General features: G+C 31.4%; 4 protein-coding genes across 10 annotated transcripts; 2 read left to right on the top strand and 2 right to left on the bottom strand.

The window, feature by feature from the left end:
• Positions 1-1,070: 1,070 nt before the first annotated feature.
• Positions 1,071-17,119, top strand: LOC139484918 (C-C chemokine receptor type 1-like). Of its 2 annotated transcripts, XM_071268969.1 has the most exons (4): positions 1,071-1,175; positions 2,549-3,859; positions 6,045-6,143; positions 16,458-17,119. In XM_071268969.1, exons 2-4 carry the CDS (start codon positions 2,814-2,816, stop codon positions 16,966-16,968), a joined length of 1,656 nt encoding a protein of 551 aa, XP_071125070.1. In that variant the 5' UTR covers positions 1,071-1,175; positions 2,549-2,813; the 3' UTR covers positions 16,969-17,119. The 2 variants fall into 2 exon arrangements, with proteins under 2 accessions (XP_071125070.1, XP_071125069.1); XM_071268968.1 differs by lacking the exon at positions 1,071-1,175 and having other exon boundaries at positions 2,118-3,859.
• Positions 17,120-24,087: 6,968 nt separating this feature from the next.
• LOC139484917 (S-acyl fatty acid synthase thioesterase, medium chain-like) lies at positions 24,088-54,381 on the bottom strand. 5 transcript variants are annotated; one of them, XM_071268967.1, is made up of 8 exons: positions 54,293-54,381; positions 31,813-31,953; positions 31,300-31,438; positions 30,801-30,900; positions 29,519-29,594; positions 26,977-27,070; positions 26,370-26,455; positions 24,088-25,743 (listed from the first exon to the last, which is right to left on the bottom strand). In XM_071268967.1, the coding sequence occupies exons 2-8, from the start codon at positions 31,943-31,945 to the stop codon at positions 25,622-25,624; spliced, it is 750 nt and encodes a 249-aa protein (XP_071125068.1). In that variant the 5' UTR covers positions 31,946-31,953; positions 54,293-54,381; the 3' UTR covers positions 24,088-25,621. The 5 variants fall into 5 exon arrangements, with proteins under 5 accessions (XP_071125068.1, XP_071125067.1, XP_071125064.1 ...); XM_071268966.1 differs by lacking the exon at positions 54,293-54,381 and adding an exon at positions 52,573-52,685; XM_071268963.1 differs by lacking the exon at positions 54,293-54,381 and adding an exon at positions 35,095-35,176.
• Positions 35,182-50,026, top strand: LOC139484916 (uncharacterized). Its single transcript, XM_071268962.1, has 10 exons — positions 35,182-35,313; positions 36,358-36,502; positions 37,101-37,221; positions 37,722-37,979; positions 38,302-38,571; positions 38,972-39,127; positions 39,389-39,481; positions 40,587-40,746; positions 47,109-47,231; positions 47,851-50,026. The coding sequence occupies exons 1-10, from the start codon at positions 35,283-35,285 to the stop codon at positions 48,372-48,374; spliced, it is 1,881 nt and encodes a 626-aa protein (XP_071125063.1). The 5' UTR covers positions 35,182-35,282; the 3' UTR covers positions 48,375-50,026.
• Positions 54,382-57,193: 2,812 nt separating the features above from the next.
• On the bottom strand, positions 57,194-69,983 carry LOC139484915 (uncharacterized). Of its 2 annotated transcripts, none has more exons than XM_071268960.1 (3): positions 69,728-69,983; positions 61,200-61,845; positions 57,194-60,596 (listed from the first exon to the last, which is right to left on the bottom strand). In XM_071268960.1, exons 2-3 carry the CDS (start codon positions 61,816-61,818, stop codon positions 58,348-58,350), a joined length of 2,868 nt encoding a protein of 955 aa, XP_071125061.1. In that variant the 5' UTR covers positions 61,819-61,845; positions 69,728-69,983; the 3' UTR covers positions 57,194-58,347. The 2 variants fall into 2 exon arrangements, with proteins under 2 accessions (XP_071125061.1, XP_071125062.1); XM_071268961.1 differs by having other exon boundaries at positions 69,655-69,968.
• Between the last annotated feature and the right edge of the window lie 2,106 nt (positions 69,984-72,089).

The raw sequence follows: 72,089 nt of genomic DNA, 5'->3' as shown, positions 1-72,089 counted from the left end.
ACAATAATGTTTAGATAGAAAGGTCGACAAGTCGATTGAATTTTTATTTTTGTATGAATGTTTATGTAAAAAAAAAAGAAGATGTGGTATGATTGGCAATGAGATAAATCTCAACAAGAGACCAGTAAAAAATATAGGAGATTGATATATTTGAAAATGTAGACAACTCTCTGACAAGCAAAAGAAATTGTAAACCTATAAGGGCATACACTATAACTGTTTCATTTCCAATGTTTCTTATATTTAGATAATATTCATCTACTTGGTACAATTTTCACATGGAAAATATTACTCCTGGTTTCCAAAACAAATACTTCCATTTGTAAAACTAACAAAATGAACGTAAAAGGGGTTTATTGAAATTGTCAGAGCATACCGTATCTAAATATGCACTTCTAAACAAGGAAGACCCCCTTGATCTATGTGTATTGTGATAATCAAGAAATAATGGTTATTGTATTGGCACATGCATTCATTTGAAATACAATTAGTTTGATTTTCAAAAAGATTGCATTCATGATAGTATCGACACAATGTGTTGAAATGTAATTGAATATTACGAAATCCCGTGTTATATAGTCAGCTGGTAAATCGACGTAAAACTATTCATATTTAAGAACTATTCAATTCGCCGTCTGGTTGATCAAAAGAAGAAAAAGATTGTTGTAATACTTCAGATAGGAAATACAATTGTCAGTAACAAATGTGTAAACATTTAATGTTGACCCAAGACCCAATACAAAGCTTCAAAGTATTTGTTAAGTACAGAAAGATTACGTTTAGGTGTCATACCACCAATTACTCCCTCAAATTTAGAACGTATGTGAAAGTAGGCCTACTCGGACAAAAAATAGTGCATTTGATGTCATTGTTCACCTAAACTAACCTACAAATTTGCAGAAATGAAAGTTTTGTTGAAAGAGAAATATATTAAGAAACTTTTTGAGCCAAAATTTACCTGTCTATGAGTTTGCATTAAAAATTGAGGATTAATGCGCTCCATAGTATACTAATTTAAGATTTCCAGAAAACCAGGGGTTATTTTTAATGGTACCTCCTTTCGGAAGCTCTCTGATTTCTTATATGAATTTGAATGTATGTTGAAAATTAGCATGCAGAAAGGTGACACCTGTACGATTCAGGATATACCTAATTTCTATGAAGTTAAACTTAAGGTAAAATATTTAGAAAGCTCTGAAAAATGCAAAATTTGGTTGAACAGATAGGGGCTTTTAATTGGTGGTATGACACCCTTACTCGATATCTGCATAGATATAGCATTATAGTACATTCATAGAATTGAAAATGGAAATGGGGAATGTAGAATACATATACAAATTTATGTAGATTAGAAGAAAAAAACAAAAAAAAACGCATATCACATCACCATTTGATACCTCCATCGTTTTATACAGCTGTGTGATCAATTGAAACATCGAAAAAAGATGGTCATATTCATTTATAGACTACTAACAACTAAATAAATATCACCCTATTGTACGCTGGTACTACTTTATCTAAAAAAGTGGACATTTACATGCACATTGAACACATTAAATTAATTAAAAACTATGACGTAATTATATGAACCCGGAACAGGGCATATAGATAAATCATCTATAATCCAATCAATCGGTACTAAGCTCGGCCTTGTATGTTATGGTTACATTCGTTTACTTGTGTTTGCTACAGAATATATTAAACCGATTAACAAACAAACAACCACAGCAATACAGATTTTCTTATAACATCTATAATACATATAGCACTGATTGATGAACACCTTTTTACTGTTTCCCATTCATCTACAACAAACCTTTTTATAATAAAGTTTTAACTAAGAAATATGACTTGGTGCCGATTACGTGATCAATTCGTTTTCAAATAAATGGGTAAAAGGTTTAGTGCAATCATTAATTATCTTCCCATCCTGGTACTTTTGTTGTGTGTTAATTTTTTTTAACAAGTAAATATGTTTGGTTTCTTTAAAGGCGTTGTTTAATATATCCTTCCGTATAAGTCTTACGTCTTTTGAGACTATTATATAGCAACCGAATTAATTCTATTTACTCTAGTTTCAACAATAGTTATAAAAACATATTTATAACATACATGCACAGCAAACTTTTGTAATATCGATAGGTTTAAATATAATGATACTATTTGAGTATTTGTGCATTGTATAAACAGACAACCCCGATTATATGATACCGTGTTGGGTAATAATATCTTACAATTGAATAAAAAGAAATATTTAAAGAGTACACATGAATGAACATACTGTGTCACTAATTGTTTAAAAAATTACAAGTTAAAAATGGTGGAAAAAAATAATGGACACCTATTAGTTATCAGTTGAGCATTTTATTCACTATTTACAAATTGTCCGAAGATTAACAACTTTTAACACTTGTTGACATATCCATTGTTAGAATGTGTGAAACGGAGTTTATTTTTGAAGATTAATAGCAAGTTAACACAGACGTATTCTATTCTTAGTTTTCTGTCATAAGATTAAAGTCATGCGAGAAATTGTCTTTCGTTGCAGATGAGTAAAAAAACATGGAACGTGTATATGTTTGAAGATAAAAAGTGATATCTACGAGGATGATGAGGAAAATATTCTATTATATAAAATAAGTCGTACAACATGGTTTGAAAACCATGACATAGAAAATATTCAGGAATTTGTTTTCATCAAATAGTGATTTTCAGACATAAAATTGTGTTTGCACTGTAATAAGATAAGAAGCAACACAACGTTTTACATAAGACGATATACGTGTAAAAAAACTTTCACGATTGGAATCTGTATGGAAGATGATGATAATGCAATCCAGTTGTCATTAAACTACTCCAATAGTTACGACATAACAACAATCCAATTCAATTTGTCAACCAACTCAGATGATCATTCCAGCACCGATGTCCAAACTATAAAAGAGGCAGCAAAATGGTTATGGATAATTGTTTCTCCGATTTTACTTGTGTTCGGTTTGATTGGAAATATAGGAATATTGTTAGTCCTCTGGAGAATAAAAGTTTGCAAGAATTTGACCTATATATTTCTATTCATTTTAGCCACGGTAAACACAGTTGTTCTCATCGTTGGTCTAACAAGGTATTGGATATTGGCAACTTTCGACCTTGACATTCGGGATATAAGCACGCCCGGATGTGTGTCACAATTGTTTCTGATTTATTTTTCTATGCATATGTCCTCGTGGACTCTTGTGTGCATAACAACAATACGATTTCTCCAAATTAAATTCTCTCTCCGTTGCCGAGCAAAATCTTTTTCAAGAACGTTAGCTGCAGTGTACATTGTAACTCTTGTGATTTGTGTAGCACTAGATTTACACTTTTTCTTTACAAATGGTCTTATTCTAGAAGATAACGAATATGTATGCAGCAATACGTCTGACCAATATTATGAATTTGAGGAAAAAGTATATGTTTTGATTGACTTAGCCATGCTGTCGGTCATACCATTCCTCATAATGTTCATTATGAACTTATTTATTGGGAAAAGAGTTCTAAAATCCATTGCTTTTCGTAGGATATCCATTTCCAACAAACAAAGCAGACGTCGCGTGAACCGTCAAAGCAAAAGAATAACGCAAACGTTATTTTTCAGTAGCCTATATTTTATAATAACAACATTACCAGTCTCTGTTTTATTCGTTGTAGACTCATATTTACCTGCTAATAAATCAGTACAAATGCAGGCAAATCTAGAACTCGTGAAAGCAGTTTTATATTTATTCCAGTTTTCATTTTATGCTATAGGCTTTTACATATATATTGAGATTAGGGCAAGCATCAGAGGGATTTTGCCATGCTGCAATGACAAACACAGGTATGTTTCTTCAAAATGTGTTATTTAAAAATTGCACGAAATAGATGTACTTATTTTGAAAACTTAATGTTAACACCTTTTCGTCAACCCTACAAAATGAATAAATGGAACTCGGTATAAACATGTGGTTGTAGCTATATAGATCAATAAGATGGCGTTTCGCGTCCCAAATACAAAAAAAGGATCATAGGTTAATAAGTCGTTAAACACAGACAATTGACGATCTACAATGAACCCCAACATTCTTTGAGTATAAAGAACTTTGACATTGTATAAAGAATGAAGCTGTATAATATTTAGACTCGTGACTAACACACGACAATGAAAGAAGAAGAAGAAGAAAATTACAGATGTTTTATAACATGAACCAAAAGCATGCACCAGAATATCTATGTAATCTTGTACCTCCTTGTGTACAAAGTACAACCAACTACCCGTTGCGAAATGGTCAAGATATTATTGTTCCATTTTGTAGACTTTCCCTTACTACTGAATCGTTTATTCCCTCTACTATACGTGAATGGAATAAACTTGATCCAAAAATTCGCAATGTCGACTCTATTTCTAAATTTAAGAAAGAATTAAAAAACGATAGTCTAGTATGTAAAATTGAAACGTTTTATTTGTACGGCCCAAGGAAATTAAATATTATCTTAACGCAATTGCGATGTTCCGCTTCATCCTTAAACAATGACCTATTTAGAGCTAACATTATAAATGATCCCTCTTGTCATTGTGGGTCCGATATTGAGGATGTCTACCATTACTTTTTCGTTTGCCCAAAATACACATTATGTAGGAAAAACTTATTCGATAACCTTAACTGGCTATCTGAAAACTTTGTTTTAGATACAAAACTATTAATTTGCGGACACTTGGAACTTTCGAACGAACAAAATATTCAAATTTTCAAACATGTTCAGAATTACATAAAAAGGTCAAACAGATTTCTTATGCCTTGATAGAGCGTTATTATTGCTGACACAGGACGTCATCGTTGCCATCAATCCACAAGTCATCGTCACAGAAGTATACGATTTTTCAAACTTTCTTTTTCCTTTTTTACTTTGTCTCCTCTTTGTTCACCTATGAAAGCTAGTATTATATTGTATAAACTGTTTGTTTTATATGCATGTCCATTATATTATATTATACTATTATTGTAACTTTATATTGTATTATGGAGAAGACTTCATAAGTATGATTTACTTGTGTCTAATCCATTTTGCTTTAATTCAGCAAATAAAATATGTTTAAACTAAACACGACAATGAACCTGTGTTAAACTAGCTTTAACACAGAAAAGGAGAACATATATCGAAGCAACAGAAACTTACCATCATATTGAAAAAGGAAAGTTAACGATAGGAATAAAAGATAACTATTCTAATTAAATTTTAACACAAAGCTTTAAATATAAAGGTATAATAAAAAATAGCGATACATTTAGGTATAGTGAGAGTAGGCTCCAATCAATCCCATAAGTATATTCAGAAAAATCCGAAACATTTTTCAGTAACCTGTTGTTACTTCATGAAGGATGAAGGATACCATTCACGGAACAAATCTAATGTCAGATAATAACACGATACCAAAGACTATAAAACAAAAACACCTTACGATCTAGTAGATATGAATGAAAAGATATGTAGTGTATTTTTCAATACGAAACCAACCCATGACAATCATAATCGAAAAGACACATAGAACAAAAAGAAGAGAAAATCATATAGCCTTAGACAGGTGGCGTAACAATGTGTTTTCTATATAAATCTAAATATGTGTTTACACAATCATACACACCAACACAGGAAGATTTATCGTGTAAACAAATGTTAATATTTTTCTTTTAAATTCTCAATAACATAAGTTATAAAAGTTGGTTCGAAGTAAAGGCAACGGAACCAGAAATGTTCACGATCTAGAAAAATAAGTACCCGATAGCAGGGTTTTTTCAATATTTCTCTCAATAGCGTTTTCAATTATGATAAATCCCTTTTTAACTAGATCACAGTCCATGAATGCATGCACTAAATAATTGATTGCGACATGTTGGATGTCAGGCTGGTATGGTGCATTACCTTTTATTATATATTGAACAAATGCACATTCACAAATGCACTCAGTGTCTAATGTAATTTGTCTAGAAGTGTTTTAATTTTGATTCAATAAATGCATATTTCAGATCAAATAGTCAGACCTCTATTTCACGAAGAACAACTTCTTTTTCAACAACGAGTCAATATTTCTGTAATGATGAATCAACAGATGTCAGAATTAATAGGTAAGCTTGACATTAATTCAAATTTAAATACTAGTCTACCTAATGGACATATTTCTGAGCTTTCCGCTACGTACCAAACACTTCCAGACATCTAAATCAACAATCCGAATTTTCTACAACGACCCAGTCCATAATTTAGTTAGAGCATTCGCTTTATAGAACTTTTGAATTCATTTCACACAACAAGTCAATGGACCTCATAATCCTCGGAGAAAATAGCATGCAAACAATTGGAATATCATTTCAAGTTTGACTCTTGTATTTGCCGACCTACTCAGGAATAAGTGAAACAGAATCATTAGACGAAACGTGAAATGCAAAATATGAGTGTGGTCAGTCAGATTTGAAAAATAAGTTCCGTTGATTATACCTTATTGTTGATGACATACAAAAAAGAAAGATTAAAGACGTGTAGCATTAAACACTTTTTCTATCTACTTTTGTCAAATTCCGTGGGTTTCTTTTCTGAATTTATTTGTATATATATATTGTTTGCAAGTATTTTGTTCTGTTTCTAGACAGGAAATATAAGATGATTGATTGAATTCACACAAAATATAACTTGTTGTGTGGTTTCAATATATGTCATGGTCATTGCTAAACCAGTCATACAGTATTGTTTGATTTCCTGAATCCCTGGCTCCAAATCGTTGAATTTAAACAACTTGAAAAGAATCAGGAATACCAATTATGGGCTAAATTCCCCCTCCTTTGAACATTGTTGAAAACTAGGAGGTGACCTTTGGATACTAATTTTGTGCTAACTGTTGATAATTTTATGTCTAATTAGGCAGTGTGGAAACTTCTATGTACATAAGTTTGGCCACATATCAATAGTTGAAATGGTTTCTGTATCATTTAAGCAGTGATGCAACTTCTGAATATTCATTTTTGGTTTTTTGTCGATGATGCATTTCTTTGTCATAATCGTTTTTATCTGGTATTTCTTTTAACGTAATTCTTTTTAGACATCTGTTTGAAACTACACACGAGTATTTTCCCTGGATATATAGTTTGTTCTAGATTAGAACGTGGATTAACAAAGTATGAAAAATACTAAGTATCAGAAACAGTTTACTGTATTCCTAACATTATAATGGTTTTAATAACTATTCAATTTTCATTTTTTTTTAAATTGAATTTTGAGTTTTATTTGAATTACAATCAAATCATGTATATAAGCAATTCGAAACAGAAAACAAAACTTTCAAAAATACAGCCAAACAAAAGGTTACACAATATCGGACAATTAGACCTCATACAACATAGCTAGTACTAAAACATTTATTTCTCAATTTCAAATGAATTTCTTCAAAGTAAATCGTAAAGTCTTGATAATGTAAGATTGATTTTTTTTATAAACAAATGCATCGGCTATTCTTAAATTGGAAAGCCTAATTTCCTCAAATCATTTTTTGACTATTCATTTACTTAATATCATGTATAGATTTTGTAATTCAATCAACTATTTATTAAAGGTCATTTTCCAATATCTTTACGCAATACATTGTATAACATTATATATTCAGACCCAGAGTCTTACTTTTTGTTGTCTGATAAATATTTTAAAAAACCACCCATTTTCTGAAGTAGAAATAAGATTAGCTCTCTAGATACAGATAACCTTAATGGTTTTACTTTTGTTCCTTGCTCGCTAGAATTTTTATAGAAACAGCAGGTTGTTCAAAAAAATATCGGTAAAGAACCCATATTGATGTTCATATTTAAGGATTTTTACCATAATGTTAGATAAAAATTGTATTCTTATTGAAATAGGTGAAATATTGAAATCTATTATTGCAAGGAGCCGTCGTTATTCAAAGATTTCAAACAAGAAGTAGTACTTGCATTTTCGACTTCGCTTCTCTTTTTCAACAACATGTAAATGACAAGTTTATGAACATGAAGTTACTATACTTATTCACAGTTACATATGTTTTAAGGAAGTTCGCTAATCTGTTTTGAAATAATTTACTGTTTAAATGACTATTATAAATTGATAGTATATAGATAAAGGAACTAAACAATTGATAAATGATTGGTAAGTGTGCTTTTTCTCGATATATAAGTCATTAAAAATGGGGCGGAAATACTTCTCTCTAGAGTTTTCATACATTTAACATTTGCACCTTTTCCTAATAAATATATATATATATATATATTAAAAATTAAATACACAAAAAGAGTTTTAAAAGCAGCATTGTCTAGCGCTTTCATCCATTTTGGGACTTTACAAGACTATGAACATCGTTATGGGGAACACATTAGTATTATGACGTAACCTCATTGTTCGTAACATATGAGTATATGACGCAACTTTATTTTTCATGTAACTGATAAGCATTAACCTTGGTGTCAAACACTTTTATGAACTTTCTTTCTAGTTCTTCACGGTATTCTTCTGTTGGTTCCGTACATTTTCCGTAATTTTCTCCTGCACAAATGTCTAAATGTTCGCTCAACGAGATTTGTCTGTACTCGGGTTGCCGTATTTGCTGTTTATAAACTATTGAATGTTGTTTGTGCTGTTTTTAGACCCTTCTACAACGAAATTTGTTTTACATGCACACGTATAAAAATTGCGGTTTTTATCCAACGCAATCATAGGTTTGAACGTAGTTTTCAATTTAGACTCGTTTATATTTTTTCGTTTGGGCTTGTATCATATTTTTCCTCCGGTTTATATGATCCGTTCATCCTATATTGACTCTTAAAATTCAAGAGTCTATCTAAAAATGAGGGTACTTTTTCTAAAAATGAGGGTATTTTTTATATTGCCTTCCAAATACCATTTCGATCCCTAACATCACTGAAGAGACATTTATTGTCGAAATCCGGATCTGGTGTACTAAAAAAATATTGACACCGTATGTTTGTGGCATAACATCGTGGCCACAAGTTAATTTTTTTTTCAATTTTATTTGACAATCGCCAATGGCAGTCAGCAGGGTTAAAAAAAACATCAGTTGTTCGACCTGTTAGTCAAATGCGTTTCGTTTAAATATACTTTTTCACTTTTTTGGTCTTTTGGAAAATGTTGTTTGTGCTGTTTTTAGACCCTTCTACAACGAAATTTGTTTTACATGCACACGTATAAACATTATCCAACGCAATCATAGGTTTGAACGTAGTTTTCAATTTAGACTCGTTTATATTTTTTCGTTTGGGCTTGTATCATATTTTCCCTCCGGTTTATATGATCCGTTCATCCTATATTGACTCTTAAAATTACTTTTTCTAAAAATGAGGGTATTTTTTATATTGCCTTCCAAATACCGTTTCGATCCCTAACATCACTGAAGAGACATTTATTGTCAAAATCCGGATCTGTTCAGTAGTAAATTTATATTAAGATTCATTTTGTTACATCTTGTGATCAATTTTATTTGGCAATCGCCAATGGCAGTCAGCAGGGTTAAAGAACATCAGTTGTTCGACCTGTTAGTCAACCTGTTATGTAATAAAATTATTAAAGAAAAAGAAAAAGTTAGCAGAAATTGTTTTTAATGGCACTACATTTAAAACCAGAGGATTCCGAATATCTTGCACAAATTCCAAAAACAAGGGGAGCGAAGATCCTTTATGTTGACACGATGTCAAAACATTTGTGTTTGTTTTTTAGATTTACGGTTATAAAACATAATACCAATTTAGTTAACGTATTTTGAATAAACGGTTTACATAGACGTTACAAACGAACATTTAGATAGTATGCAGTACATTTATTCACGACCATATCAAAGTTAAACATGCATAAAGCGTGTGTCACCTTACATTTATTTTTACAAATGATTAAAAGTGGCTATTTTTGTAAACATGTATAAATGTTGAAATATTTACTTTTAATAAATAACAAATTACCTTGTTATCGCTTTTTAAAGCAGGATAAATACAGCGTTTGCATGTCACACCATTCGTACCGTGTTCCACATTTGTAACCGGAGCTGTTCTCAAACAGCTGAAAAGCATGAATTTTACTCTCATGATGTACGTTTGCACATCCTGGTCTGCATGATTCGGTGGGATTACTATTGAATGGAATTGACTATGTTATAACAGTTGACTATAGTTGCATGTCCCTTTGGTATCTTTCGCCTCTATTACTACAATACTTAATTGTATCTTATTCTCTATCTTAAAACATAACCACAAAAAAATGAAACTTAATTCGAATATTTACCTTATAATATCATTGTACTTTTGTCCGAATTATTTTGTGATTTCATTTAGCAAATCATGGCCGGTTTTCATTTTAAAACTTTGCGTTTAGTACATCTAAATTCTCCATTTGATTTAATTACAAATACAACAGGTTTTTTCAATACTTTTATTTAAATGAAAAGGACACAGGAAATTATTCCAAGGGCGTATACGAATAATAAATACATCATAGATACCAGGACTAAATTTTGTATATACGCCAGACGCGCGTTTCGTCTTCAAAAGACTCATCAGTGACGCTCGAATCCAAAAAAGTTAAAAAGGCCAAATAAAGTACGAAGTTGAAGAGCATTTGGGACCAAAATTCCTAAAAGTTTTGCCAAATCCAGCTAAGGTATTCTATGCCTGAGGTAGAAAAGCCTTAGTATTTCAAAATTCTAAATTTTGTAAACAGTTAATTTATAAATATAACCATATCAATGATAATTCATGTCCGCATAAACTCATCATAAATATCAGGAATAAAAATGTTGACGCCAGACGCGGATTTCGTCTGAAAATAATACCCAACATTATTATAAGGTATTCGTTTCATTGGGTAAAATAAAACAAAAAATCAGTGTTTTGTTGTCAATTTCCCCTTGGTTTATATCATCACTACCAATGAATATTGTTTAACAAATAGTGCGTAATTTTTTTTGGAATGTAATAAAAGAGAAACAACTCTTTTACATTATGATCATTGCATTACAGTATAATTAACATTTTTATCTATGAGCACGATTTCAATAAATTACATGATTATGTTAGAGATAAAATACAAGTATTTTAAAATCCAAAATTCAAATGATAATTGTTTAATACACTTTTCAATATTCAACCAAGACATTATGATCATTTTTATCGCTACTCTGTATGATTAATTATTTTGTGCAAATATCATTTTTATGTTACATGTATTGTCGGCAATATATCATCCATTCCTATAAAAGCTAAGTTTATCATTTGGAAAGCGTTCTTACCTTGTTAATACAATTCTTATATTAACTGTGGTAGTTGTGAAATTGAAATCGATCAGCAGCTTATGTAAACGTGAGACTAGAGATATCAAAGGAACAGCTAAACTCATAAACTGAAAACACAATGGGAAAAAAGAAAAAGACAAACAGACAAACAAAAGTCCACAGAACAATGCAATTAGAATTGTTTCTCATATTGAAAATCAAACAAAGATAACCACCACAAAACTAGTAATTTTGAACGGATGCCTCTTCCCCGCCTACAGACACCCAAAACGCGTCAAATGCATGTCCCCTGAAAATATTGGAACAATTGGGACCAAATTTGCCTACAGTATCAATGTGATGGAATGGAATATAAATTATAAATTATCTTATCATATCCAGTAACACAAACATGAACTATATGTTCCTTTTTGGGGGTAAAATATTACTAATCGAAACACCAATGGTACCTACATCTAGCTAATATAATATAAAGGCTTAAGTTTGCATTTGCAGTGAACTGCTTTGAAAATGTAACATGAAAGGTCGGCGGACGGACAACAGGACTCCTGTATTATCCTTACGGGTCCTTATTCGTACTTCTTCTAACATTAGCGAGTCGAATATAAGTTGAAAATGAATTCTAAACATTCATGTATATAAGGATTAAATAAAGCATGACATGCATCTGACGCATTTTAAAAGAGGGGGCATTTAATACACAATCAGTCGAGAAAAGCATACATTGTAATTGACTTCATTGAATTTTCTTGATTTGGCGTTTCATGTTTACACTTTTTTATTTACCATTGTATTTCCTATCCGACGTAATTTAAAAATTCTAATCGATCGACAAATTCTGCGAATTCAATAATGTTTAAACAAATATTGTAACGTCGATACGACAACTTACTATTATATTACAAATGATTCCAAAATATTTAATCGCCATTGTGTCAAAAATACCTTGAATGCAATCTTATTGAAAATCCAGTTAAATGAATGCATGTGCCAATACAATTAATATAATTCAAATATATCCCAATACACGTAAATCAAGGAAGTATCGTTCGTTTAAATATCCGTTTTTGATACATAAACGTTTTTTACCTTTTCAATTCTTCAAATAATTGAAAACCAGGAGTAATGTTCGCTATTCGAAAATTGTACCAAACAAACGAATATTATCTGTGGAATCAGATTGAAATCAAAAGGAAATATTGATAGTTAAAGACGAGAAAAACATGTACTCCCATTATAGAGTGTTATAAATTTTGCTTCGACGTTACACATACGTTATCATATTAATTACATTCTAATACATATTGATGCAACAAAGTAACTGAAATATCAACCATTGACGAAATGACGACCCTACAACTATACATTTGTATCCACCGTTGGAATAATGTTGTCTGCAGCTCTCTTTTTTTCAAATGCTCTTATATTATAAAATGTAAACGTTATTTCTTTATTTATAAGTAATCGTAGAGTTTATTATAATTATAGTGATTCTCCCCATTAATTTAAACAATAAATATGCATGCGTATTTAAAACATACACACACAGCAAACTATTGTATATATGTAGATTTAAATATCATTGTACAAATTTGAGTATTTATGTATTGTATAAACAGACAACCAAGATTGTATGATACCGTGTTGGGTAATAATATCTTTCAATTGAATAAAAAGAAATATTTAAAGAGTACACATGAATGGACAAACTATGTTACTAATCGTTAAGAATTACATGTTAAAAATGGTAGAAGAAAATAATGGACAGCCTTTAGTTATCAGTTGAGCGTTTCATTCAAAAGTGACTAAATTGTCCGTAGATTAACAACTTTTGACACTTGTTGACATATTCATTGTTGAAATGTGTGAAAAGGAGTAAATTTTGGACGATTGATAGGAAGTTAACACAGACATTTCCTTATCGCAGTTTTCTGTAAATAACTAGTAAGGCATATGAAGAATCATATTTCTTTGTTGGTGAGTTTTAAAGATACAAAACGGATTGTATACATGTATGGATTTAAACGTTAATATCTTAGAGGATAATTTTTATTCAACAAGGAAAATATTATAGGAAAATGAAAAAATAAACGTACAAAATGGCGGTAAAAAATAAGATATAAAAATTTGGAAATAGTTGTTCATCAAATCATGCTTTCAGACATCAAATGTTGCACAATAATAAGAAAAGGAGCAACAAAACAATAACAATAGCTGTAAAAAAGATAGCTATTTCATGACTGAAATCTAAATGGCATTTGATGCACAGGCAAATCGCTATTCATCCAAGCACTCAAATAGCTACGAAGTAACAACTAATCAATTCAACTTGACAACTAATTCAAGTGATACTTCAAGTGCCGAAGCAGAAGCTATAGAAGAGGTAGCAAAATGGTTGTGGATAATTGTTTCCCCGATTCTACTCGTGTTCGGTTTGATTGGAAATATAGGAATATTGTTAGTACTGTGGAAAATGAAAGTTTGCAAGAATTTGACTTATATATTCCTATTCATTTTAGCCACAATAAATACAGTTGTTCTCATTGTTGGTCTGACAAGATATTGGATATTGGCAACTTTTGACTTTGACATTCGGAATATAAGCACGCCTGGATGTTTGTCACAATTATTCTTGATTTATTTTTCTATGCATATGTCTTCTTGGACTCTTGTATGCATAACAACAATACGATTCCTTAAAACAAAATTTCCTTTCCGCTACCGAGCCAAATATTTTACAAGGGCCTTGAAAATTCTGTACATTCTAACTTTTGCGATATGTTTGGCACTTGATTTACATCTGTTTTTTACAAATGGTCTTGTTATGATAGACAACGGATATGAATGCAACAATACGTCTCTGGAATATTTTACATTTGAGGAAAAAGTTTTTGTTTTGATTGATCTAGCTATGCTATCTGTCATTCCATTCATCATAATGTTTGTTATGAACTTATTCATTGGAAAAAGAGTTATAAAATCCATGGCTTTTCGTAGATTATCTATTTTCAACAACCAAAGCAGACGTCGTTTGAACCGTAAGAGTAAAAGAATAACGCAAATGTTATTTTTTACTAGCCTGTATTTTTTAATAACAACATTACCAGTCTCGGTTTTATTCGTAGTAGACTCATATCTACCTGACTGGAAGTCTGCAAAAATGCAGGCAAAATTAGATCTTGCAAAAGCAGTTCTATATTTATTCCAGTTTTCGTTTTATGCTATTAACTTTTACATATATATTGAGATCAGTAATGACTTCAGAAAGAATTTACCATGCTGCAATGACAAATATATGTAAGTTTCGTACAAAGATTATACTACATACTTGTTAATTCAAAACAATGAAATTATTTGAGACCTTATTTTACTCCTCTTCACTTCTTATTTATGGAAGGTGAATAAATAAATCACATAGTTCACTTAGTGGTTATATGATAATTAGACAACTCACGCCCTACATATAAATATACATAAAAAATACATAAAGGTCAAGACAAGTACTTTAACAATCGGCGGACTTTATCAAGCACTTGATAGCATTGAGTATATACAAAGCATGAACACGTTAAACATTGACAATACACAATCTGATATGGCGACCAACATTCATTTTAGTACAAATATCATCGGAAAAAAGATAGCTGCTGATAAATCTCCCTACTTGTATCTGGCTATCAAGCATCCAGTTGGGTTAAAAAAAATAGACGTTTCTGTTATAGTACTTCTCAATCCTTTTTTTTAATAATTTTTTAAGTGCAATAGACAGACGTGAAGGACACTTTCTAGATGCATTCCCTTTTTAAATAGTCGTCGCCTTAAAAGGATACATGTGAAATGAATTATTTAATCATATTTAAAATAAAATTATACTCCCAAAATAAAATTATACTCCCAAAATAAATTTCCACATTTGTTAAAAAATTTCACTCATATATAGTATCTTTATCCCTGTCGTAAAAGTGACAAAATGAACACTTTTTATTGAAATCTGAATATCTAACCTTCACATTAACATGAATAAAGAAGGAAAACATTTTCTTATGAAGTCTTTATGAAACTCATATCATAGTTTTAAATAAAATAATTGTCTTGGTAAGTAGAGACAAGGATCACATTGGGTATAGTCATGGTAAGCTGAAATAAATATATTCCATTGGATTATTATGAAATATCAAAATTATTCAAAACGAACTTGCTTGTTACTAAATGTAGACTAAAACTAGATATAGGATAAACGTCAATAAGACAGAAACTCACCGACAATAATAACAAGTAAAACAAAAAAGTCTTTAACACGTGTCATATTAATATAAGTTAAAATACTATCATACATTCATTTACAAAAATTATTAATCATGTTTTTTCGTCATTAGTCGGGTAGTTGTCCCTTTTACACATTCCCCATATTCATTCTCAATTGTATTCATCATTGTATAAACAAACAACTTTTTAGGGTTATTTTTAATACTCATTCAATGTTTTTCTATTGACTTTATTTTGAACTCAGGATGCAATAGCATAAAACGTTAAAATAAAAAGCATAGTAAAGAAAGTCCGTAATCCTAAAAAATATATATGACCGACAGTTTGTTGACATTTTAATGTCTTTCTGATTGTTTCTGATCGTTTACTATACATCTAATTTTCCGTTGATACTCGAATGCATGACATTCTAAATAAGAATTTAATAAAGAACTGTTTGTAGGGCTAGGGGAGGAAAGGGGCAGTTCTTATAATCAAAGGTGATGAGGCTTGCTGTTAGAATGAGTAACCTTTTCAAGCTTGAAAATATGACAATCGATAGGTAAAACTATCAACAATATGAAATAAGGTCAATAAAGTTGCCTTGACCTGTAATTTCTGTCAAAGCCGAATTTTTCGCCGTAAATAAACATTACATAAGAAATATGTGCCTAAATATTAGATCTTTTTGTCTGTTATAGTTTCTTGTGTCTTCCTGGCTGTGTTTTCGACCATAAATCGCCAACCAACCCGATGTTTAATGGTAGGATAAGCATAAGATGTAATTCCTGAATGCTATAATATTTTATTTGGATAAAACAGTTGTCACTGCATGTTTTGTTTTTTTGAGTGATTTCAATTTTAATTTACATTTATATTTCAGTTCAGAAAGTCGGAATTCTATGTCACGAGGAGTCTCGTCTTTTTCAACAGCTAGTCGATATTTAAGTTCCGATGAATCAAGAATTGACATGAACAGTGTTGCAAATGATGGAACTGAAACGGACATTAATTCCAATTCGAATATTGTTGTGCCTAATTATCAGTTTTCAGAACTTTCTGTTAATGGTGGAACTGAAACGGACATTAATTCCAATTCAAATACGTTTGTTCCTACTTATCAGTTTTCAGAACTTTCTGCTACATGCCAATCACTGCCGAATATCCAAAATCGACAATTATCTTTATCTGCAACGTGCCAATCTATTACTGAATCGCCGAATGGGAGTTCTCTGGAACCACAAAATTCCATTCATTCTATAAATCATTCGGATATAGAGAATACTAGGAGTGGAGATAAAACACGAACAAATCGAATATCATTTGACTTTTCTAGTACTAGTATTTGCCATACTATTCGGGAACTGGAACCACTAGATGAAACTTGGCTTTGAAGATGATTCCGTCATTGTATACTTTAATGTCGTTGAAATGAAAATAAAGGATTATTGTGCATAATTAAGACTGTTTCCGTATACAAACTATTGTTATAAAATTTTTTCTGTTACTAGTCAGGCAATAAAAAAGATTGACTGTTTCCTTTAATATGCAACATCGTTTTTCTATTCCTTTCTATGTCAAGGATCTTGCCTCTACGTTCATTTAGTTACTATTGATGTCCAGTATCGCTTGATCCATTCAGTTGCATTAAAAGAATCAGGAATATCAATAGTTATCAAAGTGACCGGGGTTATATTTGTTTACGGCAGGCGCCCGTTTCGTCTACATAGGACTCATCAGTGACGTTCAGATCAAAATAGTTAGAAAGCCAAACAAGTATAAAGTTGAAGAGCATTGAGGACACAAAATTCCCAAAAGGTGTGCCAAATACGTCTAAGGTAATCTGTGCCTGGGATAAGAATCCTTAGTATATCGAATAATTCATACTTTTGCAACAGTTAATCTATAAAAACAAAATTACCATATAAGTGTTATTCATGTCAATACCGAAGTGCTGACTACTGTGCTGGAGATATCCTCGGGGACGAAACGTCCACAAGCAGTGGCATCGACCAGCGGTGTAAATATTTATCAAATCAGATCTAGCTTTGTTTGCACTTGCATTGTTGGAAGTAGAATATAAGCCTCTGAGTATTAAATAAAGGCAACAGTAGTATACCGCTGTTCAAAACTCATAAATCCATGGACAAAAAACAAAATCGGGATAACAAACTAAAACCGAGGGAAACGCATATTAAACTCGTGCTAACTATCGTTAATGAACGTATGGCTCATTTATGACTTTTGAACTGCGGTATGCTACTGTTGCCCTTACTTATCAATGCGGAAACCTCTCTGTATCTAATTTAGGCCACCGATATATCGTTGATGGGTTTTTGTATGATGAGGCAGTGCAGAAACCTCTTCATATTAATGCTGGGTTACCTACCGCTTATTGGTTTCTGTATCATAAAGCAATGAGTAATCTTTGGATATCAATTTTGGGTCACCTAGTTTTTTTTACTTATATAGTATATCTGATTGCAAAATCGTGAGAGAATTTCCTTGTACATATAGGAAACAACATATGACTAACATAACGAATTCCGGGGTTATTTAAAACGTTCAATCGTTTTACTTTACAAACCAACATATCGAATGAAAAACAAATGTCATATTCCTGAATTGTTACAGGCATTTCCAGATTGATAAGTGAATGAACAATGTGATTGAAAATACTCATAGTTTTCTTCACTATTACTGTTGGTGTCAGTAAATAGTTAACTGTATTCATAACATCAAATGGGTTATGCAGCAAATCAAAAGGATTCTGAAACATTGAAACTTTTAGAAATCGAAATCAGTTATGATACATAGAGCAAAAAAGGCTTCAGTAAAAACAGTTTTTCTCACATTAATACTCATTTATCAGAGTAATAGCCTTAAAGAAATCACTGTGTATACTCTAAGTTTTTCTTTACTATACATTTTACACCCTGTTTCAATTTTTTAAAGAATTTGAAAACAAGACTTAAATTATTGCCAGCTTACCCTATTTGCATATTTTCTGATTTAAAATGCCTAAAACCTGTTTAAAACTGTTTTGATAACATATTGAAAGCATATCAGAATACTTTAAATGTAATGTTTAGCAGTCAATCATTACAACATTCAAGATTATATAAAATATCCAATCCTGCCTCTGTCTCCAGTCCACATCTTACTGTATGCCTATTTGTCAATTAAAGTTCACATTTTCTGCCACAAATGGTCAATTTAGAATTATTGTCATAACAGTATCATCTGTAACCATATATCTGACACATTTTAGCTAGTATATATACTAGAAGAGTTCAAACAAAGCCATATTTGCAATAGTTATATGTATGCAGATACCAGTTTGATATAAGATCACTTAAAATGTTATAGAGATGACTGCTAACATCTGAGTTTTGCATAACTTTCAAGCATAGTTATTGTTTTCTATATCAAGAACTTTCAAATCATAAAATCATGGCATTTACAAGTTAAATTATTTGTTTTATGACCCAGGGGTAGGCAATTTTCTATATTTTTTGCCCATGGGGCCTCAAGTTTCCTAAATTAGTCTGATATTTCTAGCAATTTGGAATATTAAGTACATATTCAGGATAGAACATACTATTGTAAGTTTTGTTGAGATACTTTTGTATTTCTAGCTTGTAATTTTTATGCCGTGGAGACAAAAAAGCAGATTTAGGTGTTACGTCTTACTTTTTGGGTTATCGACAAGACACAAACACCCCATAAATAATATTCAGGAAGGGTCTTTGAGTTTCAATGACTGCGAAGAGTAAATATAAACACTTCTAAATAATTTATCTTACATATATGCAAATTTAATGAATTAATTTTGTATTCAGGACTTTGAGTAAACTATGCATACTGTAAACTGTGAATTTATGGTGAGTCATCATATTTAAGGCCCATGATTCTATCTATTTGTATCTATATATATTTCTTTAAAATCTGTGAGATAAAGCAAATTTTGTTAAATTCTAAATGTTCTCTTTTTTCACCCTATATAGGTTGCATTTCTGTAAATATTGACAATGCAATTTCCCATAGGAACTCCTTTTACGGCTAGAACTGTACCACTTTTACTATGAAGTTTTGAATAAAATCTTATCCTAGAATTGAAACTTCATATATATGCACTTCATTTTTTTTCAAAGGTCAAAATATAGGGCTGTGTGGCATATTTTCAACGTTTATATGCCCTGAACTTCTCACAGTTTAAACTAACACAAATTTTCTTAACTACCCCTACCTCGAATAAAAGGTTACCACAGATTTCAATATAAACAAATTGCACATGTATATTTACTGGTAACATTCCCAATGTATGTTTCTATGAGATGAAACACAGCGATCATAATTGGGAACCAGTATGTAAAACAAAATTAATTTTCTATGAATATTCTAAGTCTCCCCAAAAGAGGCGTGGTTTGAGAAACAGCTGTATTTACAAAGTGCAACCTATATATACTAAACGACATTCTTTTTTACTTTTTTAAAATACATTTATCGACTGTAAATCCTTTAAACTTGAAAAAAAAATGTCTATTCATCCTCACATTCCTTATAGTAAACACATGGAAGTAATTGCATTTATCCAGACTATAATGTGTCATATCGTTTACCAAATGATTTTTACATTTCGTAATTCAATCAGTAATTGTATTAAAGGTCAATTTTCAATATGATTATGCACTTTTTAACATCATTTTCTTTTCTTCAAACACAGACTATTGCTCTTTGCTCTTTGATCCAGCAAATTGTTAGGAGAATATACACACTTAAATATGCCTCCTAGGTAAAGATTATTCGATAACGTTCTTTCTTTGAATTTTGATAGAAAAAAAATTCTTGTTAATGCTCAAATTTCCGGATCTTTAAAACTTAAAGGTGTTTTATTGAGAATATGTACTTGTATTGAAATGGGTGAAACATATGAAAAGAATACTGCATTGTAAGAATTTATAATTGGTATTGAGATTTCAAATCCGAATGATTATTTTCTGTGTCGCTTTCGCATGCCTATTGCAATAGCATGCAAATAAGTCCATGAACATATAGTTACTAAACAATTGTAGTTACTCATGTGCAAAAGTTGACATAAAGTTAAAAAAGTATTTTTTAATGTTTGTTGCGACTGCAAATATATTAACAAGTAAGTGAATGTATTTTTTGTAATACACGATATGCATAACATTACAATATAAAGTTTAATATGTAGCATGAATGGGGACAATGTATGACCATACCAATGAAAAACATTTAGTGCGTGCCGGTTTACGTTTATTTTCTCAAATAAGGAAAATGAAAAATATATGAACTATTGTTCACAAGTTGAAATGATATATGTCATACACACATGCTGACATTATTTTCGACAATTTCGTTAAACAAGAGTGTGCACGCTGAAATGTCTCACCTTCTATACTAATCATTGATATTATGTTGATAGTCCTAAGTATAAGGCTAAGCTTTATTACAACTATCACACAAACAGAACATTAACCAAGATAACTAAACAAAGACCAATGAACCTTGAAATGAGGTCAAGGTCAGATAAACCATGTCAGGCAGACATGTACAGCTAACAATGCTTCTATACAACATATATAGTTGACCTATTACTTATAGTTTAAGTAAAATAAACCAAAACACAAAAACTTAACACTGTGCAATGAACCGTGAAAATGAGGTCACGGTCAAATAAAACCTGCGTGACTGACATAAAGATCATAAAATATTTCCATACACCAAATATAGTTGACCTCTGGCATATAGAATTAGATAAAAAGACCAAAACTCAAAAACTTAACTTTGACCACTGAACCATGAAATGAGGTCAAGGTCACATGAGATCTGCCCGCTAGACAGGTACACCTTACAATCATTCCATACAACAAATATAGTAGACCTATTGCATATAGTATGAAAAAAACAGACCAAAACACAAAAATTTAACTATAACCACTGAACCATGAAAATGAGGTCAAGGTCAGATGACACCTGCCAGTTGGACATGTACACCTTACAGTCCTTCCATATTGCCCTATTGCTTATAGTATCTGAGATATGGACTTGACCACCAAAACTTAACCTTGTTCACTGATCCATGAAATTAGGTCGAGGTCAAGTTAAAACTGTCTGACAGACATGAGGACCTTGCAAGGTACGCACATATCAAATATAGTTATCCTATTACTTATAATAAGAGAGAATTCAACATTACAAAAAATCTGAACTTTTTTTTCAAGTGGTTACTGAACCATGAAAATGAGGTCAAGGACATTGGACATGTGACTGACGGAAACTTCGTATCATGAGGCATCTATATACAAAGTATGAAGAATCCAGGTCTTCCACCTTCAAAAATATAAAGCTTTTAAGAAGTTAGCTTACGCCGCCGCCGCCGCCGGATAACTATCCCTATGTCGAGCTTTCTGCAACAAAAGTTGCAGGCTCGACAAAAATTAGACGATAAGGTATAAGTACTGTGTGTTTGTCCGTTCTGTCGTACCCCTATCCTAATTTTGTATCCGCATCTGCTCCTGAACTGCCAGGCAGAATTTTTAAGTCAATGACTTTTACTCACATGGTGAACTTATGCAAATCCTATTTCATTTCTTCATCTGACCGATTAAACGATAAAAATCTGACAGTACGAATACAGCGTAATATGAAGAATTATCAGGACTGAATGGCTTATAAAACGGCAAGAAAATCATTTAAACATTATTGTGGAACAATTTAGTAACGGCATTTATACGAACTGGTGTATGGTACAGAATGGTCCATTTATACGTACTGGTGTATGGTACAGAATGGTCCATTTATACGAACTGGTGTATGGTACAGAATGGTTCATTTATACGTACTGGTGTATGGTACAGAATGGTCCATTTATACGTACTGGTGTATGGTACAGAATGGTTCATTTATACGTACTGGTGTATGGTACAGAATGGTCTATTTACACGTACTGGTGTATGGTACAGAATGGTCCATTTCCCAAAATATTGAATAAATCTCTGTGCAGTCAATTTAATCAATAAAAATTACATTGCTTTTATCTACACATATTATGTAATCTTCATTTTGTTATCTATAAAGAAATCTTAATTTAAGTTATGTGAATTATTATACATTTCCCAGACACAATGACAAACTATAATAAATCTTTGCAATATAAAGACAAGAAAGGATCTTTTCAACATATATAACATATCGAGTAGTTTTCAATGTCGTTTTATCCTAGATTACTTAAATTTGATATAAGAGAAATAACTCTATCATATTATGATCATTTCAGTACAACTCGGTTAAATCTTATATATCATCCATGCATGTCCTAATTTTTAATTTTGCAAAAAACATTCAGACAGGTGTAAATTGAAAATGTATTCTAAACATTCATGTGGGTCCCATGATTGGTGGTCTGCACTGTTTTCGAATATTTGGTCGGGTTGTTGCCTATTTGACACATTACGTTTCCATTTTCAATTGTATGTATAAATCTAGTCTAGGATGCACCAAAGTATAAGCTGGTTATAATGCATATTAAAAAAGGGGGAAAAGTGCGCAATAAAAAACACCAGACAAACAAATCTAGAAATACCTACAGAATCATTATAAATTGAGTGCGCAGTAGTTGTTCAAACATACATCTTCGTCCTTTGAATTGTTTTTTAATTGATAGTTGTTTCTCTTTCAATCATGATGATACTACATCTCCTTGAATATGTTACAGTACGGAAAAGGACTTACCAACAATAAAGAATGAAAATTTGCCTATTTTGATGTTAATTTTAGTATTCAGTTTCCAATGTGAAACTGTTATATTCCACTGATAAATTAAAATAAGAGGGAACTTTATATGAGTAAAGTAACAGGTCTGTTACAACAGTTTGATCAGTTTCAAACAATTGGTCTCGTACAATTGCAGTATAAACAATAATTGTCTAAGGACAAGGATGTGAAAACCCGTAAGTTATTGTACAGACAATAAGGGTCAATAAGCACAACTCATACAGTAAAGAAAGCAATAAAAGTGTCCTGGATGACAAAACGTGCCAATATTCAAAAATAAGCATATTCAAGATAATAACCAAAAACTGCAAAATTTCCTTAAAATTACCAATTTAGGGACAGCAACCAAACAACGGGTTCTCTGATTCATCTAAAAATTTCAGAGCAGATAGATCTTGACCTTAAAAACAATATTACCCAGTGTCAGATTTGCTCTAAATGCTTTGGTTTCAGAGATATAAGCCAAAATCTACATTTTACCCCTATGTTCTATTCTTAGCCATGGCGGCCGTCTTGGTTGATTAGCCGGGTCAACTAGATACCCCAATGATGATTGTGGCAATGTTTGGTGTAATTTGGCCCAGTAGTTTCAGAGAAGAAGATTTTTGTAAAAGTTAACGGCGACGGACAGCAGACGACACTGTTCGCGGGACGCAAAGCGATGAGAAAAGCTCACTTGGTCCTTTGGGACAGGTGAGCTTATAAAAAAAAGAACTATATATGTATTAATTTAATTTCAACAATATCTAACAACCTCAAAGTATATTTGGAATGGTCAATAAATGCATATAAATGGCAGTCTACAGTTATTATAAAAAATATAATTTATTATAAATCTCTTGTTTTCATTGCATAGATTTTTTTCAAACTAGTTGTATATACATATTAAGCTGGCTGATCAATATGGCACATAAGTATGCAATAGTGATTTGAATATATGCAAAAATACATTGAATCATGCAACAGCCACAATTTGCTCCAAGAAAAATAAAAAATGACACTTGCTTTTTATAAAATAATGTAATATTTATTTTCAATTAATGGTTTTGTTCAAATTAATTAGTGTGAAAGAATAATAATGATGGCTAATAGTGGTTTGTTTTGTTACTGTGCCGGCAGCAACTAACAACTTTATAAAATAAAATACATTATCAAATTAAAAGAAGAAGCCAACATAAATATACAGTAATTTGTATTTTACAGTTGAACAATTTTCTTTCATAGCACTTGCCAGACAAATTTCATTTATTTCAAGGTACTAGTAGGTGAAGCTATAAGTCTGTTAATAACTTTTCCCATCTATTGGTGTTTTCTGCTAAGAAAAAGTATACTGAAGGATGACTTTGTGGTGACTTTCAATGATGTAAGATAATTGATAATGGTTCTGTTTTGATTTGTTTTGTACTGGAAACAATAGATCAATATTCTTAAAGCAAAAGAATAAAAAGCTGACAGGATTTTTCTTGACATTGGCCTTTATATAATTTTTCTAGATATATATTTTGTTATTTTCAGTCCAATTTCACAAAGTAGGTGAAACAAAGGCATTAAACAACTGTGTATATGCTGATAAATAAAAAAAATATATAAGTTCTAAAAATTGAAATAGAAAAGCTTTTTAAATAAATAACTGAGTGCAACTGTATTGCATAGAATTAACAAAATAACAGATAACATTTTGACAGACTGTAAAGTAACAGCATGGAAAATGTAGTTGATATTACTTCACAAATTCTTTAAATTGCATTTAACACTGATTAGCTGTTTACTTCAAATTCACAAGATGGTGGTGATAAAAGTGTATGGCCTTACAATGTAGTAAAACTGACAAAGATAAGGCACTCTGTAATGTACAAAAATAAATTGTCAAAAGATTTCAATTTTTACAGAACAATCAAATTGTTATCATGGTTATTTATCAAAAAAAGGGAACACATTTTTATTGAGTAAGTGCTTCCGTTTCACGAGATTCAAAATAAGGAGTCAGTTTTTTCAAAGGGAAATAACAATTTTAAAAAAAAGGTATAGAGACAGTCCAAACTATTACATACAAAACGTTTACCTGGTTGGTATAATTAAATTTCATCACAATCTACTTATTACGATTATGATATGTGAACAGACAAAAATCTTATTTAATCTGCTATAGATATGTGTAGTAATATTTGAGCATGCTTATGAATAGACTTTGTCTACAAGACTTACTAAGCCAAAGCCATGTTAAACATATAAATACATGAAATATCTCTAGGCAAGATTTTTAGATATAGAATCCAGTAAATAATCAATGTTATTCTTCTCTTTTAGAAAGAAATGTCCACCAGGTAAAAACTGTAAACTAAATGTTCCACTGGTTAACTCTTTCCACGCTGAAAATTAGAAAAAAAGTTAGAGAAATTATATTTTTAATTTTCAGAATTAAAGAAGATAATGTGTATACATTTATGGGACAGCATATGCACAACACGAAAAACCACAATATTGATGACCACTTTAAACACTTTGTAAATAAGAACACTAGATATTGCTGGTTACTGCCACCAGAAGAATTGATTTCTGTAGGAAGAAGAGTTTCAGACAGGATAAGAGTTGATGGATTCTTATATTGCAATTAATTCATGTGACTGGCTGTTTAAATCCTATTTTTTTCACATAATTTTCAACGGAAATGATACAACATACATGTATGACATGTAGGTAGCAAGATTTGGTGCTAAAGAAATGGTAATTTAAAAGAGGCATTATTCAGGTCCTTTATAGCTTGATGATTGGTATGAGCAAGGCTCCATGTTGAAGGCTGTACTTTGACCTATAATGGTTTTCTTTTTAAACATTGTGACTTGGAATGAGAGATGTCTCATTAATACTCATACCACATCTTCTTATTTATAATTACATTATTGGAAATTTAGAAAAGGGATTCATAAGCAAAAACTGTATCTACATTTTCATCTTTTTTAAAGCTACATTTATTTTGTTTACTTCTCTCACTTACCATCGTCATCATGCTTTTTATCGTGATCTCCATCATACATTTGTATGGGACAGGACACTACTGCTTTACCAGGCTCAGGTTGGAAACTGGAAAATAAAACAATTCCAGTATAGTGTTTTTCTTTAGAACTAAATAAAACAACATTAATAACCAACCCACAATATTTGACCAACTGAGATTCAGGGAAAGTAGTTATTTGTTTTCTTATAAATTTACTGTTTCTTGAACAAACCTGTGTACTTGATTCTTCATTAATGTCTGTGTGCAATATCTGCTTGATTACTGAACACATGACTTCAGTTAACATTTTACAACCCATAATGCTGATAAAGACAACACAACACCAAAAATCTTATAAATAATATGGAAAGTATATAAGTATATGTTCAAATTTCTTGCAGAACAAATTGTTTCATAAACTGATGAGCAAGCATGGCAAACAAACAGTATTCCATTAGTTTCGTAAATGCTGACTTGATCAAAAAGCAGTGCAAAGTAATTAGTTTCTTTATAATTTTGTAATTTAAAAACTAGGAAATCTAAATAATACTGTTATAGACTAGTGATACACCAGGGAGTTACAGACAAATAATTATATTAAACTTACTCAAACTGGTCTAACAAGCCATAATCTGCTTTCAGTGCAGGTAAATATAACTCCATTATCTCATCATTGTCTAATATTTCTTTTGGTGTCCCTCCTAAAATCAAATAAATATCATATTATATATGTAATTGTCTGGTTATACTATCAAAACTGGTTTATTCTTCCTTACTGACAAAAAAATGTTTACAGATTGACTTAATGCTGATTCCTGTGTCATGACCATTACAGTGGGTCATTAAGGCTTTTCATTTTACAAATTATTCATACTCATTGAAGAATTCAAATAGACAGAAATATATTCAACAGGTGACCAATTTCTAATAACACATTAATTCATGAATGTGCATGTGAAATTATTGCTTTTTATTTCACTGGGAAATCAACATGTTCAATGTAATTCATTTCAACCAATGTGATAAAAAAGTATATTTGCTTATGTTGTAGAAATAGACCTTTGGTCTTTGACAGATAGTTGTATGCAGTTTACCACATCTCTTTACATTTATACTTATAAAAAGGAAACTGATTAATCAAATTTACAAAAAGTATTCATGATTGGTCAACAAGACAAAAAGGCAAGCTATAGCCAATTCTTTATTCTTTTTAATTTTTATATATTTTTTAACATTTTTCTTTTGATCTATTCTATAGAAAATGTAAAATATTTCCAATTATGAAGTATTCATAATAATGACATTGTATATATCTCACATGTATAATATTGTATGTATGTCATGTATATGTTTTATTTGTTGGAAATTAAAAAAATCAAAAATCAAAAAATATCAAAGAGCAGATTACTCTGAGGGATACGATTGCCATTGTTTTCATTGACACAATACATGTATAGCTGGATAGTATTATTTTCAAAACTAATTCAACTGCACATGTAACATGTGTAAAATGTAATTTACGTAATCTGAATAGTTACAATTCCGGATACAAATGTATGAACAATGTACTTCTTATGTTTTATTTTTGTACTATCAATTCCAAGTTTACTTTCCACAGCAGTCACTGAGACTTAGAGTGAGAGAAGGTATTTCACTTCGTATCGTATCACCTATTTTCCTACGTTAATTCTAGAAGGAACCCCATTCGTAACTCTTTAAGTATTTAATTTCCTTTAGGTCAGTGGGCATGATTCCCTTCCGTACACATTCCTCGGTTTAAATTGCGATCGTTTTAATATAATACGACTTTAATCGACAGAACAAGTTCATTTTTCTCGATGTGTCGTTTATCGTATTTTGATTCAGAATTGATGGAAGTTACTTCCAGAAGGGAGACAACTGGAAACGATAATATGGAAGACTTCATTTTGGCTGAAGGGGTGTTGTAGTTACACCTTTACGATGTGGACTACATTTATCTTAAATGATGCATATGACTTTTAATTATGCAACAACAATAACCCTCAATAGCAAACAGACATAGAAAGGATCCCATGAGTTTCAAATTAATCAATGGAGTGGGGAATCCAGAGCAACCATTTCATCTGATACCCCTTGAAGTCAAGAAAACTTTACGCATGCCCATAATTACCTAAACTAACCCTGGACAAGAACGTATATTAAATGTTAATTAAACGACCTAGATGGTTCTCTATTTCTTTATGGAAGTACAAAATCAAATACCAGTTTCATAACGATGACATATAAGAAAAACTCCACTTCAGTTCTTATATTACAGAAATAGATTTATCAGAATTCAGAGAACTCTCGCATTTTATCAAAACTGTGGAATTCTCTCGGACGTGTTTTTAAATTTATAAAAACACTAAATATAAATACTGCTTAATTCTGATTTTCTGTGTTGTTAAAAACACGCATATAAGTCAAGGAAAATGTCAAATATGAAGATTATGAGAAGAACATTATAGGAAAGTTGTTAAAGTTCAATCCTTTGTTTGTTTTTACCTTTTAAAGCAAGACAATCATAAGAATCTGAGATGTTCCTTAATGTTTAAAATAAAACAATTGACATGAGGGCATGGCCCTGAGTCAATTGTATAAGTCTACAGATTGCTTGAAGCAATCGTATCCCCAAAAAAATCTTTATCTACTATCAAACAAATTTATACAAGCAAAAAGCAACTTTATAAAAAAGATGATATCACTCAAATACTGTAAATTTAGAAATTATTGCAATGTTTTTATTGTTGCAAAAATGTGCTAGGGTTATGAATTTAAACAGGATTTTTTTCAATATATGTCATAAATTAAAATGGCATTTCATCTAAAATTACAAAATCGTAATAATAAATGCAAACAAAAATTTCCGCGAATTTACAGTACTTAAAATAGCAATGATAGTATGACATGGGTAAATGCTTTTCCTGAACTAATCATTACAGTACATTGTTTAAAATTAAAATTTGTTTTTTTCTTTTTCCTAATTTCTTTGAAAGGGTTATCCTTAATAAAATAAGAGCAAGTAGGAAATTATTGACTAGTTGAAGATGGTTGGACAAAGTGTGTGCTATTTACTAAATATTTGCCATACAATTAAACATAAAGTAGCATATAAGAGCTAGTCATACCTAGTTTTTCCAAAAATATTTTAAATTCAGCATCTGTCATTTTGCCAAACTTTGGATCTTGTTTCCTATAGGATGACTGAAAATAGAAACAACCATGTTCAAGCTAGAAAAATACTCCAAATTTAATTTTTTTAATAACAGCCATTTATCATTTTGAGGATTATCTAAATATCAAGGTCAATGATAAAGTTAACTGTTTTCCAGATTTTGTTAAAAATATATTACAATATGCTAACTTACCTATGGTGAAAAAATGGCCAAATTATTTTGTTAAAATATCTAAAATATGATGTACATAAAATGTGACAAAGTAGTTTTTTTTTTCTTCTAAAGGAGGGCAGCTTAACTCTTTTATTTATATAAATAATCACATTTGCATGTTAACATGTACATGTAGGCTCATCTATATATATATATTATCACACATAAATAGACAATAACTGTTTAGTGTCTTTAAATATCAGCTGTATTTGTACGAGGCTAGGAAACAAGGTGTATGCGAGCTTTTAGCGAGCTACTACACCTGTTTCGAGCCGAGTACAAATATAGCTGATATCTAAAGACACTAAATAGTTATTGTCTTTATCCTGCAATTAGTTCTGTATATTGTTTTGTGTTTTGAAAGACACAAAAACTAACATATTTAGCATTTATTTTCGATTTGTAATCCCTTGAGGCCCGCGTAGTAATATCAAAATCACACATTACGCTGAAAACGGGTTCTCAAAAAAGAATATTGAATGGTCAACAATAATACATCGCTCAAGGTGAATAATTATGTCTTTTAACATAACAACTAATTTCAACAGTAAAAACAAATAATAAAACATTGTCAAATTTGAAACAGAAGTGTACGAGTTGTCCTACGCTTCAGACTTGATATTCACTAAACATGCATGCTGAAATTGACATGGTTGATTTTGTAACACAATCATCATGATCATACACATTCAAGTTTTGAAATCGACAATTGTCATCGTCATTGGAATGCAACTCGAATACACATTCTGAGGTCACACAGGTTCAAACAGTACTCAGTCCGGCAGTGGGCGGAGCTTTAAAGCGATATCTGTATAGTATACAGATACATTTTTCTGTACATATAGCGATATCTGTAGGGCTGTATCTGTATAGTAGGACACCCAATTGCAGGATAAAAGCTAAAAATTGATTGAACCAAAAACATCATGGTCTTTTTACAATAGCTCAAGGGCTTTATGTACTTATATGTAATGTGATGCTCTGGATACAAACATTAAATTCAATAGTTCTATGTACTTACATGTGATGGTGATGCACCAGATATAAACATTTTCAATGGTTCTATGTTGTATTTATTCTTCAATTTTCTAGCAACCTCAAAACTCAGTAATGATCCCAAACTAAAATGTTTTATAAAATCAATAAAAACTGTTTTTTTTTATTATGAATACTGTCATGACTGTATATATCAACTAATAATAATTTAAGGACCAGTTTAATTGAATGGCTTAAAGGAGTAAAATAACATAACAATAAACATGAATAGAAACTGTCATCAATATGTAAACCTGGTTGCAATTGAACAAATTTGCATATAATGAAATCAAATCACAGCAAAGCTGTATGAACATAATCTATTCTCAAAAGATGATTGATTGATTGTTGTAAACTTAAAGTTCATATGAAATTGATTTGATAAAGAACAATGCATTTCATCACTTACTGGTTTATTTCTATTCTTAAACTCAATTTTCTTTAATAACATGATAAAAATGAAAGAATTGCTAAATCAAATATACCTGTGTCCAAAAAATGCAAACTTTTTCTTGGAAAATTTATTATATATCTTCTCCACAAGATCATCTACTAAGGGATTAAGTTCTTTCAAACATGGCTCCTTAAATCTACTCTCTCTTCCTGGCAATGTAATGGCATGAACTAAAAACAAAACTAAATTATCAGTTTAACATACAGGTGATAAATAAAGTAAATAAAACTTCTGAGATATTCATAAAGAATTTTAAGGACTTTTTTTGTTTTTTCTAGATCTTCTTTCCTGTTTTTTTTTCAGTCTGCATGCTACAAATTACAGCATATAAAATTATGGTTCATATTTTTCTTTATGTGATGCTACCATTCATTTGATGTGTTTGAGCTTTTGATTCTGTCATTTGACTTGTATACATGTACTAGTGACTTTGACTGCTGGTAAACAAACTTATTTCCTATACATATTTGTCTTGGAGCATAAACAAGAGCATGCTGAAAGATCATGTTGATGAAATACCTATATTTCTTAATATCTAAATTACCTTCAATAAAATCTGGCAAATCTTTTCCCCAGAGTGCATAAAAATTGGAGCCACCTCCAGCCCATGGAAAGCAGATAAGGTTTACATTTGCAAATTCTCTGGCAAATCTACAGTTGAATAATTTGTCTGCCATTTAGAAGCCTTGAAGTAAACAAAAAGGTTAAGTAATATATGTGTTAATTTATTAGCCAATATCATTTCAACTATTTGAGAGTTGCCATAATAAACACATCCATGACATATTGACCAACATCTTTTCTGATGATCTATCCAAAGAATGCATGAGTATTTTTTCTTTGTGATTGACATTATGTTCTTTTAAAGCAGCAATTCTCATGGCATTGTACATTTGACATGTATAAATGTATGTTGAAAATTTAATTTTAATAGCAAATGCCTTTAAAATCTTATTTCAGTCATGAACCTCTAACATGTCTAAGAGCCAATTTGTATTATTGTTTTCTTTTTGAACAAAAAAAAAACATTCATTAGTCCCGTTAACAAATGCAATTTGGCAATGTGATATTACCAGGTTTAAAAATATAAGATGTAAAATTACTGATTTGATTATAATCAAAAGTGTGTTACTACTAAATGTTTAAAACTACAAAAGAGAGACAATAGATACCAAAGATCAACATTCAAACTCAAAAGATGGAAAATAAACTGACACCACCATGGCTGAAAGAAGGGACAGAGGCATAAATCATATCTTATTCACTTTGATTTAACTCCAAAATGTAAATACAATGAAATTGTTTAAGAAAATAAGGAATAAGTTTTGCCAGATATGGACAATCATCAGGATTTCAATTATTTTATGTCTAATTCCAGTGAATTTTTAAGGCCTAAAATAAAATATTGTTTGTTTCCCAAATCCCAACTGACCCTGCAAAAATGGTGCTACTCATAAAATTTTGTTGTCAAATCTAAGTCATTATTATTTTATTCATTTCTGATTTTCAGGCTTGCCGGATCGTTCGATAATGTTCAAGCTTTTTGGAAAATAAAATTATTTCTCTACCTACCTACCCACACCTGGCTTGGCAGGATCGGGATTGGGGAAACAAACAATAAATTAATTTGGGCCTTATAATTAAACTTATGTTCTATTAATACATCTAATTTTTTTTGTTTCTTGCAACATTTGACATATGATATATGTACCCTAGCAATAAGTTTAGCCAGCTATGTTTTCAATCGTTCATAAATAAAACTTTTTAAAAAGTTTAATAAATTGCTTCGCTGAGTGCAGCCTGATACGACTGCAGAGGTTGAACCCTGAACAGCTTTGGCAAATTTAGACACAATATTCAAGCTTGATACTGTCTGAGTTTGGATTGTGATCAAATTTTTTACATATATATATATATATGTATAGGTTTCTGACACAACATAAATGTCAAGATTTTATGTTCTTTTACAGACATAAAATTCCCTTCATCTCCATGAACTTTTATTTCTTTCATAATTCTTGGTTTCCATTCTTTATAACGCATAGACTCTGTGACTATAGTAACTTTTGGACTAGCCGCCCTTTCATAGGAAGGAGGGTCTGTGACAATGTATTGTGCAATACTGTGCAATTAAAGATTTTTCTTGAAATTTTTCATTTGAAAAAAAAAATTTGAACCCCTTAAAAATATTGGAAACCAAATGTGTCATCGGACGATGCAGACGCAGAGGACAACATCATACCATTATACGATAAAAAAAAAACATTTTGCGGTCATATAAAAATTGGATAATGGACACAAAGACTTGCATTTCTCAATGATCGACTCATAACTTAAATTACATAAACACTGACAAATGTAGTGACCAGGCAATTTTATAGAATAAAACTAGTATTTCCCCAGATAGGAATTTGCTACAAATTTATATACATGTATAAATGGGATTATTTGATTTAGGAAACTAACCTTTTAGACTATTGCTTCTTGTCTTCAAGTATATTTAATTAAATTTCTTCTCTACTTCTGGAGCACGTTGACCGGAAGTAGATGGACATACGGCATTTTCTATTCATTAAATCTAGTGGTCAACTTAAGCCAATGCTGTCCTTGGGTTCAAAGTTAATTCGAAGATCTCGGTGTTTATCTCCTCACTTACGTAATAAACTTGTTGTTTTTCACGGTGTTTGATTCCATTGTTTTAAAAAGTATAAATACTGGAGTGTTTGCTACATCTTGGAGTTGCTGCATTGAGCCGGCTTGCATCAAGCCACCCTCAAACCCTCCAGACTGTATCAGTCTAATTGGGCCTAACACGTTTTTGTGTACAAACACTCCAGTGTCCTTGACCTTTAAGGAATGTAATTATTGATAGTTAAATGTGAGGGACCGTCTCCGGATACATAGGTATGCTTTTCCGGCGCTAACTTTAAATAAAGTCCGTTTAACATAGAAATAGGTGGTTATTATTAATTTAAGGATAAGTTGGGTGGAATTATATTCATAAAGTGAATTTGTGGATAAATAAAGTTTAACATACTTAATAGCTCCTTTTTAAGAAAGGCTATTGGTCAGAACAGTTATCTGTTGTATTTATTGTTATTTTACTATTGTTGAATTTATATGCAATTTGTTGAACTTTACTGATGTTATTGGTGTAATAAATATTATAGTGGGAGAATTCTTGTTTAGTTAATTTAGTAAGACATTTAGAAACGAGACCTATATAGGTAGAGTGTATCCTGCTGATCGAACCTAAGCGAAGTACTACCACTACATGTCCCAGGAGGACTATATTATGGCATTGTTGAATTGTCATTGACCCCCTCCTGCTACACAAAGTTAAAAGAATGATATGAACTTTTCACGGAAAGAATAGAGGATAGAAGCAGGGACTGGGTCAAAGAGATAACAACCTGACCTTAAAAAGCAGAAAACAAGACCTCACGAGAGGGACGAGTTGGCAGACCTTATTTAAATGGGATTTTAACCCTTTTGAATTTTCATAAGTGGGGAAAGTTTTCCAATCAATTTTTAATGGGATTTTACCTTTTTCATCAATGGGTCGAGTTGGTTAACAAGAGTGGGGAGATTTTTTAGAAATTGAGGCGAGTTGGTAAAAAAAAAAAGAGGGGCGATTAGGGGCGTGGGGCGATTTGTCATTGATGCATGGAAATAATAAAATGAATATATAAGCTATAACCATTTTGTTTTCAAGCGGAACAGTTCGTATGGTCCTATGTGCTAATCTCTGATTGTTTTGGGCTGTTCGTACGTTACAAAAATACTTCTCCAAGACCCTAAAAACTAACTGACAGTGTATTGTTACCGGTCAACTGCTTTCACTTTCCACGTTTCCCTAGATCCAAAAATAGAACGAATTTTCGAGTTTTCTGATTTCTCGGATCTTTTCTTTACTTTTTTCAAGGTTGGTCATGTGACGCAATAAAATCATTCGGAAGAAAGCCAGGAACTGAAGAAGAAGGAACAATTCTTAGGTTCGAAATGTAAAAAGTTATGTGGAGGTGGCTTAACGGATTGCCAAGAGGTAATTGAGTGTTTTTGCGAAAGTTAATGCATTAATTGATCTTGAAATAGGTATATTATAACATGACAATGGATTGTCCTCTAGTTACAAGGAAGATTAAACAATGAGGTCACAGGATTTGTTTTTGTTTTGATGAAGGTGACCTTTTTGTCAAATTATACATATATTTGATATCTGAATCATTCAGGACTTTTATTTTTTGATACACAGTTACAATATTGAAAGAATTTATTTCTAATGATACCATGTGGTTGATAATGCAACAATATTTGATGTGTAAAGGGAGATAACAACAGTAACAAGTGTGTGGTGAAAATGTAGGACATCAAAACAAAAACAAACTATTTCAAAATAACACTAGTTGGCTAATTGAAAAGGGATAGAGTTCACTGAGGTCTTTATTCTTAACAACACTTAACATTTTCTTGTAGAGAGTTAATTTATAGGCATAAGGAAACTTGCTTTTGCCAAAAATTAAAGTTTGAAAGGTCAGTAATTTGGACCCAGTCCAAATTTGAATTGACCTACATTTAGCAAATAATAGCTCTAGCTTTTGGTTTCATTTAAATCCTGTATGTTGTCATGATTATATAGTGCTTTAATAATGATTCATAATTACCTTAATTTTTCATTTAGGAATTGTGAAATTGTCTAATTTGAATTTTGTAAATTGTATGCAACCGTCTACATGTAGCTGTTCTCTCTTCAAATCTAAGGGGATTATTTTTTTATAGTTCTGTATTTGGTTGTTCATGACTTAGGCAAACAAAAATCTAGGAGGTTTGAAATTTTGATATAAAGACCTTTTAGCGTTAAACATGTAAAAAGATAAAAAAAAAAAAAAAAAAAAATGCTTAGACTACAATGTGTAAAAAACTTAATGTTTTAATGAACAGGCACATAGCTGGATGTGAACTTATTTTCATGACTTTTGAAATAAATTGCTCCTTTTAAAGTTTATTTTAATCTGAACTTAAGAACATATTGATTATCTTTCTACCATTAAGAGATGGAGGATTTAATTTTTTTTGTTTATTTATTTAGCAATACGCCAGCATTTCCACGGGCCGAGAGCATCGGCAACAGGAGTTTGCAGAGAAGATGAAGCTGAATTTGAGCAGCAGTGTAAGGATTTGAGAAAGAAGAAATGTATATTTGTCAAGGATCATTTAAGGATATGTACATTCAGGTATCTTGTACATTATGTATAGGTTTAAAACTGGATATTTTACACTCTATATACAATGTATACATGTAGAAAAACATGTGGTATGATTGCAAATTAGACAACTCTCCAGCAGAGACCAAATCACATAAAAAGTAGCAGCTGTAGGTCACAGTACAATGAACAATCAGTAAATCCCAAAACTCAAAGCAAGCTTTAAAAGCCATGAAAATGGTAAAACAATTCAAACCCAGAAATTTAACAGCATGAATTATAAACTAAATCAAATTGAAAAGAGAAGAGAAACAAATATGACATGTTTATAAGATACATCAACAAATGACAACCACTGATTTTCCCCAAACAATTGTTAAAAAATTCGCCAAGGATCAATTAACATCCTTGATGGAATTTTACAAATATAATTTGTCTCAGGACCATTCTGTAAATTTTGGTTGAAATAAAAAAAATTGCAATGACTTCTCTGTCAATTTAAATTGCTACTTTATTAATATTTCCATTAACATGATTAATGTCAATGAATGTAGATTGAAAGATTCTAGTGATGAAAGATGAATATGAAATATATATTATAATACTTTTGTTTATTCAATCATTCCAGATATAAAGGGGAAGACAAACACAAACATGGACCAGACCAAGATAAATGGTACAAAAATTATAACAAGGATTTCCATTCATTTTTCAATGGGAACCACAATGCATTGGAAGCTCTTGGATGGGTAAGTGTACATTTACTTCGTTTCCAAAGAAAATGTCTTTTTATACGACTTCAATTTTTTTGCGATCGTATATTGGTATCATTTCTTGTTGATTTGTAAAACACTTATAAATTCCAGGTTTAACATTTTGTATGCCAAACATACATGTAATAACATCTCTTATTTATGTAAATTTCTGCAAATCTTCCTCTTGAACATGTTGAATAATGAAGCTTAATGTTTTATACAATACTGAAATGCCAAATATTGTTAAACACTTTATTTCCCCTCTACAATCTTACTTTTATAAGCTGGTAAATGCAGATAAGGTGTTTATGTTGTGGTTTCAGCATTATAAGGGCATATTCTTTTATGGAATCAGCTAATATAAATAGAAAATTATGGATATCATTTCTAGGTTAAAACTGGTGTATTCTTCCCACAAACATTTTAGTCAAAATCAAAAATTCCTTCTGTGTCCTAAATATTGAACTCTTATTATTTTTTTGAATTAACAACAGGGTGCCGCTGTAGTACTTGGAATCCATTTATCAAAATGTCCAATTAAACAACGAGAGAAACATAGACCAAGAAAGCTACCTGATGGACAGAAAGGATGTATGTTATGGCAGGTGGCTCTGGCAATACCAGACAAGGTTCGGTCACATAGAATTACATCACATTCTATAGTTGATTCTGATGTTAGTGTATCAAGCAGACCTTTGATTGGTAACTCTATCATCACTTTTGATAGCCAGAGACAAGAAGAAGTGAAAGATGTATGTATACATTTCGGATACTCTCTTGTTTCATTTAACTTTCAGAATTGATACTGAATTTATATTTTTTAAACAGATAAATATTTTAATACCACATGGAAATATTTAGAAGGAAAAAAATGCATACCTATACATCAATGAATTGATTAATTTATAATGTTGGCTTATTACTATTAAAGAGCTGATTAAAAAATATAACTAAAATAAAGAATTTGATCCCAAAAGAAAATGTTATGGTACATAATTAAATTAAACTCATTTGTGCGAAGAAAAAATCTTTGTGTTTGTTACTTGATTTAAGTTGTTATTAATATGTTTTAAGGTTACAACTGTCAGTAATGTTTCCTCTGAACATGATGAAGATGAGACAACAGATCCTTTGTACAAAGTTATGAATGAATTTGAAGACATGTGTAAAAAGTATGCAGGGATAGGAAAGAACATCCAAGGTCTTCAAGAAGCTACGAAAAGTCAGATGAAAAAGGCTGCCAGTAAATGGATAGATGCCTCACATCTAGGTTATACCAAAGCACAGTTCAATATAGGGCTATGTTATGAAACAGGGAAAGGAGTAAAGCAGAATCTCAGAAAAGTAGGAATCATTGCCTATATTATTGTATTTGAAAATATAAACAGATAAATGCCAGATTGCATGTTTAAATAGTCAAACTACAATGAATTTTTAATCAATAGTAAAAATAGGTTCATATGAAAAAGACATGTTTAATAACAGTGTTCAAATAAACAGAAATTTAAATATTTTTATATGATAAAAGGCTTTAGGAAAGTAGACATCACAGAACAATAGCTAAATGTGAAGCTTGTTTTAGCATATATAGCCCCTATACACTTTAGGATCATGGAATATTTAAGGCTGTCAGAGTAAAATGAGATAGGAATTATTTATATGTGGGGAAGATTTATTTTAGTGCTACACTTATTTATTCGTTTTAGCAATTTCTACTTGGTCTTATTTTGTATTTGTTTTGTAGGCAGAGAAGTATTACAAGTTAGCTGCAGAAGATGGACATCAACAGGCCCTTTACAACCTAGCATTGTTGTACCTGAAGGGTGAAGGTTGTATAGAAAAGAATGTTAACTTAGCTATACAACTTTTAGAGAAGGCTGCTGATTTTGGTCTTGGTCAGGTTAGTAACTGGGTTAAATTTCTTAAATAATAAAGAAGATGATATTAAAGTTAAAAAAAAAAGTAATGGTGTAATGGAAAATTGGAAAGCAAACATATTTCCATGTATGCATGTGTAAAAAATAGAGGGTAGAAACCCAAACGTGACGATAAGTATATAAAAGGATATGGTTTTGCAAATTTGTTCATAAGATTGTAATTTGAATTTGCTTAATACACCTAAAATGTGACTACTCTAGAACTAAAAAAAGTCTTTATACAGGCACAAACATATCTTGGTGTGTATTATACAGAAGAAGAAACCCAGGACTTAGAAAAGGCTGTTTCATTGTTTAAAGCTGCTGCAGATCAGAATGTAAGCTATATGATGATAATGATCAATGATGATATAAATTTGGCTGTCCCATTGTCCCTGAATCATTCCCCTCTTTTTCCAGTCTTTGTCATGTAAATAAAAGTTTATACTTCTGTGCCAATATAAACTATAAACTGGGGGTCAATTTTCGTTGTTTTCATTTTTGAAAATCAAACCACAAATTATTATGTCATTATTTGGACAGATGTGATGTTTCCTCACAGAAAAGTGCTTTTTACTTGTTGATGTCACCTATTATATTTACTAAGGTGAAAAGATGCTTCAAAGGTTTCTAATATGTTGTAACTGCATGCCATATGCTACTCATAGAGCATCTGGTACTTGGTGAATAGCAGGAATATAGTATAGCTCAGGATCTTTTATAACTAAGTAATACTCCTATGATGACACAATGCCTGACGATAAACATGATTTACATTCAGTACTACACTCTCATTTTCATTAGTTTAAGTCTGAGGAGATAATTGCTCATTATTTTGATCTAGTCATGATTAATTAGTCTTGTCATCTATGATACTAAATGGAGAGACCTGTTTTGTGTGCTGCTTCTCATTCTTACAGATTAAAACAATCCATATGTCTCTCTACCCTAAAGGTAGTATATAGACTGTAGTTAGTTATCCTCCCTAATGATTGTCTATAATGAGATATTTGGGGAATAATTCAGATATCAAAATGAGATCCTGATCTCCTTTCAAAAATTGCCCCTGGCAGATAGTATGCCTACTTCTAATATTATTAGTATTATCTCCCTAATTGCACCTTTCAAGTTAACCAGTAAAATAGACAGGTGGGAAAGTAAGGTGTCATTATAATGTAATGTATGACATATTATAATCTTTTCACAAAAAATCTTATTTCTAATGTTGATAGTAGGTATACTGACTTGTTCATGACTTAGGATCAACTTCAGTCATAAGATCAGTTTTGAAACTAATGAGGTCCTAAAACCCAGGATTTTCTTAGGCGTGTGTTGTGCATATGATGTAATATTTTTGTATATTCTCTGCACAAATCTCAAGGCCATGATTTCCTTTGAGTATGTTATGTAAATGTTATTTGATATGTTGTATATTTTCTTTAGGACCCTGAAGCCCAGTATTTCTTAGGTGTATGTTACGAGAATGGATGGGGAGTAGAGGTGAATGAGTGTAAAAGTGCAGAGCTGTATTCACAAGCTGCTTCAAGTGGCCATGATGGTGCTCTATATAGCCTGGGAGTCTTCTATGAACTAGCTGTAGGGGGTAAGTTCTAAACCTCCCAACTTAGTCAAGGAATAAACTATACCATTTAATTGTTGATATTGCTTGTTTGAATAATTTTAGACATAACATGGGAAAGGAGAAGGTATGGTATTGGCCTATTTGGTCCCAAATATAAGTTTCATTATTTCAAGGTAAATTTTTTCACGTTAATGCATTGATGTGTGAGCATTGAAACATACATGTCATTTTACATGGACATTTTCAATGAATATTTATTTTAAAGCTTTGTCAGTAACACCTTAATTAGAGACCAAAAAAAAGGTTTCCTAAAAGATAAGAATCTCTTTGAGGCCTAGGAAACATAGAGGGCTGAGTTTGACAAACTGAATATTCAAGTCATTTAGTTTATTTGTTTACAAACATAATTTTCAATTCTAATATGACGGGCTTCTTTTGCTTTGTAAACAACACCGTGTGAAAATTCTTGATATATCTATACTTAGCGCAGACTCAGAAATATACATAATAATGGATGTTACAAGCGCAGACTCAGAAATATACATAATAATGAATGTTACAGTCTACCTCCCATGTAAATCCACATGTATTTAGACCTATTTGCAAACACATTGCCGATTTTATTGTATTAGAAATTGTAATAAAACAAAAGACAAAAGAACTTTTATTCTTATTCGGATGCATTATAAAAAGAATTATTATACTGCAACTAGTTGTGCACACACGGCATACCCATCCTCGCTTCAGTATTTGAATGAACTTATTTGTCTTATTAGAATCAAAATAGTTCATGGAAGCCATAGATTTGTTGTAAATTTACACATGGCCTGGGCCGTGTTATTCGTTAATTTTATTCCTCGCTAACGCTCAGTATTAAATTTGAATATCACGGCCCAGGCCATGTGTAAATTTCCAACAAATCTATGGCTTCCATGAATTATTTCTTGAATATCTTTTTTGTTGATGCATATGCTGTTTTTGGTCTCAATTTCTCATTTCATAACTGAAATCTTATTCTTTTTTCTGAGTTAAATGGTGGCTTGTATATGTAAGAAACAGAATTAATATATTTATTCTATTGGAAAGAAGGAATGATATTAATATTTCAAATATCATCATTATTTGGCACATGCATATAGTTTAGTTAACACGTTCTCATCTAAAATTAGAAATTCTCATTAACGGTAATTTGTCATAATTCGTGCTCAAATAGGTCGAATTATTGCTCATAAGACAAACTTATGCAAAAAGAGAAAAATAAAGGAAAAAACACATTTTTATTTTATCAAGCACTTGGAAATCGTGAATCTGGCATATTTAACACCTGGTGTATGCTGAACTGAATTGTAATAAATTAACTTGCATTTCTCAGGCCTGTATGCTAGCATACGTACCTGGTGTATGCTAATGTCTACATTTAATTAATACATTGTATTTCTCAGGTATGTATGCTAGCATACGCACCTGGTGTATGCAGAACAGCAAATATTGAATCAGATGTTGTATTTCACAGGTCTGTATGATAGCATACGAACCTGGGTGTTTAAAAAAATCCTTTACGTCAGTATAGTTGTGGTTTTACTTTATTGCCGATTTCAAGTTTTTTTTTAAACTAAAAGCCTACCACTGACCTTTTTATTTTCTCCCGTTGGTAAACAGAAAAGCGCCGGTTAATTTGCAAGGCAAACCGGTAAAGCGTTCACTGTTGTAAATCTATAAATGAAAACCAATTCTCAAGTTCCATGACTATGATTGCTTTATTGACATAGCAGTTATCTGTTTTGTTTGCAAATTAAAATTACGGAAAAATGAGGCGATCCTAATTTGTACAAGGTTCCAAGTTCAAAGTTGTTGACAAAAATTTATATGACGTCAGAGACCTTCTGACGTAAGGCGGAGGGATATAGACGGATAGCCTTGACTTACACAAGTTACTTACCAGCACACTTAATTAGAATAATAGAAATTGATTACAAAACAACCTGTTTTGTTTATACTTGGTATTGGTAATTATTAAAAAGTCAAAGAAAAAAGGACTATTTATCTGCGGAGTCACGCACTCCATCTAGATGACGTCATTTATAAATGTAAACAATTTGAATGATCAATGAAGGAGTTCCCCTCACGGAGAAGAAAATGGACAAAAATACGCTCTATTACCTTGATTTGAATAAACCAGAAGCAAAACAGAATGTCGGATATATTTATGGTAAGTAAACCTAGCTGTTTTTGTACATTTTTCACGACTTCATTTAACACCCTCTTTTTTGGAGGTCGACTTGAACTTGTACACATGTAGCAAGAGGTAGAATCTATATAAGGGGGTGCTATGCCAGTGCTTTGTGGGAAAACTTTAGTTGATTTATTGAGGGAAACAGTACTGAAGCGTCCATCTCTAAAGAAGTCATGCAGTGCCCTCCCTATCTCATCCCCCTTTAAATATGAAACTTCTGGATATTCATGTCTTATTCTTACAACTTTTAGGGAAACAACTTTCCCAGGTAAAAAAGGGGGAAGCTGAGCGCTCACATGTTAAAATCGGCCACACCATATAGTCTTTATATGCCTTTCCCAAGTCAGGAGCCTGACTGTTGAAGTTGTCATTGGTTCATATTTTTCCGGTTTTTCTTTTTCGTAAATTGTTTTGCTATACATTATTATTTCTTATTTTTCATGTTTGGTCCCATAGGCGGATACAAAAGGTACCTGTCCCCCTTTTGTGGGAAAAATTTGGTTGATTATATAGGAATTACTGAACCTTGGCTGGAACCCCCTCCCCCTTTATGAAAAATATCTTAATCCGCCACTAGACTGTTTAAATAAATACTGTAACAGGGTAATTTATGAAGATCTTTTTTTAAGATACTTCAGATACTTTTATTTCACTAATACATAGGCGTAGCAGGCCCATAAATAATGGTACGTTTTTTGACAAATTAGACATATGGGACACGGAAGTGTTCCGCCAGCGTCTTACTGCAGAGGGTATGGGAGCCGCTCAAGGCCCCCAGAAGCTCTGGGGTTCATAGCGTTAAAATCCTGCATTCTAGTCGTTTCCTGCCACTAAAAATCGTTTCTGAAAAGCATTTGTATCTGGGATCTAATCCTTCTTGCCCGTTTACATAAGGAAATAGCTATTAAATATTTCACCATATATATATATATATATATATATATATATATATAGACTCACTACCGTCTATATACTAGTAACGAAGTCTGTTTAATGTTCACATGTTTAATCATATAAAAGTACATGTATATATGATATATTTAAAAGTTTCACAGCCCAGGTTCACAGTTATAAATTTCAATACAAAACGTTGCTTAGTTCCAACTCTATAAAACAACATGTTACTTCATTATAATCTGTATTGCAACTTAATTGTTACTTCAAGCTACTACACCAATATAAGTGATCAATGCAAAGTTTCTTACAAAATCGTGCTATGAACCGCTGTCCTTAAATTACATTAAACCTTGCTTTGATAAACGTCCAAATGTTATTACAATTCTACTGTGCAACTAATGTACCGTACATGCAAACTGTCACATTTAATAATCAAGATGAAAGATCATTCAACAAATTAAGTATAATTGACCATCAAATCTTTGATGTAGTTGACCACGCCACATCAATGTTAAATTTGTGAAGTGTAAAATATTTACTCGCATATATGTATATGTATATAATATGTAGTTTCCATTTCTCGTTTCAGCATTTTATTTTTCAAACATTGGCTATACCTTTCATGTAACTATTTATGTGTTGCTTATGAATTTAATTGTAACACTTCTTAGTGACTGGTTAGGTTAAACCAATGCCTTCCTAGAAAACTATGACACCAATGAACAACACCAGTCTTTTTGCTGTTCCTGCTAATAATGTATGCATGGCTTCACTAGAAAAGGCATCAATTCTTTGGCTTTCCTGGTTGAAGGATTTGTTTTTACAACTCCAGTGTATACACAATTGTTACCATAGTATATAGTTGGTTGACCGTTACGGAATAACCGTTTCACAGATGATATGGGATATGTTTCTCACGTCATAACTACAATCCTCTTCCCTTTTCATGAATTTGACTTACTGTACAAAGTTAGTTAAATCGGGTTTGTAAAAACATGAGCAACCCGACGGTGCCACTGTTGGACATTTGGAGCAGTATCTGCTTACCCTTCTGGAGCACCTGAGATCATTCCCAGTTTTTGGTTAGGGTTCGTGTTAATTGCTTAGACTGTGTTTGTTTTCTATGCTGTTTCTTGTGTACTTTAATTTGTATATTTCATGTCATGGTGTTATCAGTTTATTTTCGATTTATGAGTTTGCCTGTTCCTCTGGTATCTTTCGCCCCTCTTGAAGTCTATAACTTAGAGAATGATGAAAAATGATAGTTTTGCAATTCAAAATATGAATACAATATAAGGCTGGTTAGAATGCAAACCATTCAGCTTGCTCAATATCTAATAAGTGCCACCAAATATGCAGACATTTAAGAATGGGGCAAACCATACACAATAACACAAGCTTACTAAACACCAGCTTGGTTTGACAATACTAGAATGTATGTAAAACTGTAATTCAATAAAACATAGATTGGTATACAAGCAATTAAAGCTTGTATGTATCCATGCAAGAAAAATAAGCTTTCACCGTACACCAGTGTTGCATGCAAGAATTCCGTGAACTGAAAATGTCAAACAAATATGCAAACTTGTATGTTCCAAAGGGTATAGGATTATACGTTGGTATACCGACAATCAAACCCATGAATTCCATTGTTTTACAAGGGTTTATTGAAAAGCGGGTTAGTATACGGGAATTAACCCCTGAGTGTTGCAGTAAAGAATTAAGAGCTTTCTTTCAAATTCAAATGAAGTTGAAGGCTATACATAAGTAATTCCTTACATCCATGTTATTCAACCTTTTCATTTCACAATCATACACATCTCCTTATTTTCTAAGGGAGGTATGCAAACATAATTAAATAAGAAATGTTACTACTCAGTAAATACTTAGCATTCATGCATACAGACTTGCCAATACAAACATGAATCCAGAATAAAATTTTAGAATCCATGCAGGCATACCAGTATCTAGCAGAAAAAAAGCCAAAATAAATTTAAAAAAAAATCGGTTTACATATCCCAGGTTCGTATACAGGCATACAGACCTAAACTATGCCAAAATAAATATATTAAAGGTTCTAAATATACCAGATTTGTATGCAGGAATACAGACCTGACAAATACTTATATACGCAGAAAGTGAGAGTTTAACATACACCAGGTCGGTATGCTAGCATACAGACCTGACAAATACGTGTACGTACATAGAGTGAGTTTTTTTACATACACCAGGTCAGTATGCTAGCATACAGACCTGACAAATACTAGTATATATGCATAGAGTGAGAGTTTAACATACACCAGGTCGGTATGATAGCATACAGACCTGACAAATACTAGGATGTGCATAGAGTGAGAGTTTTGCATTAACCAGGTCGGTATGCTAGCATACAGACCTGAAAAATGCTAGTATATGCATAGAGTGAAAGTTCAGCATTAACCAGGTCGGTATGCTAGCATACAGACCTGAAAAATACTAGTATATGCATAGAGTGAGAGTTTAACATACACCAGGTCGGTATGCTAGCATACAGACCTGACAAATACTAGGATGTGCATAGAGTGAGAGTTAAGAATTAACCAGGTCGGTATGCTAGCATACAGACATGAAAAATGCTAGTATATATGCATAGAGTGAGAGTTTAGCATTAGCCAGGTCGGTATGCTAGCATACAGACCTGAAAAATACTTGTATATGCATAGTGAGAGTTTAGCATTAACCAGGTCGGTATGCTGGCATACAGACCTGACAAATTCTAGTATACACATACAGTGAGGTTTTAGCATACACCAGGGTGGTATGCAGGCATACAGACCTGACAAATACAAGTAAGAGAAAAAAGACTTAATTTAGCATTCTTTTCATTGAAACATCTGAAATAAAGATGGGTAAATGCTATGTTATGTATATATTTCAAAAATGACATAAAAGTATAACAAAAATGCAGAATGAGTATCTTTTTAAGGTTTATTTACTTGAACTATTTCCTTGGTGTTAAAATAGTTCATTCTAGCATCCTATGAAAAAGGTTTATGATAAAATGATGAAATTTTGGTTCGCATTTACAAAGAAAGATCACAAATCTTGCCAAAAGATGACAAACAAATATTGTTAATGCTATACAGTGAGTTTTTAACGCGAAATATATCAATAATCCCAAATGTTGTAGCCTTTTCACACAAAAATAAGTTAAGTGGCATATGAGAATTTCTAATTTTAGATGAGAACGTGTTAGTTATATATTACATTACAGGATTACCTGAAGATAAAGCTAGTGCTATAGAACTGTTCAAAAAAGCTGCTGACAGAGGGAATGAACAAGCAAAAGCACATCTGGATCAGATCCAAGCTGATACAGTCAGAAAGGATCTACATTGTAAGATATTACACTTTACTTGGGGGAGGGTTTGTGGGTAAGGGCTGCAGATGTATGTTATGATTTTTATTGTAAGGGTTGGGAAGGAGGGTCTGCTAATGTGGGTAATAAAGTTGAGAAGAAAAAGGCTAAAAAATTGAATTAACAAATTATATATTGAATTTTACATGAGAAAAGAAGCAAAGGATAACTGATGTAGGATAGAACACACTGTAAAAGTGCCTGGTTAACAACTCCAGGAATTATTAGAATTTATAATATTTTTCACAGAAAGGTATGCTCAAATTTGATATATAAAAGCAATGGTATAAACTAAAATGAAAAAAAATCTATCGTCATCATATGCTGTTTTAATAAGATATGACAAGTTGTCAACCATATGGGAAAATTGTGTATAATTTAATATCTAGATAAATTTAGCAAAGAGAGCAAAGATTAAGAACCATGTGAATATTTTATGTTTTTGTTTTTTTTATTTTTGTTAACACATATTTGTTAATCTAATCTTGGAAGTATGAGGTAATAAAAAAGGTTGAGATATCATGCTGTTTCCCTTCTATATCTTCATGATTGTTGTGTGACTACCTTTGTAAGATGGTTGTATTTTTTTTATTTTCAGTATCAAATATAGAAAAGGATGAAAACAAAAGACCTGTAATATATCTTAATGATGAAGAGACTGAAACCCAAGAAGAGGAAGAGAAAAAGTTTATCAAACTGAATGTATCTATTTCATCACCATCACTCACAGATTATGTCCGACATCATCTAAATTCATTTTCATTAGCCAGTGTCCAAGTGCCATTCAATTTCCAGGATCCATTATCATTGTTAAATAAATCAGTTCATCAGGACCATATATCATCAATAATAAGTAGTGTTTCTAAAGGGGAGATAACTTCAAATGAAGGAGAATTACCTCCCTTGCTCCCTGTAGAATGGAATCCCCTATATGGGAGTCCCCGTAGATCAGAAGGTCATGACAGAGTATCATTCAGCATTGGGGCAGATGAAGATGATCTAGATAGATTGTTAGACTTAGAAGATAACAGTCTAAGTGAACCTGGTCAAATTCATCACTTTTGTTCCTTCATACAGAAGACTTCCACAATGCCAAATCTACAAAGTGTTTCATGTAACTGACCAAAATGGCTGTAGAAGTAGTAATGACTTGTTATATAAAATGGCCTGTTGTTTTTATGAACTCTTTGTATTTATATTTTAAGCATTATATGAAGATGAAATATAGTGTGCGACAAAAGGATGTTAATGTTTTGATAGATTTTATACATTACATTATCTGTTATATGTACTTTAATTCATACCTTTTTGATACATGTAGTTTTAGAAATGAATGATATTTTCCAATAAGATATTAGAAAATAAATTTGAAGCAGTTCAATGTTAAATGCTGTTGGATTTGTTTATATTATTTTCAAAACTTTTTTATTTTGTTTTTATTTTGTCCAATGTGAGTAGAACATTATTTTCATAAATGCATTTTTACAAATGTATCAAACAATCCTTGACCAAATAATTTTCAAAAGATAGTTAATTTTTCTGTGAATTAAGAGTCATGGTGTAATTTTCATTAATTATTTCAAAAATAAAAAGCTAGTTGATAGCAATTTGTCTCAGATATAATGTTTACCACCTCAAAATTTAAGGTACAGTTAAAAGCATGCAAACACATTATTAATATTGTCACGGTTTAATTCTAGTGTTGGTTTGTTTTTTATTAAGTTTTATAATTTATATATGTCACGGTTTAGGGAAATATTTTTGCTTGTTTTTTACTAGTTTTAAGATACAAATTAATTGAAAAAATTTATGAATGCCTTAAGTACACATTTGTATGTCATATAAGTTTTACCAACAATTTCGGATGTTGACAAAACTGAAAGTGAACACAAGTGTTTGCAAAATGAAGAACATTTGCAATTGCATATTTAAAAATAAAATATATTATAAACTTTACTAAACATGCTAAAGCAATATGCTTTAATATCATACAAGGTAACAAAAATTATTTTTATTAATGGAAATATCTTAGATTCTATTAGTGTTGCTTATGTCTTTTATGATTATTCTACCTGTTTCTTCGGAAATGTCTCAACAGGGCTGTTATATTTTGATATTATAAAACTATAATCATAAGACTAGCTTGTGGTTCACAATAAAATCACTTATTACATATGTTTTTTTGTATAAGTTCACAAGTTTTAAATCTTTTGTCTTCATCATGTTCATACTTCATGCACTTATATCATACATACAAATTTTAACGCATCAACATATCAGTAAAACATATGTTGTAAAACTAAAACTCAGTATCCCTGTTTTTCCAGTATATGTCAAAGTATAGTTTTTAAGTCTAGATATTATGGTTTAAATGGACTTGTGAGATTTAATGAATTATTTAGATTGTTTTTATTAATGCAGTAATTTTTCAAAGGTAAGTTCCCATGACCAATGAAATATATTTTTTTTGATTTTCAGTTAAATCAGTTGCCACTAAAAAATTAAAATAATGATAAATAAAGAAAAACATATAGGAAATTGTTTAACCAATAAAAGTATCACAATTTAAAGACTAATCATGCTATACTTTCTGATCAAACATTATTTAGATATGATCATGGTTTCCATCAACCATTGTCATCAACTATAGAGTTTGTCTATTGGAACAAACAATAGTTTGACCCATCTTGTTATTACTGTTTTGTTTATATTTTGTTTTTACTTGTTTTGCAGTGAAATGTAAAAAAACAATAAAATTGTAAAAAATTGAAAAATATTTTCATTTTGCCATCAAATTTGTAAAATGCAGCCTTTCAAATGTCAATCAAAAAGATAACCTATATTTTCATTGCTTATAAAAATTGAAAATAGAAATGGGGAATATGTCAAAGAGACAACAACCCAACTAAAGAGCAGAAAACAGCAGAAGACCACCAATGGGTCTTCAACACAGCGAGGTAATCCCACACTGCACACGGCTACAGCTGGTCCCTAAACAAAAATTTGTACTAGTTCATGTTCTCTTATATTTATGCGTTTCCGTCAGTTTTAGTTTGTTACCCCGATTTTGTTTTTTATCCATGGATTTATGAGTTTGAACAGCGGTATACTACTGTTGCCTTTATTCATTGAAAATGGATGTCATACTTAACTCAAAAATATATAAATGAAAATATTAAATGAAAGGTTACACACAGTTGTTAATTTTGAGAAAGAATTTATAATGCTACAAACTGTGCAGTTCACATATTCAATACGACAAAACTCACTGACAGTTTTAGGAAAAGAATTACTAGACACACTTTACCCAATAATCTGTAATTTATATTTGGCACCATGCAAAAAACACTCAACACTTTGAACAAGAACTAAACTTGCTTTTATAACAAACTCATGAAACTTCATGTCAAGAGACTAAAACCTTGATATAAAAGGCAACTTTTCACAAATCATAAACTAACTCCAATATGCTTTGTTTGATTGAAAACTTTACTCTGTTGTTGGCATTGATTAAGAAAAACTCCCCTTTGATTATGACAAAATTCTGGTTTGTTGTTTCAGTGTTCTAGGACTATGACTATTGATTAAAATTAAATTTTTCACTTGTCATACAATAACCTGAGTATGCTTGGATTGATTTTCTGGATACTTTATGTAATTGTTGGAAAAAGTGAAAGTAAGCTACTGGTCAATTAAATAAAATCCAAATTTTTCATTCAAGAGTTATGGGACTTTAACCATCAGATTAATAAAATGCAAATTTTTACATGCCATGCACTAGCTTTAGAATGTTAGGATTCAAGTTACTGCAAAATTTACCCTGTATTTGGGCTTTGTGATTGTAGCCACCATTTCAATTTTGAATACTTTCTTGTTTGTATTACAAGAGTTATGGGAGTTTAAACAGTCATATTTAAGGCAAATATTTGCTTGAAAATATCCTTGCACAATTTTATTCCAAGAAGCCATTGTGTCTACTTTTGAATAGATGCCTTATCAATTGGACTCAAAGGAAAAAATATTATGCTTAACTCTTTGCAAAATAAACAACAAAAGAAGAACACCTGTGAATTGGTATTAAGAAAGCCTTAGAAGTTAACATATGAAGCATAAACAAAAGATTGATAAATCTTTCTTGCTTTCTTATGGTAATACGAATGTATAGTTAACATTTAGTGTTAGGATTTGGGTTTTTTGTTTTTAAAAGGCAGACCAGAGAGGATAGGACATTTTCATGAAGGTGTATGAAATTAAAGTAGTTATGTTAAAGAAAATAATTAAAAGGTTCTATTTTAGATACCAAAAATGTAGATTTGGTGCTATGAAAACATATGTGTAAGCACAGACGATGTATACTGATTTTAAATGTATGATTTGATATTGTTTTTGTCAGTTTCATTAAAAAGGGTATAGCAATATTGTATTTCAGCTCAGATGGCATCAATTGGTGATTTGATGGTCGCAAATACCTATTTACAGGCTGTGCTAACGTGTCACCAGTAAATAAAACTTTAAAATTTGCGACCACTTAATCACCAATTGATGTCATCAGAGCTTAAAATACAATACAGTTATCTCCTTATTAGCAATTTGCTTTTGGACCAAACATTTATATAAGAAATACCATTAGATAGTTTGACTGACCAAGTAGGTAGTTCAAGCATATAGACAAAAAAAAACCTTCAATTTGACATGATGTAACACACTAGAGTAACTTCAAAGGCAAGTTAAGTATTACCGGTTTCAATAATAAGGGCAAGTTGCATAACATACACAGGGTCCCTTACAACCCCCATTCGACACACCCCCCCCCCCCAAAAAAAAAAAAAATTTAATTTAAAAGTTACATGAACAATGTATCACTTTACGAGGAAAGGTGTTTGCATTATTGTCTGCTTCCTACTTCAGATGCTAATAAAATCGTGTGTCATCACAAAGTCATGTAACAATCTTGGTTACTCATTTGTAATGCCTTTGCCTGGTACAGTGTACAATGTCAGAAAGTGAAAAAGTATGAACAGTCAACACACAGATATAAGATGTGGTATATTAAAGTGCCAAATAGACAACTCTCCATCCAAGTCACAATTGGTAAAACGGTAAACCATTTGAGGTCAATCATGTACATTTAAGAATGTCACGAGGAAGCGACTTTACATCACGTTTAATATTTACACATGTAACAAAATACCATCGTGCAATTATGATCGACTCAACTTAAAAACATTCAACCAGAAACATTATTTTATAAAACAAATAAAACATATGATACGTTGTATTTGTTAAGTCAATTATACGAATTGTAGTGTGAGATATTTACCTTGGTTTGAACAGCTGTTATTATATAAAGTATGGATACTAGCTATATATAGTTTTGGTTATATAAATGCACAAACAATGAATGTTGACATGTATGTTATTCTTCACACTGACATGTCAATGGTAGCACCTGAGGGAATATGTATTATAGAATATAAATGTTCGTTTGCCATTAATAAAGATATTTTTCTTCAATATGTTTTACTGATGCCGCGTAGAGCAATCATTACAAATCAATCAATTTGATAATTTTTCAGTTCGTCTTATAAAAAAATAAAAGTAGTTAAAGAGGCAATACTTAAATGGGTGTGTAACACACTGGTCCACGTATTGCAGGTACATAATGACTGTCAAAAATTGCAGAGTTGACCTTATTCAGTAAGATAGTCAAATGCTTTACTAAAACTACTTTTGTTAATTATTTCTCCTTACTAATAGAAAACTTCTTTACATAAAATTCATTTATGATATAGGGGGTTCGCTTGCAATCAAACGAAGTAAATGTGAACTGTTTACTTTAAAGTTACTGTAGTACATTTAGTTCACTTCTTATATACAAAACATCGGCAATTAGCACACATTTCAACGAAGTAACCAGGAATTATAAAACAAGCCTGTTACTAAAATAGGACTGATCCAGAAACCCTTTGACAGGAAGGGACGAACAAGTGTCGAACAGAATAGATAATTCGAAAAGCTGGGAAGTCGAAAGGCGTCATGTAGACTTCAAAAAATATTCTCCATCGAATACGCTGGTGTTTTGAAAAAACGGTTCCAGTTTCTCTGTGCTAGTTTAAGACTAAGCATACAACAGGCTGTCGTTTGGCTGAGTGAGATGTATAAGTAATCATACACTGCCACGTCCAGTAAAAACTAAGGGACAGCAAATCTGTTGGTTTGTGTAAACATTTAGTAAACATTTTTTTTAATAATTGTTGCCTGCCGATCTATATTATATGTTTTCGTATTTGTTTAACGGAATACACAGATGAAATAGTTGTCACTGGACGTGCAACAAATACGGTCAATCGATTAATTATGGCCGGCATCTTGATGATGAAATGTTTGCCTGCTGAACGTAAAGTAAACAATGATAAACAAATTAAAGCTCGTTTTTCATGCACAATCATTTAACATAAGAAAAAAGATACATGTACAGGTACAGATTAAAACAACCTGCCATTTAAAGCAACTGTCACCCATATATTGTAGGAGGGATTTGAATGGCAAGGGGTTTCCCACATGACGATTCATGGTAATTTGTCCGTCTCCGTTTGCAATATGACGATAACGATAAAATAAGCACTTAGTCTCTTACAAACATAGATGAAAAGGCGTCTTCTCTGACTATAAAATCCAAGATCATTTTGGTATTTAGATTCTATATATCTTTATTACGTTTTTGGCTGGTCATTTCAGTGTTCAGCACATTGACACGATTCGGATGTGTTGTGGAAGGTAGTGCGAAGAAAAGCTCTCTGCAGCAATAATTTTAATATTTTTGTTTTTAAAAATGACTTACTTGTCCTACTTCTTTTAAAAGAAACTTTTAAACTTAAATAGACCTTGTTTTGATTCTCCGTTACCCGGTTTATTTTTATGTTTTATTTTTTTTATTTTTTAGAATAAGACCTCTCAGAGACTTGATTCTCAATTGAACACAATTATAACAACTTCCCTAATAGCTAATGTGACAATTATGCAAGCAAAGGATAACTTACCGTGTTGGTAGTGATGGAAACAAATATAAAGACTAAAATTTCATATTTAATTCAGCGAAGCATGAATCTATATAGTTGCTCTTCTTTTGTATACTGCGATAATTTATTCAATGTCATCACGTGAAATGTATGACTTCATCAAGTTATATAACCGTTATAAACTTCCCTGACATGAATTGAACTTGAATATAAATATATACAAAATCAAAGGCAGAATGTACACCTGTTTATTGCAAAATTATCACATTGATTATTTTATATTATTCATTCAGCGAAAAACCCTTGAAATAATTCGTTATATCTGGCTTCTGTGACCAAACCGTTTTATTCTGATCATTTTTTATACACTATGTAGAATTCAAAATAGGACTAAAAACGTCTGACTAAAAAACATATTTGACATTGACTTTAAACTAACGATACAATATTCAAATAACACTACAACAACCAAAACACCCTGAACCAGATAGATTGATTGTTACTTACTTAACGTAAAGTGGCAAATATTTCATACCTATTCAGAAAGACCCAGAACAAAACGTGTACAGTAAATACAATGTACTTCGTTTCGGAACAGTGTTACATGATTTTTCTTGAACTGATGAATGGATTGCCCAAAGATATTCTGTCCTTTTAAAAAGGCGACGAAATACAAATACAATTTGTAAGTCAAATGTTCGTTTCTTTAGGACACTTTCTGCTTCTCATACTGCACACTCAGAATGTAGTGAGCTTATAAAAAAAGTCTTTAAAAACCTTAAGATAGTTCATTATACAGAACATGACCATGGTATTTTACATTATGACTACTATGGATTTTTACCTTGCACAACTTTACAAATGAATTAGTCAGTAACTTTCATTTTTGCATTTCAAAACTGTCATTCAGAGAAATTAAAACGGAGAAAAAACGTTCAAAACTGGTCAGTTTATTATCTGCTCTCTAATGTAAACCTTCTCAGACGGGTTTTGCTGATCTGTTTTTTGGTTACTGTATTTCGTTTTTTTGTTCTCAAACTTGTTTGGCAACGATAAAGGTATTAGTGATACATGCTATGTGCACATAAACATATTCTTTTTTTTTTCTTTTTTTTGTCAATTATTTTACTGGTAATTGTTGTATGTCTCCTTATAGTCTAACGGGAAAGGGTTCAATGATTACTGGCACCATTTTATAAAACAACGCTTTTGGGTAGAATAATGAGGAAAATCTTCCCACGGAAAGAACGTTTCACAAATAAGTGGTGGATAATTTTCTCATTTGTCATGAGGGATATTGTAGATAATTGTCTAATTGGCAATCATACCAAGCCTAAGCCTTAGGAAAAGAAACCAAAATGCATTTATGGTGCAACTTTTTTATATCTTAAATATCCACACGTGCCCCTTTTCTGGTTTTACTTACAATTCTTAAAATATCTCTGTTTTGCTCTGTGTTTGTTATATGTCTAGATCTGTTTTGTATTACACAAGTCTTTGCGTCTGATCTTTTATACAAGTTTTTACAAGAGTTAGTTTACTGCTTTGTCTTTTTTTTCGTAATGGAGAACTTTATTCAGTGTTACACCTGCTGGTCTTGTGTTTTATCTGGTTTTTTTTTTAATAAAAAATGTACTTGTTTGCACCTGTCCTATGTTGTTGTTGTTTGTTGATGTACCCAGTGGTTGATATGTGTTTCTCGTTTTTATATAGATAAGACACTTGGTTTTTCTATTTGAATGACAACTAGTCAGTTATGGGGACCTTTTTATTTCTGCTCGGTGTGATTGAAGGCTCCATGTTGAAGGCCTTTCTTTAACCTATAATGGTTTACTTTTAAAAATTGTGACTTTGACGGAGAGTTGTCTAATTGGCACTAATACCACATTTTTTTTTATATCTATTCTTAAATTATTTTGAAGGGTGTTAAAAATGGTAACATATACGATTTTATTTTACGTTCGTTCCACTTACTGATTTATGCCCTCGCGTTTGCTGTTCTTGGTTGATGAACTTTAACCCCGCCACATTCTGTATGTGTCCCAAGTCAGGAGACTATAATTCAATGGTTATCGTTTGTTGATGTGTTATATATTTGTCTTTCGTTATTTTTTTACATAAATTAGACCGATAGTTTCTCGTTTGAATTGTTTTAGAGTTGTCATTTCGGGACCTTTTAAAGCTGTCTATGCGGTATCGGCTTTAATCATTGTCGAAGGCTGTACGGTGACCTATAGATGTTAGTTTCTGTGTCATTTGCTCTATTGTGGAGAGTTTTCTCATTGGCAATTACACCACATCTTCTTTTTTTATATTTAATTAAATGTGAATGTTTGTCGCGATGTGTTGCAACAGCAATAATTTTATTGTATTATAGACTTCTGTCACAGTGAAGGAGTCTGACTCCCTGTATAACTCGCTGTAAACTGGTAGACAAACAAGGAACACTTATGGGAAACTAAAAAATAAACAAGAAGAACTTTTCTACATTGGCTAGAGGTATAGGAGGAGGGTTGAGATCTCATAAACATGTTTAACCCCGCTGCATTTTTGCGCCTCTCCCAAGTCAGGAGCCTCTGGCCTTTGTTAGTCTTGTATTATTTTCAATTTTAGTTTCTTGTGTACAATTTGGAGTTTAGTATGGCGTTCAATATCACTGAACTAGTATATATTTGTTTAGGGACCAGCTGAAGGACGCCTCCGGGTGCGGGAATTTCTCGCTACATTGAAGACCTGTTGGTAAACTTCTGTTGTTGTCTTGTCTATGGTCGGGTATTTGTCTCTTTGACACATTCCCCATTTCCATTTCCATTCTCAATTTTAAATCTTTAATATTTAAGATAATGTTTGATCACAATGTTAGATTAAATGCATCTTTCTCATTAATACAAATTGAAGACCAATAGCAAAGTAAAACATATATTTTGACAATTATTTTAATAATTCATGTAATATAGTAACTGTTATTAAATATACCTTTCTATACTATAAATTTAATTGCCTTTTAATTGTTTTGAAACACTAAATAAGAAAAAAATTAGTTCATTTAAATTTTAATCATTCCAATGTCAATATCAAACACCCAAACTTATAATTACAACTTAATAAGTAGCTAAACATTTTGAATAATAAAATATGAGACATTTCCATAGTCAGTATGATCAAAGTAGCTTAATAAGTTTATTATATTTTAAGTGGACAAGTTTAATGACAATAAAACATAAGCTTAAAGCGAGCTCTTAAACCGAAAAAACAAATTATAGACATGCATATCAGTATACAACGCGTGCAGACACAGATGACAACACAAGACATTCAATAGTTAACACATATTACACACTTGTCATATACACAATAAGCATACAGCCTACCATAAAAACATATAAAATTAAGTTATGTCAGCATCTAATATAGCAAATAAAACTATTAGTAGTCAAAATAAGCAAAACTCTAGACGCAGAATAAAAAAAAAAAGAAAAACAAACAAACAAAGGATTGATTTTTAGGTATTTTGGTGCAGTATACATGTTTGGATGAAAACGAGGTTAAAATCTGCAGGCAGTTGTGCTTTCAATCCCAGAAGGATATCATGAAGTTAAACTCAATGACATATGAGCACCGTCTGTATTCTTCGACCTAATCTCGATGCTAATTTAATCCATAAATTTTTCGAAATTGTGAGAAGAATCCGAACTGTCAATAGTTAAATTTGTATTAATTTTGCATTGCACTGATGCCTTGTAATGACTTATTGATTTGCATGTCCCTTTGGTATCCTCTCCTCCTTCTTAATAATTCAAAAATACAGTTCGGTTCTTTTGGTCTCTTGTGGAAGTTTGTCTCATTGGCAATCGTACCACATTTTCTTTTTTTGATAATATAGATTTGAACCTTCGAGAGTTATGTTCTCAAACACGCTTGATGACAGCCAAATCGTATACAGTATATTTGTAAATGGAATATTAAAAATAAAGCATTTTATTTTATTTACAGGCGAAGATCAGTTGACTGTCACTTTTTTACAAACACACTGTCAACTGATGCTTCATTTTTGAAGAGCAGCAGTACAAATAGAGTTACGGATAAGTATCAACGTTTAAATCAATTTCTTCCTCCAGACGTAAGCCTACAGTTTCGAAATTCTCGGTATCCTCTACATCATTGAAGAGCTGTACTTCTAAATCTAAGGACGCGACAGTGGTCGTAGTGTTCTCTCTTTCAAAGAGTTCTTTAACGGAGACTTCATCGAGATCGTTCAGGTCAAGAACTGCCTCTTTTTCCAAGAGACACTTGAATAATTCAATACTGTGCTGTTTTGTTGCAGTAGTAAGTTGTGGTGTGACATAATCACTAATGTCTGTCACAGAAGAACCCATTTCAATTAAATAGCCAACAATATTTGTATGCCCTCCCTTACATGCAAACATGAGAGCTGTCCACCGTTTTCTACTTTGTGAGTTAATGTAAGCACCACGTTCGCAAAGAAATTGTACAATATCACAATATCCCTGTCTACTAGCAAACATAAGGGCTGTTTGACCACATTTGTCAATGGAATCCAACACAGCGCCTCTCTCTACAAGGGAACACACTACAGGAAAATTACCAGTATTGCAGGCCACCATTAATGGACTAACGTTACTTCTATCAGACATATTAACGTCGAGTTCATCATTTTCCAAAAGTTTTTCAACGATATCGGTGTTGTTTCCAATGATTGCTGCTAAAAGCGGAGTCAATTTTCGATGAGACACATTGCAGTTAACACTTGTTCCTTCTGATAAAAGTAATTTCACGATTTCAGTGTGACCATGGAAACAAGCGCATACAAGAGGTGTATAGTGATGTTTGTGAATCTTAATTGAAGCCATATTTACGTTTCGGGATGTTTTTCTAAGCATTCCGATGACAGGCTTGTCAGTACAGTATGCCCGATCCGCAACCGAAACTAAAGAACCTGCTATATTTATGACAACTGCAATTACATCTGAATAATTCGACGCGAGAATCCCACGCAAAACTTTTCTTCCGATTTTGATATCGTTAAATGACGCTTTCAATAAATCAGCATTACAGTTGAGAAATCGAATCAGTTTTTGTCTGTACTCTTGACATTGCATCTGAGGACTTCTGAATACTTCGTCTGATTTTACCTCTAAGATGTCTCTTATCATCCGACAAAAAAACTCTTCTTCGCTTTCTGTACTGATTACTATTGGTCTTTCCTCTGATTTCGCTAGTGAATCTATGCAGGTTTGCTGATTTAATAACGAACGACAAGCATATTTAATAATCAAATTTTGGAAATTTTGTTGTAACCCACAATGATGACACATATAGTCAAACAGTTTGGCATGCATCGGTCGATAAATCACCATCTCTTTTCCGACCTTGTTGTGGTAATATTCTGTCTTTAAAAAAGTTCCTACCAATGAATCCAGCTGCATTAAGATATCGGTTTTGTGTGCTCCATTAGAAATGCCGAAATCTTCTAGAAGATTCTGTATATTTATATCATGTCGTGCTGTATTGTTACCATTGTTTCCTTTAACTGGAAAACACTGATAAAAATGGCTAATATTGTTTTCTTTAACGGGAAAACATAACTCCCCGTTACAAAGAACAATCAGAAGAATTGCAAAATATTTCAGTTTGTTTGGTTCTTCTTTCATGTTATCAAATTCAGACATATATATATCAAACGGGTTTTCAAAAAACTCAACAACATCTTTTTCTGTATGATTTCTATACAAGGAACACATTAACGGAAGGAAATCGTATGTGTTGATGACGTTTTCAATCGCGCGTATCAAATTTAAATCCAGATACTTTTCAGCTATTGACCGTTTCTGGTTTTTGGTTAATAAATTGTTGGTAAATTCAATTGAACATTCCGTAAGAAAACCTATTCGCTTAAACTGCTCTTCCTTAAAAACCTGCGTGCGACACGAGGCAATAATTTTGGTGTTCCCTTCCCTAATAATACTCTTTAAGACGGGTTCATACTTCAACCACGAATTAACTTCATTTTGTATGGCTGAATATCTGCCACACACATCGTCAAAGACAAAAACTTGGTTTTCATTTTTCCTAAAATTCCGCTCAATGTCTTCAGGACTATGACATGGAATGATTTCATATTGGCTTTGTTCCCGTAATAATAAAGCTACATGATGTATTGATGCTGATTTTCCAATTCCGGAAATTCCGTAAACAGTTGTTACATTGTTTTCTTTTAAGTTATGAACCAATTTTGCACAAAGACCTGTTGGTACAAACTTTTCATCGATCTTTTTCCATTCCTCAATTTGAACTGCAATTGCATCTGAAAAAAATAATATAAACCAAGGTATAATTATGGGCTTTGTTCATTGTTGAAGGCCGTACGGTGATCTATATATAGACCGATAGTTGTTAAATATGTGCCATTTTGTCTCATGTGAATAGTTGTCTCATTGTAAGCACGCCATATCTTCGTTTTTATATTTACGACCAATAATGGGTTTCTAAGAGTTTGTGCTTCTCGACAGCTAGCTTGTATTGTTTTGTGGACTTTTTTTGGCAACTCGTTGGTTTTCTATTTGTCATAATGATGACTTTAATAAAATCATCATATATCTTTGTTCCACTTATGATTTTATAATTTGTCCATTGTTATCATCTCTTTACTTAAAACCTAGACATAATTGTAATGTCACTGCCTTTCACCCTTCCATGCACATTTATTCCTTAAAAGTTATAAAAAGATTATAATTATAATAAAGTCCTGTCATTTACACGTCAGAAAATGTCTCAGAGTGTCCAAAGAGATGCTTGGAGTTTATGTGATTCCCTCAATTATTTAAATTTGTATATTCCTAATCAAAAGTATATAAATTAGATTTGAACAAATATTGTCTAATTCAAAACTGAAACTGACATTAATTACCATTGATATTACTGTTGCCAATGTCCTGCTTTAATTTACCAACGTCCTCTTTTAAACATCTGACGGTACTCAAAATAGCGTCCTTCATATCATCATTCAAAGCCAGCATTTCCAGGTTCTCCAATTTGTGTGTGAAATGACCATTACTTGTGCCGAGATAGACTTCCATTCTTTTAGCAACATCTTTGAATGCAGACAACCATTTGGTCAATTCGCTGTCTGTTACTTTACAGTTCCATACAATTGTATGAGCAATCTCATTCGTATACCTGAGTATCCGTTCAACATCATCCCCAACAGATGTTTCAGAATTTTCTGGATCTTCCTGGTGTCCCCAACCCTTGGTAGGATGGTCCACTGTGTTTAAACTTCTCAATATTTTATAAATTAAAGGTGTGTCAAAATGTGTATAATCTTCTGTAGGTGCTTTTAAAATAAAGGCTCTTTCAGATTTGCTTAAACTACTCCAAAGCTTCCTATCGTTTCTCACATGACCCACTATCACGTGACAGGGTTCATTAATGCGCAAAAGTTCTTGTAAAACCTCTGGCATCAGGTGTTGTGCAGCATATGTTAGTTTTGCAGTATTATTCAAGTTTTTACTTTTGTTTGAAGCCATTTTCTTCAAATTGTCTAATCACCTGTCCTAAAATAAAAAAATAAAAGATCTAGTTGGAACACGTCAAAGATACCAGGCTTATAAATGTTTTGATATTAACCCGATATGTATGTGCCAATCTAAAGTCGCGGTTTTTTTTGCGGGTGTCGAAGGACACTATACATTTTGGGTCTTATATATTTCTATAAATTCATTTGGATTAAAATTTTTATATTCATATCTCTCTAATTCTTACATGATTTATCGTTTTTTCAACCTGTTGATCATTTTTATCTTATCAACGCGTGGTTCGTTTGATCTCAGTTCTTCATTCGTTACAATTCGATTATGACGTCGAATTTTCTTGCTTTCCTCTGTATTTCTTATTGTGACGGCATAAACAAGGCGACCATTCCATATGAGGTCACATAGAAAAAAACACATCTTTTGGCATATCATTTTTAAAAAAGGAATTAGTTTGACTGGCTTTGGTTTAAAATTCGTTAGAGAAACATATTCCACCACCAAATCTTGAGTTATACGATATTAATCCACTCTCGACATTTCATAATTCGAAAATTCAAGAGTCTCGAGTGGATAAATATCATATCACACTCGATGCAATGGTAGAATCTATATTTATCTTACCTCCTATACATTTCTAGGAATATGATTGGTTAAAAGAGTCCTCGTGGAAACCGTATATTTAATATTACGTTAGTTGGGAGGCGGGGCTTATTTCATACACGGTTAGTAGTGGAGTTACGTCCCTTTATATTCCATATAAGGTAATAATTTCATGCACGGTTAGTAGTGGTGTTACGTCCCTTTAGAAAAACAAAACAGTACAGAGAAAAAGGTTTCGACAGACGAAGAAAGTGATGATAAAGTGAACTAAATTCATAAAAAACATTTAAATCTAACAAGTAGTCATTGTTGGCATCTGTTTTTGTAGGATCAAAGGAAGTAGTTTCTATAAATCATGTTATTGAAGACTTGCTAATTTTGATAGGTCACTAGTCTAAATTTTACACGTTAAGATAGTCGGTAAGATAAATTCATTACATAGTGTGCTAGTGACCTATAACGGTATATATGGGGTCAGTAAATTCCATATGGGGATTCGATCTTTGCTCTCACCTTATATGGAATTTACTGACCCCATATATACCGTATTAGGTCACTAGCACACTATGTAACTAATATTATCTTACCTCTTATACATTTCCAGGAATATGATTATTTAAAAGCGTCCGCGTGCAAACCGTGTATATTTGATATTAGGTTAGTAGGGAGGTGGGGCTTATCCCATACACGGTTAGTAGTGGAGTTACGTCCCTTTATATTCCATATTAGGAAAGAAGGGACGGGGCTTATTTTATACATGGTTAGTAATGGTGTTATGTCCCTTTATAAAAACAAAACGGTACTGAGAAAAAATCTTAAAAGTTCCAACAGACGAAAAAATTGACGATTAAGATTGAAATAAATTCATAAAACACATTTAAACTTTACAAATCGTTATTGTTGGCATCTGTTTTTGTAGGATCAATGGAAGTATTTTCTTAATGCTAACAGTATTGAAGACTTGCTCATTTTGAGAATCACTAGTCTTAATTTAACACGTTCAGATAGTCGGTAAGATAAATTCGTTACATAGTGTGCTAGTGACGTAATACGGTATATATGGGGTCAGTAAATTCCATATGGGGATTCGAGCCTCGCTCTCACACCATATGGAATTTACTGACCCCATATATACCGTATTAGGTCACTAGCACAATATGTAACTAATAATATTTGTGATTACTATCCCATCTCATTGACGTTTACTTACAATCTATTTTCTTTAAAACAAAAGGTTGTATCTGTAACTTGTAAATATCATTTATAAGCTTTAATCTAAAACAGCAAAACGGACAGATTAAATATAGGCGTCTTCTATTGTTTTCGTTTAGCTTATATATTTTTAAAAGAAGATACTTACGTATATAGATATTGCGGATGTTTTTTTTAAAGTAGGCAAATACATTTCCGTTGCTTCTATTTTTCTAAGAACTATTACATTTGAATTGGATTTTATTTGTACTGCATACATTAATATGTAAATTTGCAGTAATAGTTTTAAATTTTTTATTATATATCTCGTAGCAAGTGCCCTTTTAATAAAACAAAAATACAACGGTGTTTTGTATAACTTAAAAAGTTACTTATGAATTGTAAAGTAACAAAAATACCGCACTTCACTTCAAAATAGAAATTCCCTTTTTAAACGGTTAAAACCAAATTTCAAACACATCAAATAAACTTATGGAAATGATGAATAAATGTCTAAATCGATCATATTTGAAAATGCATTTACAACTATATAGTATACCTTATTTACCTGGGTAAACCATAAGTTTAAAACACCTATCTTGAATTAATAATGCCAATAGTTGTGAACCTCATCACACAAGAAAATAACATTGAAATTGATCATATACACGAAAGAATAATTTTATAGTTGAAAACTACTCAACATTGTCTTTACGAAATATCTAAATTCAAATAGAAGAAGGGCCAATCAAACTAATCAGTTTAGCCAGATAGAAAAATTGTTGCCAATTCACATGGGTGTGTACAGTTCTATGAGTTTCATTCGAGAACAAAACAATACCAGTGCCAATATTGTATATGTTAAAATGATAAAATCAAATCGTATCAAACTAGAACTTTAACAGTTAATATACATCATAAGTATTGATAACTTTCTTACCGTTGACATTGTTAATAAACGTTTGCATTAAAAGCAAATTTTCATAGGCTTCGCCAATAATAATAAATTTAACATATATATATGCAAAGGAACATTGAGAATGGAAATGGGAAAAGTGTTAAAGAGACAATAGCTGGACCAAAAACCAAATACAACCGACGGCTTCCAATAGGTATTCAACACTGCGAGAAAATTGCGTACCCGATGGCGTGATTTAGCTGACCCTTATAGAAAATATGTTCTAGTCCAGTAATAATGGAGGTCATACTCAACTCCATAACAAAAAAATGAAATAAAAATTTAAAATTATACAAGACTAAAAAAGGCCAGAGGCTGCTGACTTGGGACGGGGACAAACATAATAAGTTTTGTAAGATATCAACTATTCCCTATACAGCCAATGTAGAATTAACAAACACAAACCATGTGTACATCGAAGTAGAAGAAAACGGTCAGAAATTTATCAAAGTATTGTATAAACCATCAGTGGGCTGTCCTCGTTCATGTATTTTATTTTTATTTGTTTTTAAATATTTCGTTTTAAATAATAAAAAACTATGTTGCGATGGTGCATCAGTCTAAAAAGATGTCTATGAATTTTACAGGATCAGTCGTGTAATATAGAATGCACCAATAATGAATTCAATATACATTGATATTAAAGTGCAGGAGAGTTCGTCGAATTTGTTTTCATGGTCGATTTAAAAATATACTACCTGATCCAAAACTATACAATTATTCATATAAAGTAAAACTAACTTCTGATTTATTACAGTTTATAGACAGTAATAACCCCCAGGACTGGTTCATGTTTAAGAGTTGTATCGAAGTTTTTTTTAAAGTAGGCAAATACATTTCCGTTGCTTCTATTTTTCTAAGAACTATTACATTTGAATTGGATTTTATTTGTACTGCATACATTAATATGTAAATTTACAGTAATGGTTTTAAATTTCCAAATTTTTATAGTTATTGCATCGTTACATTAAATCAATTTATCAACCTTTTATATATAATAGATATTTTGTAGATGTCATTTAAATTTTAAAAGTACAAATGTATTTCAAAATGATATGCTTTGCATCCTTTGAACCCGTGATCAGGAGATGAATTATAACTTAATTTGATTTAACAAGAAATTAAATGATAAAAAAAACCTTATGAATTAATGCCTTTGTAAATCGAAACGTCGCTATTACACACTCATAATGTCAAAATATAAAAAGGAAACGAAAACTTATTTACGATCTGTAATGATTACTTCACAGAGTTAAGTCGGTCAGTGTATGCTTGACAAATAATCATGTAATAAACTTAGTTTTGAACATGTAACCTAATCCTGATGATATCATTACATATATTTAAAACAAATCAAGTTGTTGAATCAGTTCTTTCTTTTTCAAATTAAGGATATTTTGGTTGTTGTTTTATATAATAAATCGACAAACTATACAGTGAGTGACTCAACTGAATATAAAATAGACCGTTCATAAATTATTGATATATTTCAGTTTTATTGTATCGTACACTGCTGCAACAATTATAAAGTTATGTAACAAAAATATCGAACTCCGAGGAAAATCTAAACGGAAAGTCCCTCAGCAAATGTCAAAAGTCAACTTTATGTTATAATCTTAATCATTATAAAACCAAATAAAGAAAAACAAAAAGTCATATAGACAAAGCACAACAACACAATGACGGGATGAACGAGTATGTCAAATGTAGATCACCAAAAAATAGAATAAACAGCAAAAGAAATAATAAATGTTGGTTAATATATTTGATAACGTTTTTCCTTAAAGGGGCAATAGCTGTCAAATGCATTGTTACCGATTTGACTCAAATTCTCATATTTGGTTTATAACAAGGTAAAACATTTATCCAAACTATCAAAAGTCTAAAATAAACAGTTTACAGATCATGGGGTAGATAATATATAGGTTCGTTTCGTGTGTATTTTAGTCCAGATACCATCTAATTAACTATCGATTTGACCTCAGATGACCATATAAGCGATGTAAACAAAAATAAAGATACGAATAGATTAAACCAACACGTGCAATTGGATTTTTATAGGTCTGTTTGATTTTATTTTATAGATTAAAAATAGATGTTTCTCATTGTTTTTAACCATATACGAATGATTTTATGTGCATCGAATTAGTAATCAAATGATTTACCGTAGTTTCACTTTCATTGTTGACATTCTTTTTCTTTAAATAATAAGTACACGTACAATGCATGCGTTGTCAATCTCTAGCTAGGGGTTAACTTGAAGTTCACATGAAGACCGGTTAGAATGATGATGACGTTTTCACTTGCAAGTGAATCAGTCAAAAATTATGTTTAATCGCTTATTTCAACAAAATTAAAGGAAATTGATTGCTAAAAGCAAATTATTATTGGATTATTCCAATTTGATTAACGATTGATCTAAGAAAAATCATACTTTATTTTTTTATATATATCGTAGCTAGTGCTCCTTTAAGGTGGGAGTGTTCTAACCACGCATTTTATCAAAGTATTCAAAAGACAAATATCAAGCTTTATTATTGTAGCCTTAAAACTATGTTAACATAGATTAATCAAGGTTAATGTTTTCAGAATATTTCAATGCAAGAGAAACAAACTTTTAAAATTTAGAATTTAAAGGTATATTTACATATTTAGTTTTGTTAACTTTGCTAAGTAAATAATACTCAACTCGATATTTCACGATGATCCCAGGTGTCTAATTTTAATTAAGTTGCAATGCCCTTTAATTTGGTTTTCAATCGAACGCCTCAGCGTGACCGCTCGTATCGACTAATCACGCGTCTGGGGTATCAAATGATAAGGCAGATATATATCTTCGTTTAGTTTGTACACGTTTGTGTCTGATGAAAATAAAGTAATTGTCCTTTTTACACGTTAACAAACTAATGGCTTTTTTAAAACATGTTTACTTCCTGGTTCAAACCAGTGAATATCACAACAAATTTTAATTTTATATTTAAACGACATTTATGGTAAGTGATACAATAACCTGATACGGTTAAGTAGTTATAACCACATTAAGGTTCTAAATATTTGTGATGAAATCAGATTGTTTTTTAATATGAACTATGGAAACATTGATACAAATAGAATAAACTCATCATAGATACCAGGATTAAAATTTTATATTTACGCCAGACGCGCGTTTTGTCTACAAAAGACTCATCATTGACGCTCGAATCAAATATTGTTAAAAGGTCAAATAAAGTACGAAGTTGAAGAGCATTGAGGACCAAAAATTCCTAAAAGTTGAAATTTCTTTTGTTATTCTATCACAGATACTTGTTGAATCTCAATTAAATGACAAAGTCATAAGATTATATTTTTAAATTACATATCATGTACTCTGTATAATGATATTGCATTTCGTAATGTTTCACCATATAGTAGCTTTATATCATGGCTATATCTTTTTTTTTAGATACAACACAATTTTTTCGTTATTAACTAACGTACTAACGTATTCCTTTTTGTATAAATATCTCCCCATTTTCGGCATTTTAAAACTTGGTTTAAAAAGGTTATTAAGCTGTTCTGTAAAACAATGATAAATAAACTATAAAAGTAAAATATTAACCTCAAAATTATTATTTTTTAAGCTAATTGGTTGTGCAGGGACTTTGTTCTTTCTATTGCTTGATTTTGATATTTTGCAATAAAAAAATTGAATGTTTATAATTATGTAAGGCTAACACATAGTCAATTAGACCCCTAGATCTGCAGTTCCTCAAAATAGTTCGTCTTTTTCGTAGTGCGAATCTTTAGAACTACATGTATGCATATAGAACAAAATAAAAGTCTCCCAAGTTCAATTGTTTCATTATTTTATGATAATAAACGCCACTTTGCTGCCTCCTAATTTCGAAAACCCTAAAGGTATTATGTAGCTGCCAATTAACACATTTCAGGAGACACTTCACTGCCAATTTATCTTTTTTTTTTACATTCTCTTACATCTGGGATTCAAACTGTTTATAATTAGTGCAAACTTAAATTGCAAAGACTTTCTAAATATTCTTATCTTAAGATCTTGTGATTTATATTAAAACATAAATAAACTCATCATAGATACCAGGATTGAAATTGAATATTTGCATTAGACGCTCTTTTCGTCTACAAATTAAAAGACTCATCAGTGATCTGGAATCAAAAGAGTTCAAAAGACCAAACAGAGTACAAAGCTTAAGAACATTGAGGACCACAAATTTTAAAACGTTTCGCCAAATAAATCTAAACTATATATTCCTGAAGTGAGTTGAGGCTTTGCACAAACATTTATTTTGCTACTAAATATATATTTCAAAACCATGCTAATGTATAAAGATACATTTAAGAATAATTATTTTGGCACAAGGAAATACATTCTTTCTGGTCAATTAATGTAGGTCAAATATAACGTTAAAGATATCGTTCTTGGATTATTACGAGACCAAAGTAACCCATTTAAGCACGTAAGTCCCCAAATTATTTAATCTGGACAAATGAACGAGACAATATATACTTGCACAAACACACTGTAATCAGTCTTATCAACTGTAACAAACGATACGAAAAAGCAACGTAGTTATAACTAAAAACTTTCAAATGCAGATTCAACGCTTAAAAACACATTTGAAGTGGCATGTCTGATAGTTGGCACGTATTAAATTATTTATGGTTATGATATTTTTTAGTTCCATCCGACCTGTACATCGTAAAGATTTGAGATTTTTAAGCTTAACATAAATTAGGAAAATAATGCAGATTTCAATCAAAACCTAGCTGCAAAATCACTTATACTGAAACAGATAATTCACTCTTATAAGACAAATAAAAATGTCTGAAACAACTGCACATGACAAATGGTTTATATCAAAACTCAACTTCCAAATCATCTCTCAATATCGAGAAAGAATTGGAAAAGTCGTTATATATTATTGGGCACAGGATTATTTGACATTTAAATTATTATGAAACAACATACTACCAAATGTTCAAAGATTTTGTCTTAGCTTTACTTAACGATTACATAATAGAAATCATCTTATTTCAATAATCAAAAATTGCAGCATTATTCAAACTTATATAGAAGACATGAAAACATTTCGCCATTATCAGTTTTATATAAAATGATTATTTAAGATAGTTACTTACATAGTATAACAGCCTTTAATCAATTACAGTCATTTACAAATCAATACATCATCTGGTCGAATTATATCTGCCAAAAGAGGTTGATGATTTTCACACAGGATAAACCTGTGCTGTCGTCGAAACAACGGTAAATTTATTATATAACTATCTAGCGATCTTAGCTTTGATTTGATTGGTGAATGATTTTATTTAAAATCAAATAAATATATACGTGTTTCTAAAATTTGCTATCACGCCATTCAGTTTAGATACGATCTATATATTTAAATATGGTTAGCAATGCATTTCCAATTATAGATTTAAATCTAATGAAAGGTTCTATAAATTATTACAGCTCAGTTGTACTGCGTGTTTCGATTTTCTTTGCTTTGAAATAATGCTTTTTTAATGAATTTCTATCGCTCTAACCTGAATCATTGTTTCTACTAGCATTACGGCACTTAACACATTCGCCATAGTGTATGTAAGCATGTAGGTCACAATAGTTTTTTTACACTGATTTGTTTTTTTTAAGTTCAACTGGCTGTACATTCAGAATTAAGAAAAAGCATGAACTTTTATTAAAGATCGATATATTTCCATTGGAGTTTTGTTACACTCCTAAGTGGTTTTTTTTAAGTTTTATCTTGCTGCATGTTGAAAATTGGAAATAGTCATGAATACTAGTTTAAAAAATTAAGATAAAGTTGCGAATGGAAATGGGGAATGTGTCAAAGAGACAACAACCCGACCAAAGAGCAGATAACAGTTGAAGTCCACCAATGGGTCTTCAATGCAGCGAGAAGTTTATTTAAACACCAATTTCTAGATTCTTCTAGTACGTCATTAGTTACATTCATTTTTTCCAAATCTACTTCCCCAACCCTACCCCGATTAGTTTAAAAGCTAATGGTAACTGTAACTTTAACGTCTGTCTGTGAATATTGATTTTTTCTTGTAAACAGGAACATATATTTTCTATTTATCAAAATAATTTCTAAAAACGCTTTTGTCGAAGTTTGGACATTTGTGTCGTCTATATGCTGAAGCATTAAAAAAAACTCTTTACTGCATATCACTTGATTTGTTGATATGTTTTCCTAAGGTAGTAAATTAATTACAGAATTAATTGTAAGCTATCAATCATATCAGGCTTTTGATTTGTTACACCATACGTACGTCTCGTCTCTGTCAGACTCAGAGGCACTTGTGTCAAAACAGTTCTCATGAAGATCATCGCAAACCAAAAGTTCTTTTAAATTTGATCCAAATACGACTTATAACGGACATGATTACGATAGGACAAGCCAAAACATATTTTGTCTTGATGTCTGTCCAAAATACCTTAGCCATGATATATACATCAGATTGTTATGGAAAATATATTTGAATATTTCGAATAAAAAAGATAGTTTTATTTGGAAATATAACACGTACATGTAACTCCGATTCATGTATCGGTGTTAGGCTCCTCTGTGAATATTTAAAATGTTTATTGTTTGTTTTGAATCTGTTTATTTGTTGCAAAACGGATAATGATTCACAATCACGAACATGTACAAGTTTACCACAAGAATATTTTCCTATACTATTGAAGGACGAAATCGATCTATTTGGAATGTTTCATGCTTGAAAGCATATTCAATTTTGCACGATATTTATCTGAACATATAATTCAATAATGTTTCTAACTAGGATTGCCAAGGCCAATATGGATAGGTTTAAATACTTTAAAAATACTATTTGATAAACAATATATATGCATGTAATACTTTGGTATAATGACATAATTTCCCCATTTCGCATAAATTGATTTATAAAATGTATCTCCTAAGATATAATATTATACTTTTGCTTGTATGATTTTAGTGTTGCTGGAATGTATTATTTCTATCATAAGGCATTCAAATACTGATAAAAATTGGTTATATGTCTGTTTTCTTTACAAAGACGAAATATATAAAAGTGATATTCAAGAGAGACGAAAGATCCCAGAGGGAGAGTCAAACTCATAGATAGAAAATAATCTGACAACGCCATGGCTAAAAATAAAAAGACAAACAGACAAATAATAATACAGAAGACGCAACATAGAACACTGAAGACTAAGCAACACGATCCCCACCAAAATCTTGGGGTGATCTCAGGTGCTCCGGAAGGGTAAGCAGATCCTGCTCCTGCTCCTGGCACCCGTCGTGTTGTAAGCTCAAACGGCGCGTAGACCATCCGTATACTACAGACACTATAGCTGCAAAATAAAAATCCTAAAAACACATCAAACGAATAGATAACAATATGAAAAAGAAGATATGGTATGATTGCTAATGAAACAACTCTCCACAAGAGGCCAAATGACACACACATTAGCAACTATAAGTCATCG

Source organism: Mytilus edulis, chromosome 8 (genome assembly GCF_963676685.1).
Source record: "Mytilus edulis chromosome 8, xbMytEdul2.2, whole genome shotgun sequence".
NCBI classification, from domain to species: domain Eukaryota; kingdom Metazoa; phylum Mollusca; class Bivalvia; order Mytilida; family Mytilidae; genus Mytilus; species Mytilus edulis.
The sequence above is the reverse complement of the archived record's forward strand: the minus strand, read 5'-3'. Positions and strand labels throughout refer to the sequence as shown.

What these genes read in the sequence shown, in the direction of transcription:
- LOC139484915 (XM_071268960.1), bottom strand. Translation starts at nt 61,818, where the DNA reads ATGGCTTCAAACAAAAGTAAAAACTTGAATAATACTGCAAAACTAACA. An exon ending in TGGCAACAGTAATATCAATG is followed by an intron (nt 60,597 to 61,199) that starts GTAATTAATGTC and finishes TATTTTTTTCAG; the next exon opens with ATGCAATTGCAGTTCAAATT.
- LOC139484917 (XM_071268967.1), bottom strand. Translation starts at nt 31,945, where the DNA reads ATGGCAGACAAATTATTCAACTGTAGATTTGCCAGAGAATTTGCAAAT. An exon ending in TTTGCCAGATTTTATTGAAG is followed by an intron (nt 31,439 to 31,812) that starts GTAATTTAGATA and finishes TTTTGTTTTTAG; the next exon opens with TTCATGCCATTACATTGCCA. An exon ending in GGCTTGTTAGACCAGTTTGA is followed by an intron (nt 26,456 to 26,976) that starts GTAAGTTTAATA and finishes TTTATTTTCCAG; the next exon opens with TTTCCAACCTGAGCCTGGTA.
- LOC139484918 (XM_071268969.1), top strand. Translation starts at nt 2,814, where the DNA reads ATGGAAGATGATGATAATGCAATCCAGTTGTCATTAAACTACTCCAAT. An exon ending in TGCTGCAATGACAAACACAG is followed by an intron (nt 3,860 to 6,044) that starts GTATGTTTCTTC and finishes TGCATATTTCAG; the next exon opens with ATCAAATAGTCAGACCTCTA. An exon ending in ACAGATGTCAGAATTAATAG is followed by an intron (nt 6,144 to 16,457) that starts GTAAGCTTGACA and finishes TTTATATTTCAG; the next exon opens with TTCAGAAAGTCGGAATTCTA.
- LOC139484916 (XM_071268962.1), top strand. Translation starts at nt 35,283, where the DNA reads ATGTGGAGGTGGCTTAACGGATTGCCAAGAG. An exon ending in CATTGGAAGCTCTTGGATGG is followed by an intron (nt 37,222 to 37,721) that starts GTAAGTGTACAT and finishes AATTAACAACAG; the next exon opens with GGTGCCGCTGTAGTACTTGG. An exon ending in CTGATTTTGGTCTTGGTCAG is followed by an intron (nt 39,128 to 39,388) that starts GTTAGTAACTGG and finishes GTCTTTATACAG; the next exon opens with GCACAAACATATCTTGGTGT.